Genomic DNA, 70,316 nt, shown 5'->3' on the forward strand with positions numbered 1-70,316 from the left:
GCAGAACAAGAAGCTGGTATAAGAAGGTGTCTGTATATTTGATTCAATTGGCTCTGTATAATAGTTTTGTTCTCTACAGTAAGGCTGGGAGAACAGGATCCTTCCTCAAATTTCAGGAAGAGATCGTCGAGAACCTCCTGTACCCAGGAGGTTCCGTGGCCCCATCCACCAGTGTAGTTAGCCGTCTACACGAGCGACATTTCCCCAATGTTCTTGCCGGTACCTCAACCCAACCGTCACCCCGAAAAAGATGTCGTGTCTGTAGCAGGAGTGGAATAAGGCGTGACACCCGCTATTTCTGTCCTTACTGTCCTGACCACCCTGCCCTATGCTTAGGGGAGTGTTTCCGGAAGTACCACACACAGGTACACCTAGCATAGGGATCACATCTCACCAGGACAGGCACACAGGGCTATTAGGGCCCATTCACACAGAGCTGCTGCAAACGTCTCCTTTCACCTGGGACAAAGTGCATAACGCACTTCGCCACATCTTTGGGCGATTTGCGCTTTGCACATTGACCCATGGGGAAGGAGAGGTTTGTTCTATAAAGGTAAAAAAAAAACAAAAAAAAAACACCAGTAAGCAAAAAGGTTAATGTTCAGTTCAAAATGTTAAAGTTTATATGTTCTGTTCCAAAGTTAATAAAAATTATTGCGTTGCGGCCTGTTTTTTTTTTTTTTTACCTTCCAGGTGGACCAACCGATCGACTAGCTGCAGCACTGATGTGCATTCTGACAGAAGCAATGCGCTGCTGTCAGATTACACGCAAGTCGGTGTATGTGGCGCTGCAAGACGAGATTTCTCCTCTGCAGTAAAAGATACGTTTGCCGAGGCATATGAGCTGAGGAGGAGGCGGCGTTCCTATGCTTTGGCAAACACTTTGTATATAAAAAAATAAATAAAAAATCCCGGCAATGATTTATTCATTCGATTGATGTGAATGGAGAAATCTGGTTTGCCAGGGCATACGAGCTAAGTGGGTATGGATGTTGGCCGGAGCTCCTATGTCCTGGCAGACGCCTTTCCCCTCCTTTTTTTTTGGGCAGAGATTTTTTCATCCACATAGATCGATGCGAATGAAGAAATCTGTGCCGGAAAAAAAAAAATCTCCTTACCTGTATGCTCAATATAAGGAGAATAGCAGAAACTCCTAATGCTGGCCATACATGTAATGATTGCGGAGACCCTCAAATGCCAGGGCAGTACAAACACCCCACAACTGACCCCATTTTGGAAAGAAGACACCCCAAGGTATTCGCTGAGGGGCATAATGAGTGCATGAAAGATTTAAATTTTTGTCCCAAGTTAGCGGAAAGTGAGACTTTGTGAGAAAAAACTAAAAAAAAATCAATTTCCGCTAACTTATGCAAAAAATAAAAATTCTATGAACTCGCCAGGCCCCTCATTGAATACCTTGGGATGTCTTCTTTCCAAAGTGGGGTCACATGTGGGGTATTTATACTGCCCTGGCTTTTTAGGGGCCCTAAAGCGTGAGAAGAAGCCTGGGATCCAAATGTCTAAAAATGCCCTCCTAAAAGGAATTTGGGCACCTTTGCGCATCTAGGCTGCAAAAAAGTGTCACACATGTGGTATCGCCGTACTCAGGAGAAGCTGGGGAATGTGTTTTGGGGTGTCATTTTACATATACCCATGCTGGGTGAGATAAATATCTTGGTCAAATGCCAACTTTGTATAAAAAAATGGGAAAAGTTGTCTTTTGCCAAGATATTTCTCTCACCCAGCATGGGTATATGTAAAATGACACCGCAAAACACATTCCCCAACTTCTCATGAGTACGGCGATACCAGATGTGTGACACTTTATTGCAGCCTAGGTGGGCAAAGGGGCACACATTCCAAAGAGCACCTTTCGGTTTTCGCAGGCCATTTTTCACACATTTTGATTGCAAACTACTTCTCACACATTAGGGCCCCTAGAATGCTAGGGCATTATAACTACGCCACAAGTGACCCCATTTTAGAAAGAAGACACCCCAAGGTATTCCGTGAGGGGCATGGCGAGTTCCTGGAATTTTTTATTTTTTGTCGCAAGTTAGTGGAATATGAGACTTTGTAAGTAGGGATGAGCGAACCCGAACTGTATAGTTCGGGTTCGTACCGAATTTTGGGGTGTCCGTGACACGGACCCGAACCCGGACATTTTCGTAAAAGTCCGGGTTCGGGTTCGGTGTTCGTCGCTTTCTTGGCGCTTTTTGAAAGGCTGCAAAGCAGCCAATCAACAAGCGTCATACTACTTGCCCCAAGAGGCCGTCACAGCCATGCCTACTATTGGCACGGCTGTGATTGGCCAGTGCAGCATGTGACCCAGACTCTATTTAAGCTGGAGTCACATAGCGCCGCCCGTCACTCTGCTCTGATCAGTATAGGGAGAGGTTGCAGCTGCGACGTTAGGGCGAGATTAGGCAGTGATTAACTCCTCCAAAAGACTTCATTCAGAGATCGATCTGAAGCTGTGGATGATTGAACTGCTGCTATTGAATTGCTCACTGTTTTTAGGCTGCCCAAAGCGTTTTTCAGTCACTTTTTTTCTGGGGTGATTGGCGGCCATTTTGTGTCTTGTGGTGCGCCAGCACAAGCTGCCACCAAGTGCATTTAACCCTCAATAGTGTGGTTGTTTTTTGGCTAAATCCTACATCAGGGTCAAGCTGTCACACCAAGTGCATTTAACCATCAATAGTCTGGTTATTTTTTGGCCATATACTACATCAGGGGCAAGCTGTCACCAAGTGCATTTAACCCTCAATGGTGTGGTTGTTTTTTGGCTAAATCCTACATCAGGGTCAAGCTGTCACACCAAGTGCATTTAACCAGCAATAGTGTGTTTTTTTTTTGGCCATATACTACATCAGGGGCAAGCTGTCACCAAGTGCATTTAACCCTCAATAGTGTGGTTGTTTTTTGGCTAAATCCTACATCAGGGTCAAGCTGTCACACCAAGTGCATTTAACCATCAATAGTGTGGTTATTTTTTGGCCATATACTACATCAGGGGCAAGCTGTCACCAAGTGCATTTAACCCTCAATAGTGTAGTTGGTCAAGCTGTCACACCAAGTGCATTTAACCATCAATAGTGTGGTTATTTTTTGGCCATATCCCAGTCTAATTCTGTCAGTAAACGTATACCTGTCACCCAGCGCCTAAATAATAGGCCTCGAATTTATAGTCAGCTAAATCTGTGGTTATTGCTGTGGCTGGGCAAGTTATTTAGTGTCCGTCAAAGCACAGTTTTTGTTCTGGGTTGAAATGCAATTCCCAATTTAGCAATTTCCTAATTTAGTGGTTTCTGCTGTATCAGAGCTACTTTAAATCTATCCCTAAAAGGGTATATAAGATTCAAGGTGCACATAGGGTCATTCTGAATAACTTCACACACACGCTACTGTGCATTTCCAAGTCTAATTCTGTCAGTAAACCTATACCTGTCACCCAGCGCCTAAATACTAGGCCTCAAATTTATATTCAGCTAAATCTGTTGTTACTGCTGTGCCTGTATTAGTGTAATACGGTACCTAAATAGATAGCCAGATAGTGTTAGGTGTCTGTAAAAAAAAGGCCTGAATTTGAATTCAATACATTGGGCCAAATAATATTTTTCTTATTGTGGTGAACGGTAACAATGAGGAAAACATCTAGTAAGGGACGCGGACATGGTCATGGTGGTGTTACTGGACCCTCTGGTGCTGGGAGAGGACGTGGCCGTTCTGCCACAGCCACACGTCCTAGTGTACCAACTACCTCAGGTCCCAGTAGCGGCCATAATTTACAGCGATATTTGGTGGGGCCCAATGCCGTTCTAAGGATGGTAAGGCCTGAGCAGGTACATGCATTAGTCAATTGGGTGGCACAGATGGCGCCTGAAAACCAACCCCATCAGTCTGTCACATCACCCCCAGGCATATCAGGGAAACTGTCTGAGCCTCAAGTTATGCAGCAGTCTCTTATGCTGTTTGAAGACTCTGCTGGCAGGGTTTCCCAAGGGCAACCACCCAGCCCTTCCCCAGCGGTGGAAGACATAGAATGCACTGACGCAAAACCACTTATGTTTCCTGATGATGAGGACATAGGAATACCACCTCAGCATGTCTCTGATGATGACGAAACACAGGTGCCAACTGCTGCGTCTTTCTGCAGTGTGCAGACTGAACAGGAGGTCAGGGATCAAGACTGGGTGGAAGACGATGCAGGGGACGATGAGGTCCTAGACCCCACATGGAATGAAGGTCGTGCCACTGACTTTCACAGTTCGGAGGAAGAGGCAGTGGTGAGACCGAGCCAACAGCGTAGCAAAAGAGGGAGCAGTGGGCAAAAGCAGAACACCCGCCACCAAGAGACTCCGCCTGCTACTGACCGCCGCCATCTGGGACCGAGCACCCCAAAGGCAGCTGCAAGGAGTTCCCTGGCATGGTACTTCTTCAAACAATGTGCTGACGACAAGACCCGAGTGGTTTGCACGCTGTGCCATCAGAGCCTGAAGTGAGGCATTAACGTTCTGAACCTTAGCACAACCTGCATGACCAGGCACCTGCATGCAAAGCATGAACTGCAGTGGAGTAAACACCTTAAAAACAAGGAAGTCACTCAGGCTCCCCCTGCTACCTCTTCTGCTGCTGCCGCCTCGGCCTCTTCTGCTGCTGCCGCCTCGGCCTCTTCCTCCGCCTCTGGAGGAACGTTGGCACTTGCCGCCCAGCAAACAGGGGATGTACCACCAGCACCTCCGTCACCAAGCATCTCAACCATGTCACACGGTAGCGTTCAGCTCTCCATCTCACAAACATTTGAGAGAAAGCATAAATTCCCACCTAGCCACCCTCGATCCCTGGCCCTGAATGCCAGCATTTCTAAACTACTGGCCTATGAAATGCTGTCATTTAGGCTGGTGGACACAGACAGCTTCAAACAGCTCATGTCGCTTGCTGTCCCACAGTATGTTGTTCCTAGCCGGCACTACTTCTCCAAGAGAGCCAGGCCTTCCCTGCACACCCAAGTATCCAATAAAATCAAGTGTGCACTGCGCAACGCCATCTGTGGCAATGTCCACCTAACCACAGATACATGGACCAGTAAGCACGGCCAGGGACGCTATATCTCCCTAACTGCACACTGGGTAAATGTAGTGGCAGCTGGGCCCCAGGCGGAGAGCTGTTTGGCGCACGTCCTTCCGCCGCCAAGGATCACAGGGCAACATTCTTTGCCTCCTGTTGCCTCCTCCTCCTACTCGGCTTCCTCCTCCTCTCCTTCCACCTGCTCATCCAGTCAGCCACACACCTTCACCACCAACTTCAGCACAGCCCGGGGTAAACGTCAGCAGGCCATTCTGAAACTCATATGTTTGGGGGACAGGCCCCACACCGCACAGGAGTTGTGGCGGGGTATAGAACAACAGACCGACGAGTGGTTGCTGCCGGTGAGCCTCAAGCCCGGCCTGGTGGTGTGCGATAATGGGCGAAATCTCGTTGCAGCTCTGGGACTAGCCAGTTTGACGCACATCCCTTGCCTGGCGCATGTGCTGAATTTGGTGGTGCAGAAGCTCATTCACAACTACCCCGACATGTCAGAGCTGCTGCATAAAGTGCGGGCCGTCTGTTCGCGCTTCCGGCGTTCACATCCTGCCGCTGCTCGCCTGTCTGCGCTACAGCGTAACTTCGGCCTTCCCGCTCACCGCCTCATATGCGACGTGCCCACCAGGTGGAACTCCACCTTGCACATGCTGGACAGACTGTCCGAGCAGCAGCAGGCCATAGTGGAGTTTCAGCTGCAGCACGCACGGGTCAGTCGCACTGCGGAACAGCACCACTTCAGCACCAATGACTGGGCCTCCATGCAAAACCTGTGTGCCCTGTTGCGCTGTTTCGAGTACTCCACCAACATGGCCAGTGGCGATGACGCCGTTATCAGCGTTACAATACCACTTCTATGTCTCCTTGAGAAAACACTTAGGGCGATGATGGAAGAGGAGGTGGCCCAGGAGGAGGAGGAGGAGGAAGAGGGGTCATTTTTAGCACTTTCAGGCCAGTCTCTTAGAAGTGACTCAGAGGGAGGTTTTTTGCAACAGCAGAGGCCAGGTACAAATGTGGCCAGCCAGGGCCCACTACTGGAGGACGAGGAGGACAAGGATGAGGAGGAGGTGGAGGAGGATGAGGATGAAGCATGGTCACAGCGGGGTGGCACCCAACGCAGCTTGGGCCCATCACTGGTGCGTGGCTGGGGAGAAACGCAGGACGATGACGATACGCCTCCCACAGAGGACAGCTTCTCCTTACCCCTGGGCAGCCTGGCACACATGAGCGACTACATGCTGCAGTTCCTGCACAAGGACAGCAGAGTTGCCCACATTTTAACGTGTGCGGACTACTGGGTTGCCACCCTGCTGGATCCACGCTACAAAGACAATGTGCCCACCTTACTTCCTGCACTGGAGCGTGATAGGAAGATGCGCGAGTACAAGCGCACGTTGGTAGACGCGCTACTGAGAGCAATCCCAAATGTCACAGAGAACAAGTGGAAGCCCAAGGCCAAGGCAAAGGAGGAGCAAGAGGTCGCCAAGGCAGCTGTGTCACGGCCAGCTCCTCTGAGGGCAGGGTTAGCATGGCAGAGATGTGGAAAAGTTTTGTCAACACGCCACAGCTAACTGCACCACCACCTGATACGCAACATGTTAGCAGGAGGCAACATTTCACTAACATGGTGGAACAGTACGTGTGCACACCCCTCCACGTACTGACTGATGGTTCGGCCCCATTCAACTTCTGGGTCTCTAAATTGTCCACGTGGCCAGAGCTAGTCTTTTATGCCTTGGAGGTGCTGGCCTGCCCGGCGGCCAGCGTTTTGTCTGAACGTGTATTCAGCACGGCAGGGGGCGTCATTACAGACAAACGCAGCCGCCTGTCTAGAGCCAATGTGGACAAGCTGACGTTCATAAAAATGAACCAGGCATGGATCCCACAGGACCTGTCCATCCCTTGTGCAGATGAGACATTAACTACCTCCCCTTAACCATATATTATTGGACTCCAGGGCACTTCCTCATTCAATCCTATTTTTATTTTCATTTTACCATTATATTGCGAGGCAACCCAAAGTTGAATGAACCTCTCCTCTGTCTGGGTGCCGGGGCCTAAATATATGCCAATGGACTATTCCAATGTTGGGTGACGTGAAGCCTGATTCTCTGCTATGACATGCAGACTAATTCTCTGCTGACATGAAGCCAGATTCTCTGTTACGGGACCTCTCTCCTCTGCCTGGGTGCTGGGCCTAAATATATGACAATGGACTAATACAGTGGTGGCTGACGTGAAGCCTGATTCTCTGCTATGACATGCAGACTGATTCTCTGCCGACATGAAGCCAGATTCTGTGTTACGGGACCTCTCTTCTCTGCCTGGGTGCCTGGGCCTAAATATATGACAATGGACTGTTACAGTGGTGGCTGACGTGAAGCCTGATTCTCTGTTATGACATGCAGACTGATTCTCTGCTGACATGAAGCCAGATTCTCTGTTACGGGACCTCTCTCCTCTGCCTGGGTGCGTGGGCCTAAATATATGACAATGGACTGTTACAGTGGTGGCTGACGTGAAGCCTGATTCTCTGCTATGACATGCAGACTGATTCTCTGCTGACGTGAAGCCAGATTCTCTGTTATGGGACCTCTCTCCTCTGCCTGGGTGCTGGGCCTAAATATATGACAATGGACTATTACAGTGGTGGCTGACGTCAAGCCTGATTCTCTGCTGACATGAAGCCAGATTCTCTGTTACGGGTTCGGATCCTGTACCCGAACATTTCCGGGAAGTTCGGCCGAACTTCTCGAACCCGAACATTTAGGTGTTCGCTCAACTCTATTTGTAAGGAAAAAAAAATAAATCATAATTTTCCGCTAACTTGTGACAAAAAATAAAAAATTCTAGGAACTCGCCATGCCCCTCACGGAATACCTTGGGGTGTCTTCTTTCGAAAATTGGGTCACTTGTGGCGTAGTTATACTGCCCTGGCAATTTAGGGGCCCAAATGTGTGAGAAGTACTTTGCAATCAAAATGTGTAAAAAATGGCCTGCGAAATCCGGAAGGTGCACTTTGGAATATGTGCCCCTTTGCCCACCTAGGCTGCAAAAAAGTGTCACACATGTGGTATCGCCGTACCCAGGAGAAGTTGAGGAATGTGTTTTGGGGTGTCATTTTACATATACCCATGCTGGGTGAGATAAATATCTTGGTCAAATGCCAACTTTGTATAAAAAAAATGGGAAAAGTTTTCTTTTGCCAAGATATTTCTCTCACCCAGCATGGGTATATGTAAACTGACACCCCAAAAAACATTCCCCAACTTCTCCTGAGTACGGCGATACCACATGTGTGACACTTTTTTTTTTGCAGCCAAGGTGGGCAAAGGGGCCCACATTCCAAAGTGCACCTTTCGGATTTCGCAGGCCATTTTTTACAGATTTTGATTGCAAACTACTTCTCACACATATGGGCCCCTAAATTGCCAGGACAGTATAACTACGCCACAAGTGACCCCATTTTGGAAAGAAGACACCCCAAGGTATTTTGTGATGGGCATAGTGACTTCATGGAAGTTTTTATTTTTTGTCACAAGTTAGTGGAATATGAGACTTTGTAAGAAAAAAATAAATAAAAATCATCATTTTCCGCTAACTTGTGACAAAAAATAAAAAGTTCTATGAACTCACTATGCCCATCAGCGAATACCTTAGGGTGTCTACTTTCCGAAATGGGGTCATTTGTGGGGTGTTTCTACTGTCTGGGCATTGTAGAACCTCAGGAAACATGACAGGTGCTCAGAAAGTCAGAGCTGCTTCAAAAAGCGGAAATTCACTTTTTTGTACCATAGTTTGTAAACGCTATAACTTTTACCCAAACCATTTTTTATTGTTTGCCCAAACATTTTTTTTGTCAAAGACATGTAGAACAATAAATTTAGCGAAAAATTTATATATGGATGTCGTTTTTTTTGCAAAATTTTACAGCTGAAAGTGAAAAAATCATTAAATTTTGATTAATAACAAAAAAAAGTAAAAATGACCACAGCAATAAAATACCACCAAATGAAAGCTCTATTAGTGAGAAGAAAAGGAGGTTTAATTCAGTTGGGTGGTAAGTTTTTAGATGCCAGTCTTAATAAAGGCGCCTAGCTGGTGGTTGATCCGCCGAAATTATTAAGAGACGCCGGCTCCATTCAGTGCACCCAACGCCACTTCTAAATGTAAGTTAGCTTCCGAGCTGTTTTATGAAACAGGCCTAGAAAATGATGAATGAGATTGGCCTGCCGGCCCATCCCCTTAGCTGACCACGCCATGCCCACAATTTTATACCTGGCGGGAGAAAGGAAAATTCGTAGCCGCGATGCTGGGGAGCTAGGGAGTCTCATTCCGGTCACGGCCTGCTATTAGCTGCTCCCCCCGTCACCGGATGTTTTCGACGGGGAGATGCAGCTGCGGCTATACCGTCTTCAGAAGCAACGCGGGTGCCAGGAAACAAGGTAAGTGCAATACGATGTACTTCCCTTTCCATAGACACACTGAAAACAATACTACTCTTAGATGACTTTTGAAGTAGTGCAGTATCGGCGTCGTGAACGGATTTGGGTCAAATGTATTTTCTCATTAAAATATTCAGATCAAAATAAATAAATATAAATCTCCAGTGTAAAACACAAGTTGAAAAGCTACGATGCAATTTTAATTGAAGTAAATTCTATAACTCCCCCTCCCAAAAAATAAATAAATAACCTTGTGGAGACAGAAATAAAAGCAAACGCATTGAGGCCTTATGTCCTATTATTGTTGAGGATGCAGCAGCATGTACCATGTACAGAATTGTGTATTAATATCACTTGACCAGAAGATGGCGCTGTATGTTAGGGTTACCAGTTGTGCATATCTGTAAAAACTTGTTGGTTTCTCTCTCTCTTTCTCTCTTTATAACAAAATGACTGCTGTTACAGTTTGTTGTAATGTTTTGTATGTTTGGAACTTAATCCACACAAGTAAACCAAGTTCTGCCTCATCACAAGCTACTAGTGTCTTCTCTAATACATAACTAACAGTTATCACTCGCTCACTGCGGCAGGTGCAGCAGTATGAAGTGCATTTTGCACTGTGGCATTAGAAGAATTCGAAATCTCTAACTTTTCAGTCCAACCAGACTGTCTGCTACTCTACTCTAGCACCGTTCTAAGGAAACAGTAGGTTTAAAGAGCACACCAAATGCTTGAAATAACTTCTTTATTAACTTCAACTTTTCTACATATATAACACTGCCGCCTCCGCAGCAGATAGTCCATGTACAAAACACGTGTTACATAAAAATTCACAAAATAGCGGCATGCATAAGATGGTGGTTCAACTGTTCAAAGGTGAATGACAGTCAGGGACTACTAAGGAGAAGACTCTATAACTACATATCTTCATGAATATGGAATAACACATCTACGTTAAAGAAGTTTGAAAACCCCGCCTGGAAATACAGATCACGTGACCGCCCAGTAAACCACGTGGGATGCCACATAGGTCCTGGAAGGTCAGAGCGGTAACACCAAGCGGCACCGCTACTCAACGGCGTGGGGAACTTCATATACAGACTTCATCTACAGGTCCTTACAGCTTACAACAGCGCACTTTGTTTGAAAACTTGGCGCACAAGCGGATCTACTGCAGGAGCGGTAAAGTACTTTATACAATATAACTGTGAGATTTACTATTATTATTGCCTCTGGAACATAGAACTTGCAGTTACCTGATAACATCAACAGCCCCTGGATATATATCAGTGTCATTGGAAAATAGCTCTTCAGAGACTTTCAGTATTACTGAACCATAGAGCTTATGTTCTTTAGTGCGGTATTTTAATTGCATCTTTAATTTATTTTTTATGAAATGTTTTATATGTAATATTGTTATGTGGCATAATTGGTAGCCTATAAAATTTATATGGATACTAATTACCGTGTGTTTGCCTAATATTGAGTGACCCCCTTTACAATTTTTATATCCACTTCTCTATACCAGCATTTGGGAGTGCTGTGGGGTAGTGCACCATTCCAGAAGTGGAGCAGTGAGAGAGCCACCATTTCTTTTCTATAAAATGGTGGATATATTTCTCTCTTCAGTATCTGTACTCTCACTTTAAGTTATTTAAGCACTTTATGATCTCTCTGAGAGGCATATCTGAGTTTTAACCAATAGTCCTACTTGCTCTACTAGATTTGCAGTTTGCTCTATGCAATCGCTTTGAGCAGTTTGTTTGAACTATTCGCCGATTGCTTTTATGAGTTAAGTAGTTTGCAGTTTGGTGGAACTGTAAGTAAACACACACATAACTGGTTCAGTCTACAGTTCCAATCACAATACTAAGAATAGGAACATTATATAAATGTTCAAAATGCCTATTTTGGCCTTTTTGCCTCCATAAAACTGGACTCTGACTGAAACTGTGCATCTGTTCAGCTCCTCTCTCTGGTGAATAATGATTATACCTAGGGTATTTCCCACACAGACTCAGTGTGAGGCTGGCTGTTATTGATCAAGACTACTGCTCAGAAACAACAGTTTAACTCTATGTTTTCTGTTGTGTCATTGAGCTTACCTTACATTCATTTAATGAATCTTAAAGGCATATTATCTTTTCTGCTTCTGTGAACACAATATATAACTGTTATATGACATCCAAAACATGAAGTCGCTGTAAATAACTCTGCTTTTGTCTTTAACACATAAACATTACAAATGTATTAAGGTTATTGGCAGGTCTAGCTGTATACATATATAAGCCATTTTAACAACCTAGGACAGGTCTTAGCTGGCCAGCCACACTCCCACAAAAATAATCTATAGTTCTATGTTTAAGTGGTAGAACTTAAACATGAATTTGAGAAATTTTCCTTCAGGTTCTCAACTTCCAAGTTTATTTTATCAATCTCAAGTTTTGCAAGTCTCTTATCCAACTCTCCCACCTTGGCCTCAAATTTTCAGGTATGGGCTCGTCCCATCCCAACTTCTGTCTGCATAATTCTTGTAGTATTTCTCTTGCTCTGAGGATTACTGGGGCCAATAATCCCAGTGGATCAAATATAATAGCCACTGCGGAAAGAATGGTGCGTCTAGTTGCAACTTTCTATTCAATAGATACTTGTAATGACCGGCAACACGCACAGGGAGGAAAACAGGGAAAGCCCTGCCCAAGGGAGAGGGAAAGGTGGTGACCCCTAACTCACCTTGCGGCTGGCACCTGACTGCCCTGACGTCCCTAGACGGGTTCCTCACCCGTGCGGCGATCACGTGCCTAAACCCTGGCTTTCCCTGAAATGAGCCCTAGATAGTGAACGGGCCGGTGGGATCGCTAGTCCGCACCACTGCACTAAGAGGGAAACACCAGGGAGAGGACAGACAAATACAGACAAACACATACACCCATGTGGGCGACCACAGCAGTCCACAAAGGTTCAACAGGGATCCGGAGGGTAGCGTTCTGAAACAACAATCAGAGAACGCAGCAACACAGCTCCAGTGGGTCAGAATAGATGTCCAGGCAGGAAGCTCTATCTCTGGCAACCAGAGAAGTGTGAGAGAGGAATATAAGGAGGTTTGGGAGTGCTGGACAAGGAACAACTGAGGAGAAGGAGCTACGGATCCCTGAGTGAGCCAAAAGGGTTTGCAAAGCAAACCCAGAAAGCTACCATAAGGAAAACAGCCCTATCTTAAATAGAGCGTGCAGCCAACCGCTGCGACTTCCTGACCCCGGGTATAACGGAGTCAGGCGTGGTTCTCGATACCCTCGTGACAATACTTCAAAGAAGAACGTCATTCTCTACATTCCATCCTAATCCAAGTAGGTTCTGAATTGGAAGATGATCATAATTGAGATCTACATTCTTCATTGATGATGCACGTTCGGAGTCACATATGGATTCCAGTACTTCTCTGTTGTTTGAGATTAATTTGTGAAGGCACAGGTTTCCTCTTGCGCATAACTCTTGGCTTTTTTCACTAGTTTGATTGCAGATTCTGTGGACTCTAGACTTATAAGACCATCATCTACATAAAAGTTTTTCTTCAGAAAATTTGCTGCTGATAGGCATTTTCATTCTGATTGGACAGCTATTTAATACCTTAGTTGGCACAACCTGGAGACGATGCTGCTCTAAACAAGTGTACTTTCATTCTGTATCCTGCTGGTTCTGTATCTGGATCTCTGTCCTCCCACCATAGGAACCTCAGGAAGTCTCTATCTTAATTCTTCACATGAAACTGGTGGAACATCTTTTAAACGTCACACATGACCGCTACGGGATACTACAAATTATCCAGGCAGAGTGTTTGTAAGATCTGGTCCTTTTAGTAGATGATCATTTAATACAACACTATTGTACTTTGCATTTGACACTGTACCACATAAAAGGTTAGTATATAAAATGAGAATGTTCGGAGTGGGAGAAAATGTCGGTATGTGGGTAAGTAACTGGCTGAGAGATAGACAACAGAGGGTGGTTATTAACAGTACACACTCAGATTGGGTCACTATCACTAGCGGAGTACCTCAGGGGTCAGTATTGGGCCCTATTCTCTTCAATATATTTATTAATGATCTTGTAGAAGGCTTGCATAGTAAAATATCAATTTTTGCAGATGACACTAAACTGTGTAAAGTAATTAACACTGAAGAGGACAGTATACTACTACAGAGGGATCTGGATAGATTGCAGGCTTGGGCAGATAAGTGGCAGATGAGTTTTAACACTGACAAATGTAAAGTTATGCACATGGGAAGGAATAATGCAAGTCACCCGTACATACTAAATGGTAAAACACTTGGTAACACTGACATGGAAAAGGATCTAGGAATTTTAATAAACAGCAAACTAAACTGCAAAAACCAGTGTCAGGCAGCTGCCGCCAAGGCCAATAAGATAATGGGTTGCATCAAAAGCGGCATAGATGCCCGTGATGAGAACATAGTCCTGCCACTTTACAAATCGCTAGTCAGACCACACATGGAGTGCTGTGTAAAGTTCTGGGCTCCTGTGAACAAGGCAGACAAGGCAGAGCTGGAGAGGGTCCAGAGGAGGGCAACTAAAGTAGTAACTGGAATGGGGCAACTACAGTACCCTGAAAGATTATCAAAATTAGGGTTATTCACTTTAGAAAAAAGACAACTAATTACTATGTATGCATATATCAGGGGTCAGTACAGAGATCTATCCCATCATCTATTTATCCCCAGGACTGTGACTGTGACGAGGGGACATCCTCTGCGTCTGGAGGAAAGAAGGTTTGTACACAAACATAGAAAAGTACTCTTTACGCTAAGAGCAATGAAACTATGGAACTCTCTGCCTGAGAAGGTGGTGATGGTGAGTACAATAAAGGAATTCAAGAGGGGCCTGGATGTATTTCTGGAGTGTAATAATATTACAGGCTATAGCTACTAGAGAGGGGTCGTTGATCCAGGGAGTTATTCTGATTGCCTGATTGGAGTCGTCGGAAAGGAATTTTTTATTCCCCTAAAGTGGGGAAAATTGGCTTCTACCTCACAGGTTTTTGTTTTTTTTTGCCTTCCTCTGGATCAACTTGCAGGATGACAGGCCTAACTGGATGGACAAATGTCTTTTTTCGGCCTTATGTACTATGTTACTATGTTACTTTGCTGAGCAATCAAATACTACTCTATTCTTAGCTGGTTTCTTTGAGTGGTAAACACCTTGATATGGGATGTCCCGCTCTTCTCCTTCTTTAGGTTTGTTATTAACTTTCTCTGAATGTACTTCTTCGGGGATGCCTTCCATGAATTTTAAATAATCATTCTTGAGTTTGGGATTTCTCCCCATCCTTTTCTTCAAACATTTCAATCTTGCTAGGGCAAGATTTCTGTTATCTGGCAGACAAAGTCGTTCTCTAAAGGGTAAGGGCATTTCAAGTTGACATTGTTGATTCTGCGTAATACTTTCTTCTACAGTGTGTATGAACTTTATGTCTTCTTGGGATACACTCTTTTCTTTAGAACTTATGTCTGCAAAGTCGGATTCAAGAATCTTGATTTCTTTTGCTGGACCTACAGTTGGTAACTCTTGGACAGATATTCGATGACACAATCCTGTCACCTGTTTTGAGTTTGCGATCTGCTGTTTTCCTTCAACAACACCGCATCCTAGATCAGTTTGAACAGTGTAGAGTTCACCCTTTCCTCCTTAGATTACTTTTCGTGGTACCAAGGCTTTGGGACAATCGTTACCTATCAACAGTCCAACACCAAATTCCTTCAGGGGAATATTTCATGACATATGACAGATAGGTGCTCCCATTTATTGGCTCTTTCAAAGGTAGGTATGTTATCTCGATCTAGAGGTATATCGTCTTTTGTATAAGCTGGAGGTAGATCTAATGTGCAATTTGAATGAAGTCCTCTAACTCTCAGTCCTTTGACCCTTTGACTGTTCACTATGAGTTTGAGCTTCTCCGGTTCTGTAGCTACTTGAAATTTCTTGCAGATTTCTTGATCAATGAAGGTGATTTCACTCTGGGCATCCAGTAGCGCAGAAGCGTATACCTTCTTTGAAATGTACACTGGTACAACCATTGATGTGCCATTGCTTTCTCCTTCCCTCACTCTGCAAGAGAATACTGATACTTTCCTTTCTTCCTCAGTATCTTTAGGCATTAAGGATTTATCATTCTTTGGACGTTTCTCATGTAGTGGTGCAGGATGGTGTCCTTTACAAATGCTGCATGTGGCCTTTTTCTTACATTTCTTAGTAACATAGCCTCTTCTTAGACAACCGAAACACAGTTGGTTCTCAAGTACAAACCTTTTCTTTTCATCTGGGGGCTTCTCCTTCAATTGTTGGCACTTATGTATGGAGTGGTTCTCTCCACAGAACATACATTTGAAGGTAGTCTGAAGATTTGTCTGTTTTGTCTCTCTACTGATCCCAGTAGTGACTTTGAACTTGCTCTCATAGGTATCTGGACCTTTAGCTGCTGTGTTGGTTCCAAAACTAGTTGCTCTTGCACGTCTTATCTTTTTTGCAGACCTTTCTTCTAAGGATTTTAAGACATAAGATCATGTTACTGGATTACATGCTATCCGTGCTTCTTTATTGACAAACTGAGATAACTTTTTAAAACTTGGGAAGTTCTTGCCTAGATCTAACTGTTCAGTCACATAGTGATTCCATCTAGAAGCCACTTCTTCGGATAGCTTAGCTAGCATCCTGTGGTTTTCTAGATAATCGTTCATTACTTCTAGTCCTCGTACATGTGGGATGGCATTGCTGCATGCTTGCAGGAAGTCATCATACTTTTGGAGTCTGAAGTGTTCTTTAAGACCTATTTTAGGCTAGCTATTCCATTTCTCTCTAAAGGCTCTTTGTACTAAGAAAGGATGACCATATCTTGTATTTAATTTTTTCCAAGCTTGCTTGTAGGCTTCTTCATCTCTTCTATACAAGTTACCTTCAAGAATTTCCTTTGCTTCCCCATCAACATATCTCTAAAGGTAGAATAACTTGTCCACTGGACTGAAGCAATGATGCTCAATGATCATTTCAAAACTTGCCTTCCACTCTATGAACTTCAGTTCGTCTCCTGAAAATACAGTGGGTTCTGGAATGGGAAGTCTAGCTAGGACTTTTCTCTGTTCTCTTGCTGTGACAATGGTTGCAACACTCTCCTGATCATTGCCATGACATCTAGGAATAGAATCATCCGGTTTTATTTGCTTACTTAGCTCTGAATTAGGTTAATCCCTTTCTTTATCTTTTCTGGTAGAGATAGAGGGTAAATCCAAACACCTTTTTCCTAACAATGGACTAGGCCTTTCTTTGTCTTTATGAGCAGGGATGGAAGGATAATGACTTATTTCTTCACTAAATGCTGGAGATTTTCTTCCATCTTCATGGGTATATGGAGGAAAGTAGGAGTCTGCCTCCTCACTTAGTACAGATTTGAACCTATGACTACTCTGATTCATATCCTCTTTGTGTACTTTAAGTCTGGCTTCTATGATCTTCTTTCTGCCTCTCCAGACTTTTCATCTGTTGGCGCTTTGCCTCCATTTTAGCTTCCACCTGAAAGCGTTTTGCATCCTTTTCAGCCTCTTCAGCAATCAGTTGGTGCTACGCCTCGATGGCAGCTTCCATCTCAATTTCTGCTCTCTGACAGCAAGTTGTTCAGCTAATTCCTTTCTTTTGGCTGAATTACTTGAGGACTCTGATATGTAGCTGGCACTTCTGCTAGCGAAAGAAGTCCCACTTGAGATTGTGGTTCCACCTAAGAACCTAGCATAGTCTCTCATAAAAAGCTTGTTCATTCTCCTTCTTGCTTTAACTTCATCATAGTTTGCTGCAGATGTTAGTTCTCTCATGAGCTTTACTAAATCTTTAGTGACCACAGTACATGTGTCCATGTTCCTTATAATGTCATGGGAAGGTGTTGTAAACGACCGCAGGTTGACATATGCTGCCGTAAGCTTTAATTCAGATCCTTTTACCGTCTCTACCATATCACTCAAGTTCCTTTTTCTACTTTCATGTTTTAGCTTTCACGAATGCCTTTAATGTATAATTTCCACTTCTCATACATTTGGGTAAAACCTTTTTTCTTTTAATGCTGCTTCCTGCTCCAAAATTTCCAGCACATTTGAGGTCGGTTTTCTGGCATGTGATGAACGTATTAGTTCATCTGTTTGGGCTATATTTGTTTGAGGCAAGAATAGTGTTGCATTCGATTCTTCTAACTCAGACAGGTTCTCTTGCTCTTCTCCTTCTACCCTATCTATCTTTGTGTCCTCTAACAGTGGCATGGTAATATCAGGTTTAGACCTTTTACTTTAAATGCTATAACAATCAATACAAATAATAAGATGTCTTTCACCTTAAATGCAATACTGACAAATGCAGAAATAAATGACTTTCACTTTAAATATTTTCTAGTCCATATACTACAAACTGTCCTTTGTTTTACTTTAAAGGCTTTTATTTATGAACACGAAAATGTCTCTTTATGCCAAAACCTATGTGCAATGATAAGTAATAAAGGAAAACTCTGACCTTATTCTGAAGCGCAGGAACAAATGTCATTCTTAAAGGAGACATTTCTTTTCTTGATATGATGCGATGCTCTGCGCTGACTTGCGATGTTCTGTGCAGAATTGCGATGCTTTGTGCTGACTTGCAATGCTTTGTGCTGACTTGCAATGCGCTGGCTTGGATACGCTGCCGCAGGCTTTGGGCCTAGTGGCGAGAAACTAGCTGGATGCAGTACATGGCCTCTTTGTGGGTAGTGGTGCGGGCACTCTAGCTCTGGACTCTGGCCTCCCACCATGCGTTTCTTTCTCTCTAGGAATCGCAGGAGGGTTGATGCTTTTTCTCTGACTACTGTATTTTGCCTTTGCTGTTCTGCCACTTTAAAAGTCGGCTGCAGTTTTACACACGTTCTATGGCCTCTATGGTAACTCCGCTGAGGTGTCTTTGCTTGCTTTCTCAGGGAACAGTTGCTGTTTAGCGGTATATGCTTGAGCTCTGCTGCTCTAATGCTCTCTTTTCTGTGCAAGTTGAGGAGCGCTATCGCTTTGCACTCTGAGGGTAATAGTTCCACTGTGGCAGGTGCAGCACTATAGAAGTGCCTTTTGCGCTGTGGCATTAGAAGAATTTGATATCTCTAACTTATCAGTCAAACCAGACTGTCTGTTACTCTGCTTTAAAGGGAATCTGTCACCTGCTTTAAGCATTTTAAGCTTTCAACATTACCATGTTCAATAAAGTACCTTATTTCCGTCAGTGATAGGAAGGGGAAATTTGTTGAAAATGATCCTTATGCCGCAATTGCTCTATGTCCTGCACAATTCCCCTGTTTGGATTCCCGTGCATTACTTTCACAAAATCTTACGATTGTTTTGTTTTTTTCTGTGGAAAAGTAATAGGGGAAGGATAAAGTATGAAACGCTACAGAGGAACAAAGATGCAGGGGGACTTGCTCTGCCCAACCCTTTACTTTATTTTCTTTCGGCCCAGTTGCAGCATTTTAAAGGGTGGGGAGTGGGGGGTAGCCCAGGCACAAAGAGTGGACGATTGATGGAGTGGGCGTCGAATAGATCTCCCCCGTTGACGGCCATTGAAGGTAGGGTAAAGGAGGATGCAGGGCGTATCCCAATACTAGTGCTCATGAGGAAAGTTTGGTGTAAAACCAAACATATCTTGGGATTAGAGGGATATGTCAATATCTCTCCTATTTGGAGGAACCCAGCACTGCCAGAGTTGGAAGGTCTAACTGGATTTTCTGGGTGGAATAACAAGGGAGTATGGAATTTGGGCCATATCTTCTCAGGTGGGGTATTAAAACAATATCAACAGCTATGCTCGGAGTTTGGGCTTCCTTCCTCGCAGTTCTATAGATATCTTCAGCTCAGGCATGCATTGGATGCTCAGGCTAAAGTGGCTCCAATAGTATTTACATCCACTCATGCACTGAACACAGTGGTGGCTGCTGGATCGGTGAAAGGGGCAATCTCCGTGATGTATCAGGCCTTACTAGAGGATTTTCTTAAAGGATACCCGCTAAAATGCAGACAGCAATGGGAAAGAGATTTGGGTGGGCTTACAGATGTACAATGGTCAGAGGTGGTAGCGCTTACTCCCACTCTATCTCTCAGTGAGGCGGCACGTCTCTCCCAGCTGTATCTAGTGCACAGAGTATATAGGACTCCGGTATTCCTACATAAAGTGGGTTGCAGGGATAGTCCCAATTGTCCGAAATGTGGTAGCGCTGAAGCTGATCTCCTGCATATGTTATGGTCATGCCCTTCATTGACCTCTTACTGGAGAGCAATATTACATCTTGTTAATAAGGTACATAGTACTAAATTTAAAATGGATCCGAAAATTTGTATTCTGGGAATGCTGCCAGAGGAAAATTTGCAGTCTACAGTAGCTACGGGAATAGAAAGGATGCTTTATCAGGCGAGGAAGACTATCGCAGCAAAATGGATACAGGGGATACCCCCGGAGGTACCGGAATATGTTGCTAGAATGAATGTGGTAGTGCGTCTTGAGAGGGGTGTGTACCAGAAAAGAAAATGTTTGACTAAATTTGAGTCTATTTGGGGTAGCTGGATAGATAGGTCGGGATGCTGTAGTCCTTGGCTAGCATTAACGAGGAGTGTTCTGAGTGCCCGGTAAGGCTGATCTGGGGAAGTGACTGTGTACAACCTGGTGATATGTGGAATGTGTGATGTACGTTTGTTGGTATCTGATGTGTGATGTGTGACCGTGGACTGAGTGCCATAACTGTATGGGAGTATAGTTACTTGGGGCTCATTGCTTGTAATATATATTAAAATCAATGGAACAGGTGCCGATATGATGAGGAGAAAAAGAATAAGGAGGTAGTTATGCTCTTATTGCAATGATGTCCTGCTCTTGGAAGGTTTGGGAGGGGAGGGGGGGGGGGCTGTTTACAGGGATGTTTGTTGAGGGAGAAAAAGTAGATAAATAAAGGTCTAGATCTATTGTGTAAATTCCTACGATGTCTTACGGTCATAGGATGTATATTATGTACATTGTGCATATGTGATATTTTGTACATTTATCCTTTGTACCTGATGTCTTTTTGATGATTGGATATTTGATTTGTCTGTCATTGATGATGAAAAAGAAAAATTGATAATAAAAAATTATCTGATTAAAAAAAGTACCTTATTTCCTGTAGTGTTCTTCTTACTTTATTTTGTTTTGTCATTTTGATAAAAAAAGCTCTTTTTCTGATATGCTAATGAAGCTCCAAGGTGCCCAGAGGGGCTTTTTTTTTCCTCTCTGGAGCCCAGTGACGCCCCCCTGCAGTGCCCAGCCCGCCTTAATTTGAAGCCCAAGAACGCCTCCTGATCCTGAAATAACCTCCCACAGCCCCGGCAAACGGTTCTGCCCCCTCGCCACGTCATCTTCTACCTTCAAGAAATGCCCAATTCTCCTTCCTACCGCCTGCGCCTGCACGATCATCAAGCTCCTGAGGCAACAGCGCTCAGATTACGTCACTGGGCTCAGCGCATGCCCAGTGAGACTTTTGAGGCTGTTGCACTCAATAGCTTGATGATCGCGCAGATGCAGGCGATACTGTGCCTGCGTGAGACTTCTGGCGGCCGACAGGCAGAAGAAAGGGGCATTTCTTGTAGGTAGAAGATGATGTGGCAAGGGGGCGGAACTGTTCTATGGAAACAGTAGGCTTAAAGCACACCAAATGCTTGAACTAACTTAATTATTAACTTCAACTTTTCTTCATACATAACACTGCCACCTCTGCAGCAGATAGTCCATGTACAAACACGTGTTGCATAAATATTCACATAATAGTGGCATGCATAGGATGGTGGTTCGACTGTTCAATCTTGTCATTCAACATAAAATGGTGGATATATTTCTCTCTTCGGTATCTGTACCTTCACTTTAAGTTATTTAAGCACTTTATGATCTCTCTGAGAGGCACATCTGAGTTTTAACCAATAGTTCTACTTGCTCTACTTGGTTTGCAGTTTGCTCTATGCAATTGCTATGAGCAGTTTGTTTGAACTATTCAAAGATAGCTTTTATGAGTTAAGTAGTTTGCAGTTTGGTGGAACTGTAAGTAAACATACACATTACTAGTTCAGTATACAGTTCTAATCACAATACTAAGAATAGGAACATTATATAAATGTTCTAAATACCTATTTTGGCCTCTTTGCTTCCATAAAACTGAACTCTGACTGGAACTGTGTGTCTGTTCAGCTCCTCTCTCTGGTGAATAATGATTCCAACTAGGGGATTTCCCACACAGACAGACTCAGTGTGAGGTTGGCTGTGATTGGTCAAGACTCCTGCTTTGTAACAACAGTTTAACTCTATGCTTTCTGTTGTGTCATTGAGCTTACTGTGAACACAATATACAACTGTCATATGACATCCAAAACATGAAGTCACAGTAAATAACTCTGCTTTTGTCTTTAACATATAAACATAGGAACTGTACTAAGGTTATTTGCAAGTCTAGCTGTATACACATATAAGCCATATTAGCAACCTAGGACAGGTCTTAGCTGGCCAGCTACACTCATAATGTTGCGTTACCCTGTGTATTGGTGTAGTAATCACATATGTGCAGGTTTCAATAAATTCAACAAACCCCCACCCCCCAAAAAATGGATCAGTGTCAAGATTTGATTCTTTTTTTTCACTACCCTGCATATTTAATACAGTTTTTAAAGATGAGTAGAATCCCTGCTACAAAACTTGTTCAAAAATTGCCTGGTTTCCTTCAAGATACACTAGTAGGGATGCCGTATCTCATTTTGCCAATATCAAGTGGAACAAGTAATTCTGTTGGTTACCAGTGATGTGACCTCGTTATGCACCTCAGTTCCATATGATGTTGCCCTAAATGCACTGCAATACCATATTGAACACCATAGAACTTTTATCGTGGGTTTATGTGAGTATATTTTACAAGCTGTGGCACTTCTTATGAAGCATAGATATTTTTAATGTATAATTCTTTTTTTCTACAAGTTGGGGTCGTGTCATTAAGGGGGAATTTTTGCCATCATTGACTAATGTGGTCATGGCTTTTTGGGAAAACCAAGTTATTTACAGTCAAAGCATTCTTTTTTGTGGAAATTTACATTGGTATGGCAGATATGTAGACAATTTCTTATTTATTTGGCTTGTTGATGTATCTGCCATTACCAATGTTTGTGGACGTCTTGAATGACAACATGTTTAGTTTACGGTTCACACATTATTTCCATTGATTTGCAGTCACCTTTCTAGATTTAAATTTGCATAGTACAGATGAAGGTTGCATTGTGTCCTCCACACACAGGAAACCCACCGCAGGTAACACGATCCTACATGTGACCAGTACAGACCCAAAACACACTGTAGCATTAGATCTATCCCAGTAGTAGAATTGATACACATGAAATGTACTGTATTTTTCACCCTATAAGACGCACCTTGGTTTTAAAGGAGGACAATAAGAAGAAAAAAAAAATTCATTAGATCTCAGACCACCAATCAGACCCTCAATGTTAATCATACCTCAGCTGACAGCCCCATTAAGACCCTGAATGTTAATAAGACCTCAGCTCAGACCCCTAATCAGACCTCAGCTCAGACCCCAATGTGAATGACCCCTAATCACACCTCAGATAAGAGCCCCATGACTCTCATCAGCCCCCATATGCCTCATATCAGCCCCATATGTATCTAACCAGCCCCCAGCAGCCTCTTTTCATTTCCCATTACCTCTCATTAGACCCGAAAAGCCTCATATTAGCCCCCATTGCCTCTCACCATCCCCCAGCAGCCTTATATCAGCCCCCATTGCCTGTCACCAGCCCTCAGCAGCGTTATATCAGCCCCATTGCCTGTCATCAGCCCCCAGCAGCGTTATATCAGCCCCATTGCCTGTCACCAGCCCCCAGCGGCATTATATCAGCCCCCATTGCCTCTCACCATACCCCAGCAGCCTTATATCAGCCCCCATTGCCTGTCACCATCCCCCAGCAGCCTTATATCATCCCCCATTGCCTGTCACCAGCCCCCAGCAGCATTATATCAGCCCCCATTGCCTGTCACCATCCCCCAGCAGCCTTATATCAGCCGCCATTGCCTGTCACCAGACCCCAGCAGCGTTATATCAGCCCCCATTGCCTGTCACCAGCCCCCAGCAGCCTTATATCAGCCCCCATTGCCTGTCACCATCCCCCAGCAGCCTTATATCAGCCGCCATTGCCTGTCACCAGACCCCAGCAGCTTTATATCAGCCCCCATTGCCTGTCACCAGCCCCCAGCCATGTTATATCAGCCCCATTGCCTGTCACCAGCCCCCAGCCATGTTATATCAGCCCCATTGCCTGTCACCAGCCCCCAGCCATGTTATATCAGCCACATTGCCTGTCACCAGCCACCAGCTATGTTATATCCGCCACCAGAAGTCTTATATTAGTCCTTAAGGGCTCATGCACATGGCCGTTGTGGCCCGCAAACATACAGTTAACTTGAATGGATCCACAATCCAGAAGGTGCGGTGTGGAATGGAGGCACGTAACCCCACGAAAGCATTATGCAGTGCTTCCGTGGACTTTCTGTCTGTGCCTCCGCACTGCAAAAAAAAAAAAATGCGGATGGATCATGGAACTATACAATATGAATGGGTCCTCATCCATCTGTGGCAGCCACCGCAATTTCCAATCCCCAATGCACGGAACGGACATCATACACTTGTGTGCATGAGCCCTAACAGTAATATGGGTACTACTAGAAATGAGTGAATTTCACAAAAATTCAATTGGGACAGTTTGTCAAAATTCCCAAAAAGATTTGATTTGATCCAAATTTATTATGACGAATAACATTTCCTGGCTGCTGAGTTTTGGGGTGTGTTTATGTCATATATAAAAATACTTCCAGTCATTCTTGTTTCTGGAGTGAAATTGCAGTCTGATAGTATTTGCTCTTTCTTCCTTGCAGTTTCTTTTAATTTACTGCATGTCGGACAGACAGGTGCCAGGCCCTTCTAATGGAACAGACAGTGGCCAAAATGTTTCTGGAGCAGGCAGAAGTACATAGCAGCAGAAGAATGGGTGGTGGCAGCAGAAGTTGCAGCAAGAGGCCTGAGCTGCCAGTGTCATTTAGCGATCGTGTCTTGACCAGCAACCCAACCGTCCTTGAATGGTTGACTCGGTCTTCTAATTTGTTGTAAGTGACATAGCAATAACAATAACATTTATAGAGTGCTTTTCTCCCATAGGACTCAAAGCGCATAGATATGACATCAAACATCCCCAGCCAGGAGTCGGTGGGTTCCTCTGACACAAAGCTTAGTTGGCATGGCCCAGAAACAAACTCTGTCCCCTCACCTGTACTGAACCTTCCTCTGTGATTTTCTGTTCCCTCAGCGTGAAAATATCATATGCCATCAGCTCGGCTCAAATTTTCAGTGAGGATGAGATTCTAGGAGACAGTCAGCAGCTACTGCCCTGCCAAGATCTTGAGGAGACATCCACCACTTCCTCCAGTAGGCGGGCAAGTAGTGATGATGAGAGTCATGCAGGAGCTGGTGTTGTGAGTGGTAAGGCACGCAGCCCTGAGACTGCTGAGGGTGACATCAGTGACGTTCAGACAGTCGTGCACGATGATGTGGCCTATCGAACGCGGAAGTCGGGTGAAGAGGGGGCTACGCAGGAGCCTACCTGTCTTGAAAGAACTAGCTGTGCAGGGGCTCACAGAGGCAGCGGTAGCAGGCAGTCAGCGTGGAGAGGTGGGGAAAATGTCATACTCAGCGGTGTGGCAATTTTTTATCAATCCAATGGAGAATTGTAATGCCCCAGAGTTGCATTACCACCTTTTGCGCCTCATCACTATCTCCAATTGTTAACCTAATGTCATTTTTACATTTATTTCATATCCTACAAAATGTATGTATTTATTTCAATGCAACTGTTGTATTAAATGTAATGTGCCTGGTTCACCAGCAGATGGCTGCATATACGGCAGAGCTAGTTTACATAGAATGGAACCTTCCCTTCCTTTCCAGCCCTCTTTAGTTAGGGGGAGGATTTTAGTTACTGAAGGTCAGTTCAGGAGTGCCCCCTGCAGAGGGATGTTGTGCTGTAGGAGCTCGTCCCTTCTGGACAAGGCCTGTTTAGGCCAGCAGAGCACCATCAGCTCAGCCGGATCAAGAGATTTCAGCTACAAGCCTCTGGAGCCAGGAGTAAAGTTACCTGGATAAAGAGAAAGACAAAGTCCGACTGCAGAAAGCTGAGTTATAGCATACAGCAGAGAGGAAAAGTTCTTAATTAATCCTGATAGCACAGCAGAGCTAAAGAGTACAGATGTTACAGAGATGAAAGTGTTTGCCTGCCTGATTAAAGCTAAAGTCTGCTGAGAACAGAGATAAAGCCTAAAGATTTTTTCCTGATGCAAGTTTATTCAAGTAAAGCTGTTGTTCAACGTTATACCAAGTCTGGACTCCAATTTATTACTTTATCCCACCATTCAATTCCCCTTTTCTGTAATGACTACGACGCTTGGGGTTTTCCAGAATATCCATGTAGGAGCACCGTGACAAGTGCTACACCACTAAGAGACATTAGACCCCCCTACACCACTCTAGCATTCCTACCCTGGGTACCCATCACCAATACCCTCTACTTAGGGGGACTCCGTCCCTCAAAAACCAACAAGAACTCTCATAACACCTTAAAGGGGTCCCCTAGCCCATAGTGCGGACATCGCAGAATGTCAGCAAGACCTGTTTTTTTCTGGCCACCTGCTTCTGCCAGTATTCGGATGTTGCCACCCGCCTGATGCCACACACATGCTGCCATGTGTTCCTACTGCCACCCACCATATTGTGCTGTTACTGCCACTGTCTTTGCTCTCCACCCTCCTCACTCCGTCACTGGGCCACTGTGTTGACTCCTCATGCGGTTGCCACCTCACCACTTTGTGATATCATGTGTCATCTCTCTTTTGGATCCACTCCTTTTTTTTTTGCCCTTAGCAGTAACTAATGGATTACTAAGCAAACGCTGACTGAGTGAAGGCGGATGCTCCACAGACAGGAAACGTTTTTTGTGGTTTATTGTATTGACTGATCAGAGGAAGGGCAAAATAATCAGTGACGCCAACATAAAACTTACTGCTGACGCCCTCTGCACTCTGTCGGGGCTCTACTTGTATAAGCGTTTAATAGAACAGGTTCTGTAGACATCTATGTGGAATCAGCTGACGACGGTGAAAAAGGAGTGCGCTTCTTCATGGCGCTAACATCGACCTGTAAGGCTGAGTTAATACTTCATTTATTGGGTCAGTTTTGGCCTCGTAACTGCCCAAATAAGTGAAGTATTCAGCAATTCTAAGAGTGACCCCTGTCATCTGCATGTCATACTGACTCACAGTATTGTTTCACTACCACCGCAGACTCCCTATGCGTATTGCTGCAAGGCACAGTGTTCTACACCGCTATAAAGGCTCTCTGCAGCCAGGAAATAGCCGTTTTTTTAACACTATTCATCACAAATAAATTTTAATCAAATCTTTTTGTGAAATTTGTCGAACCATCTCTAGTGGTGTTATCCAGTCACTGTATGGCGGTGTTATATAGTCATTGTATGAAGGTATTAGTATGTGTTTTGTGCTGTTTTCCAGATACTTGTACATTGTGCTCCGTCTGTATTTACCGGTTCAGCACATGAGTCTGGTTGAGCGCAGTCCTCACCTCTGACCACCAGGACCTCGCCCGCTCTAGACTGCAGTGTCTAATGTCAGGGTCAATGAGCAGGAATTACATTTCTCGGCCACCAGTAATAATTTGATGCCTCACAATGGACGGTCAATGATACATCTCAGTCTCATTTTTCATCTTCTGCTTTATTACATTGATAAATGTCACTATGATCGCTGAGAAGGAGGAGGAATCTGCCTCTAATGGGGGTGTATTCAGACTGAGCACCTGGGGCAGCGGATCCGGCCCTGAGTGTCTTCACCGCTGTCACCTCCCAGGGTTATCTGCAACTAGAGAAGGAAAAGCTGCGAGAAGAATTACGGAGGCTGATCGGCGATGTGTCCTCCGCTGTGAGGGACGGAGATGCATCCGGCCGCCTCACATCACTTATTACACATCCATGCACTCTGGGTAACAAGTTCTGACGCAGCATTTCTTGTTTCCTGGACAATCACTGTCCCCTTTACATCCTCGAGATAACACATCAGGTGACTCATCATCAGGTGAGCACACGAACCAGGGTGATGGGCATGCCCCGGGCTTCTCTGGAGAAAAAAATGGTCATTTAATTTGATTTCCCGATGTAACTATAGAAAGACTTTTCCTAAAGTATCGACACTACATATCCTGAGTGACTGGAAGAGCAGCATCAATGAGAGAGATATCAAGATAATGGCAGAATAGTGAGTGCAGCTCTGGAGTATGATATAGGATGTAACTCAGGATCATTACAGGATAAGTAATGTATGTACACAGTGACTGCACCAGCAGAATAGAGAGTACAGCTCTGGAGTATAATACAGGATGTAATTCAGGATCAGTACAGGATAAATAATGTATGTACACAGTGACTGCACCAGCAGAATAGTGAGTGCAGCTCTGGAGCATAATACAGGATGTAACTCAGGATCAGTACAGGATAAGTAATGTATGTACACAGTGACTGCACCAGCAGAATAGTGAGTGCAGCTCTGGAGTATAATACAGGATGTCAGGATCAGTACAGGATAAGTAATGTATGTACACAGTGACTGCACCAGCAGAATAGTGAGTGCAGCTCTGGAGCATAATACAGGATGTAACTCAGGATCAGTACAGGATAAGTAATGTATGTACACAGTGACTGCACCAGCAGAATAGTGAGTGCCGCTCTGGAGTATAATACAGGATATAACTCAGGATCAGTACAGGATAAGTAATGTATGTACACAGTGACTGCACCAGCAGAATATTGAGTGCAGCTCTGGAGTATAATACAGGATATAACTCAGGATCAGTACAGGATAAGTAATGTACTGTATGTACACAGTGACTGCACCAGCAGAATAGTGAGTACAGCTCTGGAGTATAATACAGGATGTAACTCAGGATCAGTACAGGATAAGTAATGTATGTACACAGTGACTGCACCAGCAGAATAGTGAGTGCAGCTCTGGAGTATAATACAGGATGTAACTCAGGATCAGTACAGGATAAGTAATGTAATGTATGTACACAGTGACTGCACCAGCAGAATAGTGAGTGCAGCTCTGGAGTATAATACAGGATGTAACTCAGGATCAGTACAGGATATGTAATGTATGTACACAGTGACTGCCCCAGCAGAATAGTGAGTGCAGCTCTGGAGTATAATACAGGATGTAACTCAGGATCAGTACAGGATAAGTAATGTAATGTATGTACACAGTGACTGCACCAGCAGAATACTGAGTGCAGCTCTGGGGTATAATACAGGATGTAACTCAGGATCAGTACAGGATATGTAATGTATGTACACAGTGACTGCACCAGCAGAATAGTGAGTGCAGCTCTGGAGTATAATACAGGATGTAACTCAGGATCAGTACAGGATAAGTAATGTAATGTATGTACACAGTGACTGCACCAGCAGAATAGTGAGTGCAGCTCTGGAGTATAATACAGGATGTAACTCAGGATCAGTACAGGATATGTAATGTATGTACACAGTGACTGCCCCAGCAGAATAGTGAGTGCAGCTCTGGAGTATAATACAGGATGTAACTCAGGATCAGTACAGGATAAGTAATGTAATGTATGTACACAGTGACTGCACCAGCAGAATACTGAGTGCAGCTCTGGGGTATAATACAGGATGTAACTCAGGATCAGTACAGGATAAGTAATGTACGTACACAGTGACTGCACCAGCAGAATAGTGAGTGCAGAGAACCTTGTGGAGCTATCATATGATGACACCAGTGAAGCAGAATAGACCTCTGAGATGTGTTTGTGTGAAAGCAGGTTCTGTCAGATTAGGTAGAGCTGGTCAGTTACCCACAGCTCTGTAATAATCTGCTGCATCTACTTATTGAGTTTGGTTTCTATTGAACTCACCAATGATGGGAGCTGTGCACGTTTTTTGGCATCCCTGCCAGCAGCACTTCAGGTTTCCTTGACATTCTTTGTCCGAGTTGCAATCATTAGGAGAAGGTGGTTCACACAATGGTAGTATAGTTGGTGGGCATTCTCCTGGTTTCTCTGTAATTAGAGATTTTGATGTGTCACAAGGTTTTCACATAGTTACTGACCTCTTATCAACCAGGTTCAAAAAGTGAGATATTTCAGCTATCAGTTTGCTGGTCAGGTTGTCTCTTCTGTGACCGGCTTTTTCTCTGTTGGAAAGATTTTCCTTCTATGGACAGAACTGTCTCCTCCAGAAGGATCCTAATTATAACCATAAAACCAAAACCTGAAGATCATGCTGTTTACATTTAGGACAGTAGACACCCCATAGCTTTGTCTATATGGCTTCCAACAACCACTGAACCCTCACCCTACTATGAAAATGCTGGTTGAATATACATGTAATTCCCTGACTTTCTCTTCTCTTGCATTGTACATGGGGCCATCAAGTGCACTAGTTCTGAGCAATGACACACTCGGTATATGGAGGGGAATAAAAAGATCTTTTGAATGCTGTTGTCCGTTACTCCTGCTCCATAGAGTTCATTGTGTCTGGAGTTAAAGGGCATGAATGTGTTGGCAGATGTCCACCACTAGGAATGTGACATCTACACATTTACATATATCCTCACTCTTATTTCTCAACATGTCTACACTCTCCGTCTAAACTTTACCTTGGTTATTATCTCAGTCTCCTCTAGTTGGAAAAGGCATGTGGGAATGAACAAGCGAGAAGACATACTGAGAAATATTGACCATGAAGTAGAACAGGTTGTCTATGTGTGAAGGACCCAGCATGTCAGTGCTTTATTGAGTGAGTATTGACTTTAATGACCAAGTGTGATGTTTCAGTTTCTTTTTGACAATGAAGTTATACAATAGATCTGCACACTTGCTGTGAGGTTCTCTTGTAGATGACAGCTGATCACTGAGGGTCCAAACAGGTTATTTGAGATTCTTCTAACATAAAGGTATTGTTGAAGCCATACAACTTTTGTGGACAGGAGTCATAAAAAACAAAAGGGGTTGTCCAGGTGGGAAAATTCATTGGAAAGGGATCAGAGTAGAAATAAAAAGAGGACATTCCCTCGCACTCTGACACTTCACTGACCTCTAATGGTCTCAGCTTCCTAATAAAGAAATTCCGGGCAATGTCTGCTTAATGAATGAGGTAGATCATTATTGTTAGAAATGATTGAATTCGCAGCATAGAGACATCAGACTGGGAAGATTGGACCAGTGGGAACTAGTTAAATGTCAGAAAATAAGGGTTGGGGATCAGCAAGAATAAAACCCCTCTCAGGCAACCTCGTGAACCTTTATTTCTACCATCCATTAGGCCCCTTTCACACGGGCGAGTATTCCGCGCGGATGCGATGCGTGAGTTAAACGCATTGCACCCGCACTGAATCCCGACCCATTCATTTCTATGGAGCTGTGCACACGAGCGGTGATTTTCACGCATCACTTGAGCGTTGTGTGAAAATCGCAGCATGCTCCTCTTTGTGCGTTTTTCACGTAACGCAGGCCCCATAGAAATGAATGGGGCTGCGTGAAATTCGCAAGCATCCGCAAGCAAGTGCGGATGCGGTGCGATTTTCACGCACGGTTGCTAGGAGACGATCGGGATGGAGACCCGATCATTATTATTTTCCCTTATAACATGGTTATAAGGGAAAATAATAGCATTCTGAATACAGAATGCATAGTACAATAGCGCTGGAGGGGTTAAAAAAATAATAATAATAATTAAACTCACCTTAATCCACTTGATCGCGCAGCCGGCATCTCTTCTGTCTCTTTCTTTGCTGATTGCAGGAAAAGGACCTGTGGTGACGTCACTCCGGTCATCACATGGTCCGTCATATGATCTTTTACCATGGTGATGGACCATGTGATGACTGGAGTGACGTCACCACAGGTCCTTTTCCTGCAATTAGCAAAGAAGGAGACAGAAGAGATGCCGGGCTGCGCGATCAAGTGGATTAAGGTGAGTTTAATTTTACTATGCATTCTGTATTCAGAATGCTATTATTTTCCCTTATTGTTATAAGGGAAAATAATACAATCTACAGAACACCGATCCCAAGCCCGAACTTTTGTGAAGAAGTATGGGTACCAAACATGCGCGATTTTTCTCACGCGAGTGCAAAACGCATTACAATGTTTTGCACTCGTGGGGAAAAAATGTGCATGTTCCCGCAACGCACCCGCACCTTTTCCCGCAACACCCGTGTGAAAGAGGCCTTAGAGAGGTTGCAATGCTTTCAACAATACTTTTTGTTGTTGGAATAGCCACCAAAAAATAACTGTTGGTTGGACTCTAGACATATCAAAAATTATCATTTCTATGGCAAAAATATGTGTGAATAGTTAGACTGGTCAGACACATGGTATCATTCCTGATCTAGCTAGAACAGACCCAAATAATGACCTGTTAAAGGTTAAATGGTGGAGTAGACTTGGAGACATAACAGGGTAGGAGTACAGGTCTCTGTCCCGCATACCGGGCACCTGCCAATGTGGCCTCAAAAAACTTAAAGGCTATTTACACATTCGGAGACAATTTTTGTTTATGATTGTGTTTTACTCATTTTTGGCTAAAATCATATTTTCTAATTTCAAACTGATATTTCAAACTGATATTTTCACTTTGTGCCGGTCATCTAATAACTAGGGATGAGCGGACCCGTGGATATTCGGGTTCGACAGGTTTGGTAGAACTTTAGAAATTGACCCGAACTCAAACCCAAATCCCATAGTAGTCAATGGGGTCCTGAACTTTTATGCTGTAAAATGGCTATAAAAGTGTCTCAGAAAGGGCTAGAGGGCTGCGAAAGGAAGCAAAATGGGGGTAAGAGCAGGACAATTAACCTGCAAACAAATGTGGATAGGGAAATGACTTCAAATAACATAGAAGAGATAAAAAATAAATATTGAACCAGGAGCAGAGGTCCAAGTGGAGTAGGAGGTTGAGGATGCCGTGGACTTTGCGATGTAAGTGGAAGAGGCGGAGGAGGTAGCCAACACTGTTTTTGTGGAGTTTTTTAATTTTTATTTTTTATTTGTGGAGACCTCAACACATTGGGAAATGGCAAAAAAGAATGCACAAACTATGCTGGAGTATAACGATGGCTGGGTGTGGCCGGTATACTTCTCTACTCTGCCAAAGGTACGGACAAGTCTCGTGGGATCCATGCCTGGTTCATTTTAATGAATGTGAGCTTGTCCACGTTGGCTGTGGACAGGTGGATGCGCCTGTCCGTTATCACCTCCTTTGCCGTGCAAAACACACATTCCGACAACACACTTGCCACAGGGCAGGCCAGCACCCCCAAAGTATAAACGGAAAGCTCAGGCCATGTGCCCAATTTGGAGATCCAGAAGTTAAATGGGGCAGACCCAACAGTCAGTATGTGCAGATGTATGGATACGTACTCTTCCACCATGTCCTGCTAAGTCCGGGGCTCTCACAAGCGGTCCAAAACTGATCAGTTTGCCTTCGTTCAGTCTCCATTCTGCTCTGGCGGCTGCTTGTAGCGCTTTGGTGTCTGTCTGATGACACTGAGCCAAACGGATCCGTCCTGGCACACAATGTAAGTCAATAGGGATGGATCCATTTTCACTGACACAATCTGGCACAATAGAAAACAGATCCGTCCTCCATTGACTTTCAATGGTGTACAAGACGTATCTGTCTTGGCTATGTTAAAGATAATGCAAACGGATCCATTCTGAACAGATGCAGAGGTTTGTAATATCTGAACGGATCCGCCCATGATGGATCCGCACAAAATGCGAGTGCGAAAGTAGCCTAATATGGTTTGTATCAGACGGTGGTGCTGGATGTTGTGGCCTGCTGACAAAGGTTTTCCATGCAAGCCCTCCCTTCTGAGGTAGTTCCGGTGCCCCAGCTGTGTTGGTGACTTCCTCCTCCTCCTCCTCGGTGTGCTTCCACTGAGCCCCTACTGTCAGGTAGGAATGTCGTCAGTATCGTGTCTACCAACGTGCACTCATATTCACACATCTTCCAATCCTGCTCCAGTGACAGAAGTAAAGATGTCATGTTGTCCTTGTAGTAGGTATCCAGCAGAGGGGCCACTAAGTAATCATCACTGGTAAAAATGAGGGCAACTCAGACACTGCAGCATGTAATTGCTCATGTGTGCCAGGCTGCCCAGAGACAACGACAATCTGTCCTTGGTGGGAGGTGTATTGTCTGTGTCCTCTGTATCCCCCAGTCACGCTCTAGAGATGCCTATGAGCTGCTTTGGGTGCCACCCTGCTGTGAACACGGTTCCTCCTCCTCCTGCTTATCATCATCATCCTCCAAAACTGTGCTCTGGGTGGATAGTTGTGTACACCCTCCAAGCCACGTGTGGATAACTTGCCTTATAACCATATGAATGATCCCTGTTCCTCCTTCCTACCACCTCATTCATCATCGCCATAAGTAGGGATGAGCGAACCCAAACTGTATAGTTCGGGTTCGTACCGAATTTTGGGGTGTCCGTGACACGGACCCAAACCCGAACATTTTCATAAAAGTCCAGGTTCGGGTTCGGTGTTCGTCGATTTCTTGGCGCTTTTTGAAAGGCTGCAAAGCAGCCAATCAACAAGCGTCATACTACTTGCCCCAAGAGGCCGTCACAGCCATGCCTACTATTGGCATGGCTGTGATTGGCCAGTGCAGCATGTGACCCAGCCTCTATTTAAGCTGGAGTCACGTAGCGCCGCACGTCACTCTGCTCTGATCAGTGTAGGGAGAGGTTGCAGCTGCGACTGTTAGGGCGAGATTAGGCAGTAATTAACTTCTCCAAAACACTTAAATCAGTAAACGATCTACAGCTGTGGATCACTGAACTGCTGCTATTCAATTGCTCACTGTTTTTAGGCTGCCCAGAGCGCTTTTCAGTCACTTTTTTCTGAGGTGATCGGTGGCCATTTTGTGTCTTGTGGTGCGCCAGCACAAGCTGCCACCAAGTCCATTTAACCATCAATAGTGTGGTTATTTTTTTTGCTATATCCTACATCAGGGGCAAGCTGCCACCAAGTCCATTTAACCATCAATAATGTGGTTATTTTTTTGCTATATCCTACATCAGGGGCAAGCTGCCACCAAGTCCATTTAACCATCAATAGTGTGGTTATTTTTTGCTATATCCTACATCAGGGGCAAGCTGCCACCAAGTCCATTTAACCATCAATAGTGTGGTTATTTTTTTGCTATATCCTACATCAGGGGCAAGCTGCCACCAAGTCCATTAAACCATCAATAGTGTGGTTATTTTTTGCTATATCCTACATCAGGGGCAAGCTGCCACCAAGTCCATTTAACCATCAATAGTGTGGTTATTTTTTTGCTATATACTACATCAGGGGCAAGCTGCCACCAAGTCCATTTAACCATCAATAGTGTGGTTATTTTTTGGCTATATCCTACATCAGGGGCAAGCTGCCACCAAGTCCATTTAACCATCAATAGTGTGGTTATTTTTTGGCTATATCCTACATCAGGGGCAAGCTGCCACCAAGTCCATTTAACCATCAATAGTGTGGTTATTTTTTTGGCTATATCCTACATCAGGGGCAAGCTGCCACCAAGTCCATTTAACCATCAATAGTGTGGTTATTTTTTTGGCTATAACCTACATCAGGGGAAAGCTGCCACCAAGTCCATTTAACCATCAATAGTGTGGTTATTTTTTTGCTATATCCTACATCAGGGGCAAGCTGCCACCAAGTCCATTTAACCATCAATAGTGTGGTTATTTTTTGGCTATATCCTACATCAGGGGCAAGCTGCCACCAAGTCCATTTAACCATCAATAGTGTGGTTATTTTTTTGCTATATCCTACATCAGGGGCAAGTTGCCACCAAGTCCATTTAACCATCAATAGTGTGGTTATTTTTTGGCTATATCCTACATCAGGGGCAAGATGCCACCAAGTCCATTTAACCATCAATAGTGTGGTTATTTTTTGGCTATATCCTACATCAGGGGCAAGCTGCCACCAAGTCTATTTAACCATCAATAGTGTGGTTATTGTTTTGCTATATCCTACATCAGGGGTAAGCTGCCACCAAGTCCATTTAACCATCAATAGTGTGGTTATTTTTTTGCTATATCCTACATCAGGGGCTTGGCTGTGCTTGCTATTTTATTGAGGGGTGAAATACAATTGCCAAAATAGCAGTACCCTAAATCTGGTGTTTCAGCTGTGGCCAGCCAATTGTAATACTGTCTGCTGTCTTGCAAAGGATATATTTTTGTTCTGGGTTGAAATACAATTCCCAACTTAGCAATTCCCTAAATCAGTGGTTTCTGCTGTATCAGGCCTACTTTAATTCTATCCATAAAAGGGGTATATTAGATTGAAGGTGCACATAGGGTCATTCTCAATAACTTCACACACACGCTACTGTGCATTTCCAAGTCTAATTCTGTCTGTAAACGTATACCTGTCACCCAGCGCCTAAATAATAGGCCTCAAATTTATATTCAGCTAAATCTGTGGTTATTGCTGTAGCTGGTCAAGTTATTTTGTGTCCGTCAAAGCACACTTTTTGTTCTGGGTTGAAATACAATTCCCAACTTAGCAATTCCCTAAATTAGTGGTTTCTGCTGTATCAGGCCAACTTTAAATCTATCCATAAAAGTGTATATTAGATTCAAGGTGCAGATAGGGTCATCCACAATAACTTCACACGCTACCGTGCATTTCCAAGTCTAATTCTGTCCGTAAACGTATACCTGTCATCCAGCACCTAAATACTAGGCCTACAATTTATATTCAGCTAAATCTGTCGTTACTGCTGTGCCTGTATTAGTGTAATACGGTACCTAAATAGATAGCCAGATAGTGTTAGGTGTCTGTAAAAAAAAGGCCTAAATTTGAATACAATACATTGGGCCAAATAATATTTTTCTTATTGTGGTGAACGGTAACAATGAGGAAAACATCTAGTAAGGGACGCGGACATGGTCGTGGTGGTGTTAGTGGACCCTCTGGTGCTGGGAGAGGACGTGGCCGTTCTGCCACAGCCACACGTCCTAGTGTACCAACTACCTCAGGTCCCAGTAGCCGCCAGAATTTACAGCGATATTTGGTGGGGCCCAATGCCGTTCTAAGGATGGTAAGGCCTGAGCAGGTACAGGCATTAGTCAATTGGGTGGCCGACAGTGGATCCAGCACGTTCACATTATCTCCCACCCAGTCTTCTGCAGAAAGCACACAGATGGCGCCTGAAAACCAAGCCCATCAGTCTGTCACATCACCCCCATGCATATTAGGGAAACTGTCTGAGCCTCAAGTTATGCAGCAGTCTCTTATGCTGTTTGAAGACTCTGCTGGCAGGGTTTCCCAAGGGCATTCAACTAGCCCTTCCCCAGCAGTGGAAGACATAGAATGCACTGACGCACAACCACTTATGTTTCCTGATGATGAGGACAAGGGAATACCACCTCAGCACGTCTCTGATGATGACGAAACACAGGTGCCAACTGCTGCTTCTTTCTGCAGTGTGCAGACTGAACAGGAGGTCAGGGAGGAAGACTGGGTGGAAGACGATGCCACATGGAATGAAGGTCGTGCCACTGACTTTCACAGTTCGGAGGAAGAAGCAGTGGTGAGACCGAGCCAACAGCGTAGCAAAAGAGGGAGCAGTGGGCAAAAGCAGAACACCCGCCACCAAGAGACTCCGCCTGCTACTGACCGCCGCCATCTGGGACCGAGCACCCCAAAGGCAGCTTCAAGGAGTTCCCTGGCATGGCACTTCTTCAAACAATGTGCTGACGACAAGACCCGAGTTATTTGCACGCTGTGCCATCAGAGCCTGAAGCGAGGCATTAACGTTCTGAACCTTAGCACAACCTGCATGACCAGGCACCTGCATGCAAAGCATGAACTGCAGTGGAGTAAACACCTTAAAAACAAGGAAGTCACTCAGGCTCCCCCTGCTACCTCTTCTGCTGCTGCCGCCTCGGCCTCTTCTGCTGCTGCTGCCTCGGCCTCTTCCTCCGCCTCTGGAGGAACGTTGGCACCTGCTGACCAGCAAACAGGGGATGTACCACCAACACCACCACCTCCGTCACCAAGCATCTCAACCATGTCACACGGCAGCGTTCAGCTCTCCATCTCACAAACATTTGAGAGAAAGCGTAAATTCCCACCTAGCCACCCTCGATCCCTGGCCCTGAATGCCAGCATTTCTAAACTACTGGCCTATGAAATGCTGTCATTTAGGCTGGTGGACACAGACAGCTTCAAACAGCTTATGTCGCTTGCTGTCCCACAGTATGTTGTTCCCAGCCGGCACTACTTCTCCAAGAGAGCCGTGCCTTCCCTGCACAACCAAGTATCCCATAAAATCAAGTGTGCACTGCGCAACGCCATCTGTGGCAAGGTCCACCTAACCACAGATACGTGGACCAGTAAGCACGGCCAGGGACGCTATATCTCCCTAACTGCACACTGGGTAAATGTAGTGGCGGCTGGGCCCCAGGTGGAGAGCTAATTGGCGCACGTCCTTCCGCCGCCAAGGATCGCAGGGCAACATTCTTTGCCTCCTGTTGCCTCCTCCTCCTACTCGGCTTCCTCCTCCTCTTCTTCCACCTGCTCATCCAGTCAGCCACACACCTTCACCACCAACTTCAGCACAGCCCGGGGTAAACGTCAGCAGGCCATTCTGAAACTCATATGTTTGGGGGACAGGCCCCACACCGCACAGGTGTTGTGGCGGGGTATAGAACAACAGACTGACGAGTGGTTGCTACCGGTGAGCCTCAAGCCCGGCCTGGTGGTGTGGGATAATGGGCGAAATCTCGGTGCAGCTCACCTTGCACATGCTGGACAGACTGTGCGAGCAGCAGCAGGCCATAGTGGAGTTTCAGCTGCAGCACGCACGGGTCAGTCGCACTGCGGAACAGCACCACTTCACCACCAATGACTGGGCCTCCATGCGAGACCTGTGTGCCCTGTTGCGCTGTTTCGAGTACTCCACCAACATGGCCAGTGGCGATGACGCCGTTATCAGCGTTACAATACCACTTCTATGTCTCCTTGAGAAAACACTTAGGGCGATGATGGAAGAGGAGGTGGCCCAGGAGGAGGAGGAAGAGGGGTCATTTTTAGCACTTTCAGGCCAGTCTCTTCGAAGTGACTCAGAGGGAGGTTTTTTGCAACAGCAGAGGCCAGGTACAAATGTGGCCAGACAGGGCCCACTACTGGAGGACGAGGAGGACGAGGATGAGGAGGAGGTGTAGGAGGATGAGGATGAAGCATGTTCACATCGAGGTGGCACCCAACGCAGCTCGGGCCCATCACTGATGCGTGGCTGGGGGGAAACGCAGGACGATGATGATACGCCTCCCACAGAGGACAGCTTGTCCTTACCTCTGGGCAGCCTGGCACACATGAGCGACTACATGCTGCAGTGCCTGCGCAACGACAGCAGAGTTGCCCACATTTTAACGTGTGCGGACTACTGGGTTGCCACCCTGCTGGATCCACGGTACAAAGACAATGTGCCCACCTTACTTCCTGCACTGGAGCGTGATAGGAAGATGCGCGAGTACAAGCGCACGTTGGTAGACGCGCTACTGAGAGCATTCCCAAATGTCAAAGGGGAACAAGTGGAAGCCCAAGGCGAAGGCAGAGGAGGAGCAAGAGGTCGCCAACGCAGTTGTGTCACGGCCAGCTCCTCTGAGGGCAGGGTTAACATGGCAGAGATGTGGAAAAGTTTTGTCAACACGCCACAGCTAACTGCACCACCACCTGATACGGAACGTGTTAGCAGGAGGCAACATTTCACTAACATGGTGGAACAGTACGTGTGCACACCCCTCCACGTACTGACTGATGGTTCGGCCCCATTCAACTTCTGGGTCTCCAAATTGTCCACGTGGCCAGAGCTTGCCTTTTATGCCTTGGAGGTGCTGGCCTGCCCGGCGGCCAGCGTTTAGTCTGAACGTGTATTCAGCACGGCAGGGGGCGTCATTACAGACAAACGCAGCCGCCTGTCTACAGCCAATGTGGACAAGCTGACGTTCATAAAAATGAACCAGGCATGGATCCCACAGGACCTGTCCATCCCTTGTGCAGATTAGACATTAACTACCTCCCCTTAACCATATATTATTGTACTCCAGGGCACTTCCTCATTCAATCCTATTTTTATTTTCATTTTACCATTATATTGCGGGGCAACTTAAAGTTGAATGAACCTCTCCTCTGTCTGGGTGCCGGGGCCTAAAAATATCTGACAGTGGCCTGTTCCAGTGTTGGGTGATGTGAAGCCTGATTCTCTGCTATGACATGAAGACTGATTCTCTGCTGACATGAAGCCTGAATCTCTGCTATGGGACCTCTCTCCTCTGTCTGGGTGCCGGGGCCTAAATATATGACAATGGACTGTTCCAGTTTTGGCTGACGTGAAGCCTGATTCTCTGCTATGACATGAAGACTGATTCTCTGCTGACATGAAGCCTGAATCTCTGTTATGGGACGTCTCTCCTCTGCCTGGGTGCCGGGGCCTAAATATCTGACAATGGACTATTCCAGTGGTGGGTGACGTGAAGCCTGATTCTCTGCTATGACCTAAAGACTGATTCTCTGCTGACATGAAGCCTGAATCTCTGTTATGGGACCTCTCTCCTCTGTCTGGGTGCTGGGGCCTAAATATATGACAATGGACTGTTCCAGTGGTGGATGACATGAAGCCTGATTCTCTGCTATGACATGAAGACTGATTCTCTGCTGGCGTGAAGCCTAAATCTCTGCTATGGGACCTCTCTCCTCTGTCTGGGTGCCGGGGCCTAAATATATGACAATGGACTGTTCCAGTTTTGGCTGACGTGAAGCCTGATTCTCTGCTATGACATGAAGACTGATTCTCTGCTGACATGAAGCCTGAATCTCTGCTATGGGACCTTTCTCCTCTGCCTGTGTGCCGGGGCCTAAATATCTGACAATGGACTATTCCAGTGGTGGGTGACGTGAAGCCTGATTCTCTGCTATGACATGAAGACTGATTCTCTCCTGACATGAAGCCTGAATCTCTGTTATGGGACCTCTCTCCTCTGCCTGGTTGCCTGGGCCTAAATATATGACAATGGACTGTTTCAGTGGTGAATGACATGAAGCCTGATTCTCTGCTATGACATGAAGACTGATTCTCTGCTGACATGAAGCCTGAATCTCTGTTATGGGACCTCTCTCCTCTGTCTGGGTGCCGGGGCCTAAATATCTGACAATGGACTGTTCCAGTGTTGGGTGACATGAAGCCTGATTTTCTGCTATGACATGAAGACTGATTCTCTGCTGACATAAAGCCTGAATCTCTGTTATGGGACCTCTCTCCTCTGCCTGGGTGCCGTGGCCTAAATTTCTGACAATGGACTGTTCCAGTGGTGGGTGACGTGAAGCCTGATTCTCTGCTATGACATGAAGTCTGATTCTCTGCTGACATGAAGCCTGAATCTCTGTTATGGGACCTCTATCCTCTGTCTGGGTGCCGTGGCCTAAATATATGACAATGGACTGTTCCAGTTTTGGCTGACGTGAAGCCTGATTCTCTGCTATGACATGAAGACTGATTCTCTGCTGACATGAAGCCTGAATCTCTGTTATGGGACCTCTCTCCTCTGCCTGGGTGCCGGGGCCTAATTATCTGACAATGGACTGTTCCAGTGGTGGGTGACGTGAAGCCTGATTCTCTGCTATGACATGAAGACTGATTCTCTGCTGACATGAAGCCTGAATCTCTGTTATGGGACCTCTCTCCTCTGTCTGGGTGCCGGGGCCTAAATATATGACAATGGACTGTTTCAGTGTTGGGTGACGTGAAGCCTGATTCTCTGCTATGACATGAAGACTGATTATCTGCTGACATGAAGCCAGATTCTCTGCTATGGGACCTCTCTTTAATTGATATTGGTTAATTTTTATTTATTTTATTTTTATTCTTATTCATTTCCCTATCCACATTTGTTTGCAGGGGATTTAACTACATTTTGCTGCCTTTTGCAGCCCTCTAGCCCTTTCCTGGGCTGTTTTACAGCCTTTTTAGTGCCGAAAAGTTGGTGTCCCCATTGACTTCAATGGGGTTCGGAACGAAGTTCGGGTCGGGTTCGGATCCCGAACCCGAAGATTTCCGGGAAGTTCGGCCGAACTTCTCGAACCCGAACATCCAGTTGTTCGCTCAACTCTAGCCATAAGCGTTTTTTCAAGGAGACATGGAAGTAAGATAGTAACGCTGATGATGGTGTCATCAGCACTGGCCATGTTAGTGGAGTACTTGAAGCAGTGCAACACGGCACACAAGTCCCACATGGAGGCCCACTCATTGGTTATGAAATGTTGCTGTTCCGCAGGGCGAGTCACCCGTGCGTGCTGCAGCTGAAACTCCACTAACACCTGCTTCTGCTCGCACAGTCTCCCCAGCATGCGCAAGGAAGATTTCCACCTTGTGGGCACATTGCATATGAGGCGGGGAGCAGGAAGGCCAAAGTTATGCTGCAGCACAGACAGGCAAGCCGCAGTTTGAAAATGTTGAAAACGTGCTCAGATAGCCAGCACTTTCTGCTGCAGCTCTGAGATAGCTGGATAATTCTTCAGTAACCTCTGTAACACTCCAGAGTGGTGTTACCACTTCTGTACCTTACTATTGTCTTTATTAGTCTAACCTCATGTCATTTTATGCATTTATTCTGGGTCCTCCACACTGTGCATTTCTAATGTTATGAAACTGTTCATGTAATGTGCCTGGTTCACCATAAGGTGGCAGCAAACATGGCAGAGATGTACTTAGATAGAATAGAACTTACCATTCCATTCTAACCCCCCTCTGTAGGGGAGTGGGGCAGCCCTACTTCCTGCAGGAAGTGTAGGGACCAGTTAGTTCCAGTCTAGCTTACCCCCAGCTAGGGGAAAAGTGTGCAGGGGCACGTCTTTCTGCTGGCCGTGCCAACGCCAGCCAGAGCACCAAAGCTCTGCTGGCCATGGAGGCCAAAGCTTAAAGCCTCAGGAGCCAGGAGGAAAGTTCCCTGGCATAACCTAGAGTCAGACTACAAAGTGAAGTGCAGCAAACAGAAGAAGCTGAGTTATACAGCCAGGGTGTCAGTACAGCAGAGTCAGAGAGAAACAGATTTAGCAGAGTAGAGTTTGCCTGCCAGTTTCAAGCTAAAGCCTGCTGGAACCAAGACAAAGCCTGTAAACCGTTTTGGAGAAACATTTATTCAAGTAAAGCTGCCATTGAACTTCATCTCAAGGTCTGGACTCAAATTAATCCTCAATTATTCCCCCTATTTATTGCTTCGGAACCAAAGCCTGGGGTCCAGCGGTATCCAGGTAGGAGCACCGTAACACACATAAAGAGACATTTGGGTCACACCATTACACCACTCTGCATTTCCTACACCTGGGACGCGTTTTATAGAGGGCCCCAGGGGGAGGCGCTCGTTGCACCTCTACACCACCAAATTCAGCACATTCGCCAGGCAAGGGATGTGCTTCAAACCGATTAGGTCCAGAGCTGTTATGTGAATATGCCAGTTATCGCACACCACCAGGTCTGTTGTTCCATTCCCATCCACAGCTCCTGCACGGTGTGTTTTTTTTTTCCCAAACAGATGAGTTTCAAAACAGCCTGCTGTCGTTTACCCCTGGTTGTGCTGAAGTTGGTGTTGCAGGTGTTAAGCTGACCGTATGAGGAGGCTGTAGAGAAGGAAGCAGAGTCAGAGGCAACAAGAAACATCCAGCACTCCTTGGTGGCGGTAGGACATGCGCCAAAACGTTTTCCGCCTCAGACCCTGCTGCCACTACTTTTACCCAGTGGGTAGTTAGGGTGACATAACGTCCACGTATCAGTGGTTTTGTGGATTTTTCCACTGAATGCATTGTGCAGAGCACAACTGATTTTGTCAGGGATGGCCTGCATGGAAAAGTAGTGGAGGCTTGGAACCAAGTAATGTGGGATAGCCAGTGCCATAAGGTTTTTAAAAGTGTCTATCTCCACTAGACGGAATGGCAGCATTTCAAAGGCCAGCAATTTGGAAATTCTGGCATTTAGGCCCAGAGCTCGCGGATGGGTAGAGGGGGTACTTCCTCCTTCCCTCCAGTGTTTGGGGGATGGACACCTGATTGCTTCTATGGGGCAGTGTGGAGATGCTCGGTAACACTGGTGGTGTTGGTGCTGTCACATCCTCTCTTTGCGAGGAGCCAGGTGGCCCTGTTGCTCGAGTGGGGGAGTAAGAGGCCGAGACCGCAGCAGAAGAGGGAGGAAGAGGAACTTCCGATCATTAATGGTTTTTCAGGTGTTTACTCCACTGCAGCTCGTGCTCTGCATTTAGATGCCTGGCCATGTAGGTGGTGCTTAGGTTTAGAAAATGTATGCCTCGCTTCAGGCTCTGTCTGCACAGCGTGCAAACCACCTGTGTCGTCAGCACATTGCCTGAAGAACTGCCACATCAGGGAACTCCTTTGAGCTGGCTTTGTTGTGCTCAGTCCATCGGCGTAGTGGGCACTGGGCAGTAGAAAGTGTACTGTCTAGTGGCTCAGGTTTAGAACATTTATGCCTCGCTTCGTGACCACCACCTCTTCCTCTGAACTGCACACATCACTCGGATAACTTTGATTCCATGTGGGGTCTAGGACCTCATCATCCTCCCTATCATCCTCAACCTACTCCTTACCCCTGCCTTTCTTGCCGGTCAGCACACTGCAGAAATCCTCCCACATCCTCTTCCTCAAATGAAAGTGGTTGGGCATCATTGCACTCAATCTCTTCCACTTCTAAGGCAGGGCTAGGTGAATGGCCCACCGAACGCCCGCCAGCAAAGTCATCAAAAAGCATAAGTGACTACTGCATAACTTGGGGCTCAGAAAGATGTCCATTGGCCACCGGTGCCAACTTTGCGCTTTCAGCAGGGGACCGGGTGGAAGACAATGTGAAGGAACTGGAGGCACTCTCAGCCATTCAATCTGCTACTCACCATTTGTACAGCAGTTCTCGGGCCTACAAAATGACACAGAACATCCTGTCACCTGCACCAGAGGAAGGTATATCATTTGGGTGCATAGCTGGCACAGATTGAGCACATCCTCTCCCTGCAGCAGGAGCTACACCAACAGCAGCAGCACCAAGACGATGGGCATAGCCCTTATTTGATGCTCTCCTCATTCTTTGAGATTACCCACAAAATTGACAGACAATTGAACAATTGTATTTTTGTGTCATGGGTGCAAATGAGGTGTACAGTATCTCACCCGATACAATGGGTTTATGTCACATACACAATTAACAGACAGACTAAGTAGTGTGTTTCTGTGTCAAGGATGCAAAGGAGGTGTATTTCACCCAAAAATAGCTATAGGTCAGACACAGAATTAACATCCAGATGAACAATATTATTTCTGTGTCACATATGCAGAGCTTTACTGTATTTTAGACTGCACCCAGAGCCTCTTTGCCTAACACTGATCCTCACTCTGGCTGCATCCTGTCCCTATACAAGTTAGAGCAGAATGGCAGTGCCACGCGTGATCCGGCATTTATACAGGCTGGGTCATGTGCTGCGCCGGCCAATCACAGCCCTGCCAATACTAGGCATGACTGTGATTGCTTTGAAGTGCCCACAGCTAAATAGCTTGTTGATTTCAACACACTTTAGGCTATTTTCACACTGGCGTTTTGGTGTCTGTTTGTGAGATCCGTTTCAGGGCTCTCACAAGCTGCCCAAAATAGATCAGTTTTGCCCTAATGCATTCTGAAAGGATCCGTACAGAATGTATCAGTTTGCCTCTGTTCCGCATCCATTCCGCTCTGGAGGCGGACACCAAAACGTCCGCCTAACGATGAGGAGGCAAACAGATCCTGACACACAATGTAAGTCAATGGGGACGGATCCGTTTTCATTGACACAATGCGGCACAATAGAAAACTGATCCGTCCCCTATTGACTTTCAATGGTGTTCAAGACAGATCTGTTTTGGCTACGTTACAGATAATACAAACGGATTCGTTCTGAACGGATGCATGCGTTTGTATTATCTGAATTAAAGCATTTGTGCAAATCCATGACGGATCCGCACCAAACGCGAGTGTGAAAGTAGCCTTATTCAGCATCCAAACATGGACTTCAGTGACAAAGTCTGTGTTCGGGTGTCTGATCCCTCAATGTTCGATATGAACCTGAATTTTAGAGTTCAGGTTCGCTCATCCCTACTAACAACCCTTATCTCTAAACTTCTAAGAATTAATAAACACTTATTTAAGTCACATTCTTATCAGTAAGATAAGGATTGAGCTATAAAGAGTGTTTTTAAGGCCAGAAATCAAAGATAAGGAGCCTGCCAGCTCCCCAACGGAAAAAAAGAGAATATCCAGGAGCTGCCACTAGAGCATCTCAGCTCTGTACAGAAAAAAAGGCTCCATATTTCTAATAAAGACCAATTGAAATGACCAAGTGATTTTTAGCTCAACATAAGTTTAATACAAAAATTTAAAAAAATACCTCCAAAGGTGTACATAGCCTTTAAGGTTGTAGGAGAAAACAAGAAAAACCAGTGGAGTCTTGATCATGCCAAGAAAAAAATTGTTCATGTTATTCTTGACTGTGATGCTCAATAGACTTAAAGGAAATAGAGGAAGAGGAAGAACAACGAAGAGAAGGAAACAATGACAGAAATCACAACAAAGATTTACAAGATTTTAACAACTTAGCCGAGAGCAGCACCGAGAGCCAGGGGCTGTGTAAACTAAAGGAAAATCCCCATGCTTACCTTTTATATGTCCTCCATCTTCAGAGCCACATTCTGATCCCAGTCACATGAGTGGCGCATGAACACTAAGACAATTGATTGGCAGCAGTGCTCATGTGTATTGTGAATATGATATTATTGTGAAATTATTTCCTGTAATTTATACAACCCCCTGCTCCCTGCAAGGAGCCAAGTTTAAAAAACTCCTTGAAACTCTCCTTTACACATTTTCACATATATTCACCCCCAACTCCATTTTCCCATAGTACACAAGCCCTCAATTGGAAAGTGATGACACAACTGACCCTTTAGCTTCCTTTGTTTTTTTTTTTGCGTCTAGAAGCATCAGTTTCACCACTGGACCTCTTACTATGCAGTCTACATTTCTCAGTGCAGCTATGGACATCAGACAGGAGCTCAGCCTGGTCATCAGTTATATCCAGCACAAGAAAGTAGCCAGACACGAATGAAATATGTGAAACAGCCATTAGATGCCACTTAGAAGGTTCTCCATTCATCCCTGTGACTTGTCAGAATGCTTAGTAGGATTACCTGATGGTGGTGTTGTTTTGTCATGGTTGTCTGCTAATGCTCCTGCACAGCACAGAATGAGAACAACGAGAGAGCCGGTCACCGGTGCCATACCTGCTGAGCACTGGAGATATGAACAATCTAGGTGAAGGACTCACCATTTATAGAGATGTAGAAGGAAGGGAGGAGAAGATACATGGTGAGACATACTCTTCCACAATCTTGGATTTCCTAATCTTTAGTACCATATGAAGATACTACTGTAATTATGACTGGATGATAATTATTGCCAGGAACATCTTACATCTTTGGTCGTGGAAGAACATTTCTATTTACATTTACAAGACAATATATTGTGACATTGGAGCTGCCAGAGGGCCATATGATGACCATTAAAATAGTGCATCTCACACAGAGGAAGCTGGGTGAGAACAAGAAAGACAGGAAAAATAGGTTTTTCACACTGACTGCAGAAGCTAGGCTGGTAATTAAGATAATTAGCAGCCGGCTGAGGAGCTCAGGTAAAGGTGGGCTGAGCTCCTCAATCACGGCTCCCAGTCTGAGGAAGGAGAAGGCTGTGCAAGGCCTGTGGGAGCCTGGACCCTCTGTGTGGGGTAAGCACTGAGTTGTGTTTTGGGGAGCTGGGTGGTAGACCTAGATCCTGATAGAGAGAGAAAACTACTGTGTAGTCAGTGGCCAGAGGCCGAGGATTTATGTTTATGATTTGTTTGGACTGCTATAAAAGTGACAATAAAGCTGGTTGTAGCCACTTTGCACCCAAATCTGCAGTGTTGGAGTGGCTTCTTGATGTGTGCCAACAGTCTATGCGGAGAAGACGGCTATCCGGTAGAGCTAATTGACCCTTAGTTGTCACACTATATATGAGATAAGAAGGAATAAGAATATTTGAATCAGCTCACCTCCACAGGTAGCACGGTGCATGAACACAGGGCTGGGTCCTAGGAAACACAATAGGTAAAGCCAGGTCTGATCAGCACTCGTTATAAAATACATAAAATGTCTCTCAGGAAATAGGAAGATTAAAATCATCAAGCCGATGCATTGCTGGAAAATATAAAAGAAACAGTAGGTTTAAGTACAAAAAGAAGCAAGACATGAAGGAAAAACAGCAAGGTAGAAAACCCGACATAGAAACGTGGATTGTGCATATATGAGCCATACAGCATACAAGGGATTGTAAGAATTCCAATACAGGACCGCGCTGCTCTCAATTTTGCAGAAGATATCCTTCACTAGATTATATCAGCAACCAGATTTGGATATTGGCAAACATCGGTGGTCCACAGCAAGCTCCCAGTGCCCGGGTCAATTTTTCTGTGGATACCAAAAAGGTGCTCAAAGATAGTGAAGTACCAAAACAAATACAAGCATTTAAACTACCCCATTATAAAAACATTAACCTCAAATTTTATCTTTTTAGTCAAAACCTCCTCCTCACAATATTACTAAATCCCGTTAATAACATAAAATGAAATATAAAATAAAAAATAAAGTTAATAAAAAATGGTGAGGCGGTGACTCATTGGCAAAAAATATTTAAGTGTATTTACAAATTAAAAACACTAAAAACACAGAACCACACAGACTTAAAGGGAAACTGTCCCCTGTATTTTGTGTATAGAGCTGAGGACATGGGTTGCTAGATCACCGCTAGCAGATCCGCAATACCCAGTCCCCATAGCTCTCTGTGCTTTTATTGTGTCAAAAAAGCCCAAGTTCATACCGAACTTTAGTATTTTTCGGGTTCAGTATTCGGCGATTTAATGGCGCTTTTTGAGAGGCTGAAGAGCAGCCAATAAACAAGTGTTTAACTCGTGTGCCCTTAGAAGCCATCACAGCCATGCCTACTAATAGCATGGCTGTGATTGGCCAGTGCAGCATGTGACCCAGCCTCTATATAAGCTGGAGTCATGTAGCGCTGCACGTCACTCTGCTCTGATCAGTGTAGGGAGAGGATGCTGCTGCTGTGAGGGACAGAATTGGAAAGAATCTTTAATCAGAAGTGCTTGTTAACTCAGCGATCTACGTAGATTTTGATTTGTTGGTGCAGTGCACAATATTTTTACTCTGCCCTGAGCCCAGTGACACAGAAAAATAACTTTTATTCGTCTGTTAGGTAGGTGGGCGGCGACAGCCATTTTATGCAAGTTCTGTGCACCAGCACCGCATACGTGCATTTGTGACAGTCAAATAGTAAACTTGAAATTCTGCAATAATAATCTGGGTTTAAAAAAATCAAGATTTTTGGCAATACCCTACATCTGGGGCACAGCAGATAAGGGAGCAGGGTGCAAAAGCGGAGCGGCCGTCCCCTAGACAGTATGCCTGCTACTGCCCACCGCAGAAAGGGACCGAGCACACCAAAGCCAGCTCCAAGGAGTTCCCTGGCGTGGAAGTTCTTCAGACAATGTGCTGACGACAAGACACAAGAGGTTTGCACGCTGTGCAATCAGAGCCTAAAGCGAGGCATAAACGTTCTCAACCTGAGCAGAACCTGCATGACCAGGCATCTAAGTGCAAAGCATGAGCTGCAGTGGAGTAGACACCTCAAAAACCAAGAGAGGTCTCTGGCTCCTCCTCCTTCCTCTTCTGCTGCAGTCTCTGCCTCTTCATCCACCTCTGGAGTGACAGGCCACCTGCCACCCTGCAAACAGAGGATCTGCCAGCAACACCACCACTAGTGTTGATCACGAATATTCAAATTGCGATTTTTTATTGCGAATATCAGCACTTCGAGAATTCGCGAACATTTAGAATATAATGATATATATTCGTAATTTTGAATATTCTATTTTTTTTTATCAGTACACATGATTTTCGTAATGCAAATTTTCGTAATGAGAATCAAAGAGATCGTGAAAACTCAGATCCGATGGTATATTCTAACCTCCAGGTGTTCCCATGGTGACGGGGACGCTTGTCGGGGAGAAGTATGCCAAAGTGGAACAACTGTACAGCTAAAAAAACAAAAACATATTATTATTATTTTTTTTTCATAATATTCTAAAACAAGAATATATAGCAATATAGCGAATATTCAAAAAAAATGAATGTAGAACAATTTAGCTGAAATTTTTTTTGAACTATTAGACAAAGATTATAGCACTATATTAGCTAAATTGCTCTATATTCATTTTTTTTTATATTCGCTATATTGCTATATATTTGTTTTTTAGAATATTCATAATATTCTAAAGCAACAATATATAGCAATATGGCAAGTTATAATATTACAAAAATTTGCATTATGAAAATTTGCAATCAACACTACTCCTAAAATCAAAGATATTGCAGCCTGCTGTGACGTCTCCTGCTGTAAGATTGCTGTGACGCCTCCCACTCTCCCTCCCTCCCCCCTCCTCCTGCTGTAACATTGCGATGTTACAGCAGGAGGAGGGGGAGGGAGGGAGGGAGAGCAGGAGACGTCGCAGCAGGAGGTGGGGGGAGGGAGGGAGAGCAGGAGACGTCACAGCAGGAGGAGGGGGAGGGAGGGAGAGCAGGAGACGTCACAGCAGGAGGAGGGTGGAGGGAGGGAGAGCAGGAGACGTCACAGCAATCTTACAGCAGGAGGAGGGGGGAGGGAGGGAGAGCAGGAGGAGGGGGGAGGGAGGGAGAGCAGGAGACGTCACAGCAATCTTACAGCAGGAGGAGGGGGGAGGGATGGAGAGCAGGAGGAGGGGGGAGGGAGAGCAGGAGGCGTCACAGAAGATTATGAGGCGGCGCTGGGCACGAATGGCAGCAGGTGCGGGCGGCAGCTTGGAGCCATTTACATCCCCTTGGGCACCTTATTTTTATGAATGGCAGGTTAGTAATAGCGTATTTTTAGCAAAATTAGCCTACAGATTACATTTATAAGACCACATTAGGAATGGTTAAAGCTCCCTGAACATAACCATATTTTTATCTGGAGGGGGTAAACCTGGTGACAGAATCCCTTTAAGAAACTACATCCCTCAAGATATTTAAAACTGATTTTACAAATGTTATTAACCCTTTAGGTGTTTCATAAGAGTTATTGGCAAATGGAGCTGGAATTTCAGAATTAAAATTTTTGGGCAAATTTTCAATTTTTATCAATTTTTTCCAGTAACAAAGTAAGGATTAACAGCCAATCAAAACTCAATATTTATGGCCCTGATTCTGTAGTTTACAGAAACACCCCATATGTGGTCGTAAACTGCTGTTCGGGCATACGGCAGGGCGCAGAAGGAAAGGAATGCCATACGGTTTTTGGAAGGCAGAGTTTGCTGGACTGTTTTTTTTGACACCATGTCCCATTTGAAACCCCCCTGATGCACCCCTAGAGTAGAAACCACCAAAAAGTGACCCCATTTTAGAAACTAAGGGATAGGGTGGCAGTATTGTTGGTACTAGTTTAGTGTACATATGATTTTTGGTTGCTCTGTATTACACTTTTTGTGAGGCAAGATAGCAAGAAATAGCTGTTTTGGCACCGTTTTTATTTTTTGTTATTTACAACATTCATCTGACAGGTTAGATCATGTGATATTTTTATAGACCAGGTTGACCAGGTTTATTTATGTAAGTTTTACACAATGATTTTATTTTTGAAGCAAAAAAAAAATCATGTTTTAGTGTTTCCATAGTCTGAGAGCCATAATTTTTTAAGTTTTTGGGCGATTACCTTGGGTAGGGTATGATTTTTGCTTGATGAGATGACGGTTTTATTGGCACTATTTTGGGGTGCGTATGACTTTTTGATCGCTTGCTATTACACTTTTTGTAATGTAAGGTGACAAAAAATGGTTTATTTAGCACAGTTTTTATTTAAATTTTTTTACGGTGTTCATCTGAGGGGTTATGTCATGTGATATATTTATAGAGCCGGTCAATATGGACGCGGCGATACCTAATATGTATACTTTTTTTTTATTTATGTAAGTTTTACACAATGATTTCTTTTTTTTTAAGCAAAAGAAAATCATGTTTTAGTGTCTCCATAGTCTGAGAGCCATATTTTTTTTCAGTTTTTGGGCGATTATCTTATGTAGGGTCTCTTTTTTTGCGGGATGAGATGATGGTTTGATTGGCACCATTTTGGGGTGCATATGACATTTTTATCGCTTGCTACTACACTTTTTGTGATGTAAAGTGACAAAAAATGGTTTATTTAGCACAGTTTTTATTTTTTATTTTTTACGGTATTCATCTGAGGGGTTAGGTCATGTGATATTTTTATAGAGCCGGTCGATACTTATAGTACATTGTTTATCGGCAGCACAACATTCACTGGGCATCTTTGCACAAGGTGAGCTGACGTTCCACCGATCGTCCGCCTGTGAAAAATGGCCTTAAGTGTGAATGATTATCTCAACACTCACCTGCTCAGGATAACGCATATTGTTTGAGTAGGTAGGTACAGAAAAATGGTCCAAGATATCTGCTGCAGCTTGGAACTGCATGGATATGAAAATGAACCCTCCAAGTACCAGCCTGACTGCAGATAACTAAAACCCAACCGCTTAACATGTCTTCCCCGCCTAAACCAAATAACGACAGAGGCACATGTTTTGTGGAGTGAGGATCGGTCACAGCTTTATTTATCTTTTTTAACCATTTTCTTCACCAAAAACACCAAACTCTTATCACCAGAAATCACTTCCAGGAGTATGAGAAGCGATATGCCCCACGAAAACCACAGTGGACAAGTCCGCCTACTCCTCCGGTCTTAGTAATTTATTTCCACCGACCTCCAGCTGTGACTTAAACCATGACAACTGTAACAGAAAGAAATGTAAGAAAAACCATCATAGAGAAAAAAATAAAAGGGGCGGGAAAATTCCTGTTGAAGGTGCCGGTGAAAAGAGACAGAGATGTGATAAGCCCTCCTATTTATTAACTCTAGGGGGAGGAAAAGGAGAGACCATCTGATCTGAACCTGAGAAAAAGCAGGGGGGAGTAAGGGAGTGAACCAAATACTCAAACAGGCAGGCACAGTGCTAAAGGAAACACCCCCCCTCTTCAGGAGAAACCACAATGCCGGCAGAAGACATGAGAGATTTAACACATGAGCTGCCAACAGTATCTGCAGTCAAAAATGCCCTCGCTATATGCTGTGGCATTAACTAGATCTGTAGGAGAAAGTGATCATTTGTTAGTCAATAACCTTCCTTGTTGTCCTATCATTGAAAAACAAACAAGCAAAAATAATATTAAAAATAACAACTCATTGTTTCACTCCCCCACCGGTTCTTGTTTACAGGCTGCCAGTGATCACTGCTGCCTGAGTTCCAATAGTAGAGTCAACATAAGGCTGAGGCCACTGATTGGCTGCAGCAATCACATGCCAGATTGCTGGCAGCTGGAAACTGCAGTGGTGACTAGTGTTGCTTTATCTTCTTTTATAACATTTGCACCTTTTAAGTCCACCACCCTGTGCGCCATCACAGCTTCTACGTCTGTCACTTGTTGGAGTTGAATATAGTGCTGGAGAGATGATTTCACCTTTAGGCCTCATGCGCACAGCCATTGTGCGGCCGTTCCGTGCATTGGGGACTGCAATTTAAAGGGATCCTCTAGCTTTTTAGCAAATATTTTGTCTTCCTGCCAGACCTTTGAAGAGAAGCATGTTTACTTGCTGCACGGTTATGGTTTGTTCAGGCCCCAACTCAGTATGCCGAGCTCTGGTCCTCACTTGTAAACTTCCAGAATGGACGGTGGTCACCTCTGCCCCAGTGACAATGATTGACCAGAGAGGTGACGTGTCCCACAAGTGGCACGTCACTGGATCACGTGCAGCTTGAGGAACATTTCGCCATTGCGGTCAGTGATAGCTACAGAGACAGACATGATCCTAGCCTGTCCTGGAAGTTTAGCGGAGACTGGAGCACAGGAAATGTAGCTATGGAGCGAAGGAGCTGAAACTGAGGTGAGTAGGCTTCAGGTCCAGTGGAGAGAACCAAAGTTTGTTAAGCTGAAATACCCCTTTAAGGAGTGGCACATGTCTAAGAAGATTATTTGTCAATGCCTCAGGTGAATAAGACAGATGGGTTCACCACTTGTAGATATCCTGTGATCTGACACCTTCTAATTAATGGGTGTGCTCCACTATAAATATCATTACAGAGGAACAGCCCAGAGGGTAGGTAAGGATCTGTGTCATCCCTAATTATTCAGCAGTCATTGAGATAGCTTGCTCAGTTCCACTTCACTGCTCTGTTTTTACCTTGTTGTCTTAAGTTTGCACCCATAGAGCCATATTGTTACTAAGGACTATCTGTGGATAGCTGGGTGTCCAGAATCATCACAGTGGGCTTGAAAGTAAAATCTACTTTAGATCCCTATGCAGTGAGTTACTGGGGAGTGTGTAGAGGATGGGAATGGTAGTTGTGACTTTGAAGAAAGCAGTAGTACTTAAAATTTGAAGTCTCTCTTGGGTGAAGTAGGACACAGACCCCAAAAATGCACAGATCCAAAACCCCAAAGACCAGCTGCCACCACCAACTTTGACGTAAGTCAGAAACGCTAAAAAATCCATGTATACACATTCTGCTCACAAACAATCTCACAATCACAAGTTCAGGCTATGGATTCTTTAGAGCAACAAGGCAGACTTATAAAGGGAATATTTAAAAAAATAGTGCAGTGTTTACGAAAACAGATATAAAATGAGACAAAGTAAAAATAACGTACACAACAGTAAGAGTAAAATAAATGGGAAAAAATACAGTACAGTAATAAGAACTTACTGCCCCAGGAGAAGGGGAGGAAATGGATACATATAAGCTCAGCTGTGACTCCCACACGGTGTAACTAATAAAATATGTCATGGAACATTTTTATAGAACCAGGATTGGTTTCCAGTTTCCGGTCGGCCCAGTCATTGACTATCCAAATCCCAGTTCTTCCATTGAGGGGAATTAATGAGGGGAGTGGGGAGCATTGAATATTGAAATCTTTTTGAAACTTTTCAAATCTCCCGCCAAAATGAATCCCCTTCCTGAAGTATCCAGTTTAGCAAGAGGGAGCAGATGCTTTTTATGAAGTTTGTACGTGGCAGCCAGAGGTGTTAGATATGACGGGAAGGTGAGGAGAACTGTCTATTTGCACCTCTGTATCTGGCAGAGGCCCATCCTGGTGGGATAGAATGGAGGCTTCAAAGCAGTTAGCCATTTGGTGAAGGAACCTTCTCTTCAGCAGAAATCACACCTTATACAACAGATAGACAGCACATATAACTCTATAATAGTTATTTCATGTATGTACCCCCACATGGTATTTATGACAACTTATAATAAATATTCATAGTATAACTTATTATACATGTTATATTCTGTAGTCCACCCAATGTTACGATATAGAACAAATATCTCCCTATGAAGCACTTGTTCCTTAGAAATATCCAGCTGCAAGCTGACCCCATTTTAGTTATTTTTGCTATGGCAGTGGCTGTGGAACCACTGTGCTAGCCAACGGATTTGACTTCTCTGGTTATTCACACCCTTTAACTTCCATACAGGGATCTGGACTTTGCTGCAGGGAACGCACCATTGTATGGTGTCTATGTTGTTTGCTGCTGACTCAAGGGGGTCAGAGACACCATGCAGAGCACTGAGGGCTCAGGTAAAATCATAGTCAGGGACAGGAAGAGGTCAGGGAATACGGATTTTCTACATGATGGTAAACTGTCCCAGGTCAGGGCAATACAGTAATCATGCACTTGGTCTGGTCAGGCAGCAGAGAGGTAAAGTCAGGAATCAGACAGGGATTGGTACATAGGCAGACAAAAGGATTAGCACACCTTCACAGGGACCAGCAAGCCAGACAAATCTATTTATCAGACACCTTCACATTCGGAAAGGTAGCTTAGGTATCCAGATGTGTTCAGCCACTGGCTAGACAAAGTTAGGACACACACACACTGGCCCACATGCCCTACAGAACAGACTGAGAGGCCTAGCCGTCAGGCACAGGCAATTTCCTGCACAAGAGAAGCCAGCAAAATGATCCTGGTGACTGGACCCACTGCAAAAATGCTACAGGAGGTCGGTAGGCTTGGGCCACCAAAGAAGATAGAGTATGGTTAATTGAGCTGTGACCATGGCCAGTGGCCTAACAGTTTTATAGTATAGCATTATACATGTATGGAATGTATACTTATGACTAGATTTGAGTTGAAACCGATTCCATTTCCTGTAAACTACTGATTACATAACAGATTTTGCTTCAAGGAAGATAAATACATAGAGATGACTCCGAGTCCCAACCATTACCTTCACATGCCCAGATTATACTGAGATGATATACTTCTGGACAATCCCATCAGTAGAACATGAGAATAATCCCAACTCTTCGTCATCTGTGCATGTGGCTTTATCTTAACATTACATCTGCTTATTAAATCTGTAACAGTAATAAAAAAATAGTAGAAAATTATAGAACATTCGGTAATCCTGTGGTCTGGTCAGGGGTCTCTATATAAGGTGTCTGGTCTGTGATGTGATAGGGATCTGTCCTGGAGTCTGCATTGTTGGAGGTGGGAGTCCATTTCTCAGAGGACTCTATTTTCTTCAAGGGTTTTCGTCATAGACAGGGCTGGATTAAGAGTTGTGGGGGAACATGGGCAAATAATCTGAAGGGTGCAGGGTGTTGTGCTGTGTGGTATTAAAAAGCTACAGATTATGGTTCTGTATACTGAACATTTCCTTTTATCTACAATACTTAACATGTACTGTATAAACAAGAAGACACCATAGAAATGTCTCAATCAAACATTCTAGGGTTGTTTTTAGAGATTTTGATAGCATACAACATAACCTAAAATGCTGCATTAAACCCCTCCTAAGAATATGATAGGATTTATAACCCAGCACAATCAGGTGGTTGGACTTGAATGCTGTAGTCGGTGCATACTTTGGCCCCTGAGACATCATAGTCCTTGGCCCCTCACCACACACAACTCAGTCAGCAGTGCAAACTGCGGGACCTGGGTATTACTGGTACATGGCCCCTCACCACACACAACTGTCACCACCAGACATCTGAGAAGCTCTGACAGATGCCTTTCAGAACCTCCTCCTTGAGCTTCCTTTGTTTTGCTTTCAGTTCCTCATGTCGTTAGCCTCTCTCAGCTGTCATGTAGTTGTACTGATTGCATCCCTTTAAATTCCTCCCATAGTGCATTAGTGTGCGGTTTATAGTTCTTCCTGGAGTGTGTGTGCATGCTGATCCTACTTCCCAGTCTTCTACAAGATAAGTGTTGTGCATTCATTTGTGATTTTCTGTTTGCTGGATCCCAGGTGACCCTGACTCCCTCCGTATCTAGTGTAGGGAGCCGGTGGTCGTGTCCCCTCACTATTATAGGGTGTTCAGGTGTTATACAGCCGAGGTACGAGGATATGCGATCATCTACCATTGGGATTTTCGCATAAGCTGAGCAGTCAGGGAGAGTGCCAGGTCTGATGCAGGGGTCTCCCTTTTTGTTCCTTAGTTTTGGATCCAGTGAGTCGTATATTCATTTTGTGTTGTCTTGTTTCCTGTACAACTTCAGTGACATTATAAACCGCCAAAACCGTCTCAAGCATGGATCCGGTTTCACTTTTGACTGAACGCTTCCAGGGTCTTTCATTGGAGGTAGCTGATCTCCGTAAGACTCTCTCAGTTTCAAGTGACCGGTTCAGCTTGCATTCATGGAGTTTGTTCTGAGCCTAAGATCTCGCTCCCGGATACGTTCTCCGAGGGTAGTGAGAATTTTGTGCGTTTTAGAGAGGCTTGCAAACTCCATTTTCGCCTTTTTCCCCATTCCTCTGGTGATGAGGAACGGAGGGTGGGGATCATTATATCGCTGCTCAGGGGTAACGCTCAGTCGTGGGCCTTTTTGCTGCCAGTGGGGGCACGGCCCCTCCGTTCAGTGGATGAATTATTTTTAGCCCTGGGTCAGATATATGATGATCCGGATCGTATTGCTTTGGCTGAGTCTAGACTACGTCTATTATGCCAGGGTAAACAATCCGCTGAGAGATATACTGCTCAGAATTTCGGAGATGGGCAGCTGATACTGGTTGGAATGATGCTGCACTCCGAAGTCAATTTTGCCATGGTCTTTCAGAGGGATTGAAAGATGCATTTGCCTTTCATGAGAGCCCTACTTCCTTGGACTCTGCTATGTCTCAGGCCGTTCGTATTGACAGGCGTCTTAGAGAGAGAGGAGAGATCACTCCTTCCTGTCATACTCAATCCCAGGACAGTGCAGCGGTCTCTTTCTGTGCGCAGGGGTCTCAGTCGCTGTCAACCCCTTCTGAGCAGGAGCACATGCAGCTGGGGTTGATTGCCTCTGACAATAGAAGATTCAGCCCGCATGGGAAGGTTTGTTTTTGTTGTGGAGGTATAAATCATTTGGCAAATGTTTGTCTCTCTAGGAGATTCAGGCAGTTTTTTGGGAGTAATAAAGAAACAAAAAGGAAAAAATCGTTTAAAAATGTTCCATCTGTTACCATTGGCAGGGTTGAGGCAGAAATTGAAGGTTTTTCGTTTGCTTGTAGTTCCTGTTTTGTCCTGCCTGCCAGGGTGGCGCTAGAGAGCAAGAACATTTTTTGTGAGATTTTTGTAGATAGTGGAGCAGCTGTCAATCTCATTGATAATCAATTTGTGATAACTCATGGTTTCCAGGTGTGCGCTTTGGGAAAGGATATTCCTGTTTTTGCTATTGATTCCGCTCCACTTTCTCAGAAATTATTAAAGGGCATAGTTCACAATATCCGTTTAATTGTGAGTGATGCTCATGTTGAGGATGTGTCATGTTTCGTCCTTAACGGGTTGCCTACTCCTCTAGTGTTGGGGCTACCCTGGCTCACTAAACATAACCCCACCATTGATTGGCAAGCGAGGCAAATAAATGGTTGGAGTGACTTTTGCAGAGAGAATTGTCTCATGACATCTGTTTCTGAGGTTTCTACTAAGACTGTACCATCCTTTCTCTCTGAATTTTCGGATGTCTTCTCTGAGAGTGGAGTTCAGGATTTGCCCCCGCACAGGGAGTACGATTGCCCTAATAATCTCATCCCAGGCGCCAAGCTGCCTAAATCTCGTTTATACAATCTCTACCAACCTGAAAGGGTCGCTATGCGTGCTTATATCTCTAAGAGTCTGAGAAAAGGACACATACGACCCTCAAAGTCACCTGTTGGCGCTGTTTTTTTCTTTGTTAAGAAAAAAGATGGTTCTTCAAGATCTTGTCTGGATTTCAGGGAGCTGAACAGTATCACAATTCGTGACCCTTATCCGCTTCCTCTGATCCCGGACCTGTTTAACCAGATTGTTGGGGCTAAAGTCTTTTCCAAATTAGATCTAAGAGGGGCATACAACCTGGTCAGGGTCAGAGAAGGAGACGAATGGAAGACGGCCTTCAATACCCCTGAGGGCCATTTTGAGAATTTGGTTATGCCTTTTGGTTTGATGAATGCTCCAGCCGTTTTTCAGCATTTTGTGAACAGCATTTTTTATCATTTAATGGGGAAATTTGTATTAGTGTATTTGGATGACATTTAGATTTTTTCTCCCTATTTCAAAACTCATAAGGAACACTTACGTCAGGTCTTGCTCATCCTGCGGGAGAATAAATTGTACGCGAAACTGGAAAAATGTGTGTTTGCGGTTCCAGAAATTCAATTTCTGGGGTTTCTTCTCTCCGCTTCTGGTTTTCGCATGGACCCCGAGAAGGTCCGCGCTGTGCTTGAGTGGGAGCTTCCTGAGAATCAGAAGGCGCTGATGCATTTTTTGGGCTTTGCCAATTATTACAGGAAGTTTATTTTGAATTATTCCTCTGTTGTTAAACCACTCACTGATATGACCAGAAAGGGGGTAGATTTTTCTTCCTGGTCGGTAGAGGCGCGTAAGGCCTTTTCTAATATCAAGGACAGTTTTGCTTCCGCTCCCATCTAGGTACAACCTGATATTTCTCTACCCTTCATAGTTGAGGTTGATGCTTCTGAGGTGGGTGTGGGTGCGGTATTGTCTCAGGGTTCCTCTCCTGCCAAATGGCGACCGTGTGCCTTTTTCTCGAAGAAACTCTCCTCCGCAGAGAGAAATTACAATGTGGGAGATAGGGAGTTGTTGGCCATCAAGTTGGCTTTTGAGGAATGGCGCCATTGGTTAGAGGGAGCCAGACACCCTATTAACGTGTTTACTGACCATAAAAATCTAGCCTACTTGGAGTCAGCCAAGCGTCTGAACCCGAGACAGGCCAGATGGTCTTTGTTCTTTTCAAGGTTTAATTTTGTTGTCACGTTCCGCCCTGGGGTTAAGAATGTGAAGGCAGATGCCCTGTCACGCTGTTTTCCGGGAGGTGGGAATTTTGAAGACCCGGGTCCCATTTTGGCTGAAGGTGTGGTGGTCTCTGCTCTTTATCCTGAATTGGAGGCAGAGGTGCAGGTAGCCCAGTCAGAGGCTCCTGATCTTTGTCCTCCTGGGAGGTTGTTTGTGCCTCTCGCTTTAAGACACAAGATTTTTAAGGAACACCACGATACGGTCCTTGCTGGGCACCCGGGGGCAAGAGCCACAGGGGATCTCATCGCTCAGAGATTCTGGTGGCCTGCGCTTCGTAAGTCGGTTGAGGGTTTTGTGGCAGCCTGCGAGACCTGCGCTCGTGCCAAAGTCCCTCATTCACGGCCATCAGGTCCTCTCCTTCCCTTACCCATTCCTTCCCGTCCTTGGACACATCTGTCCATGGACTTCATAACGGACCTGCCTCGTTCCTCGGGGAAGACTGTGATTCTGGTGGTGGTGGACCGTTTTAGCAAAATGGTGCATTTCATCCCTTTTCCTGGCTTGCCCAATGCTAAGACGCTGGCGCAGGCATTTATTGATCACATTGTCAAATTGCATGGTATTCCTTCAGACAAAGTCTCTGATAGGGGCACGCAGTTTGTTTCCAGATTCTGGAAGGCTTTCTGTTCTCGCTTGGGGGTTCGGTTGTCATTCTCTTCTGCTTTCCACCCGCAGTCGAATGGCCAGACAGAGCGCGTCAATCCGAATCTTGAGACATATCTGCGCTGTTTTGTGGCGGAGAATCAAGAGGATTAGTGTTCTTTTTTGTCCCTTGCTGAGTTTGCTTTAAATAACCGTCGTCAGGAGTCCTCTGATAAGTCACAATTTTTTGGTGCATATGGGTTTCATCCGCAGTTTGGGACATTCCCGGGAGAGGGGTCTTCTGGTTTACCTGATGAGGACAGATTCTCCTCGTCTTTGTCATCTATTTGGCAAAAGATTCAAGATAATCTAAAGAGCATGAGTGAGAGATATAAGCGTGTGGCGGATAAGAGACATGTGCCTGGTCCGGACCTGAATGTTGGTGATCTGGTGTGGTTGTCTACTAAGAATATCAAATTGAAGGTTCCCTCCTGAAAGTTCGGTCCTAAGTTTATTGGACCTTACAAAATCTTGTCCGTCATCAATCCTGTTGCCTACCGTCTTGATCTTCCTCAGACTTGGAAGATCCATAATGTTTTTCATAAGTCCTTATTAAAACCTTATGTCCAACCCATTGTACCCTCGTCTTTGCCTCCTCCTCCGATTATGGTTGATGGTAATCTTGAATTTCAGGTCTCTAGGATTGTTGATTCTCGTGTTGTCCGCGGTTCTCTCTAGTACCTCGTTCATTGGGAGGGTTATGGTCCTGAGGAGAGGATGTGGGTCCCAGTGATGGACATTAAGGCCACTCGTCTCATCAGGGCTTTCCATAGGTCTCATCCTGAGAAGGTGGGCTCCGAGTGTCCGGAGTCCACTCGTAGAAGGAGGGGTACTGTCACCACCAGACATCTGAGAAGCTCTGATAGATGCCTTTCAGAACCTCCTCCTTGAGCTTCCTTTGTTTTGCTTTCAGTCCCTCATCTCGTTAGCCTCTCTCAGCTGTCATGTAGTTGTACTGATTGCATCCCTTTAAATTCCTCCCCATAGTGCATTAGTGTGCGGTTTATAGTTCTTCCTGAAGTGTGTGTGCATGCTGATCCTACTTCCCAGTCTTCTACAAGATAAGTGTTGTGCATTCATTTGTGATTTTCTGTTTGCTGGATCCCAGGTGACCCTGACTCCCTCCGTATCTAGTGTAGGGAGCCGGTGGTCGTGTCCTCTCACTATTATAGGGTGTTCAGGTGTTATACAGCCGAGGTACGAGGATATGTGATCATCTACCATTGGGATTTTCGCATAGGCTGAGCAGTCAGGGAGAGTGCCAGGTCTGATGCAGGGGTCTCCCTTTTTGTTCCTTAGTTTTGGATCCAGTGAGTCGTATATTCATTTTGTGTTGTCTTGTTTCCTGTACACCTTCCGTGACAACAACTCTTTCAGCAGTGCAAACAGCGGAACCTGGGTATTACTGGTACATGGCCCCTCACAACACACAGCTCAGTTCAGCAGACTGTGGTCCCTGGGTAATAATGGTGTAGGGCACCTCAAACATGGCAGTTCAGTAGCATTTATTTCAGGCCTCCAGTAGTTCAGTGACGGATCTGATGACCGAGCAACATGCCCAGATCTACCAGCTGATCTTTATGACGACTTCAGGCATGAAAAATAAAATTATGAAAATGATATGTAAAACTGACATCTGATATTGTTATGTGACAGTGACATATTATATTTAAAATGTACCTTATATATTTTTTTAAGTATACATAATGGCTGTGCTTCATTGTACACTAATAACTGAAGGAACAGTTAATTTTAGGCTTCCCTAATATCTTTTTCAGCCATATTAATCCCTGCTTCAGCTGCACAACTAGATGCATTTCACTCAAAAGCTGGGAGTGTTTTACTTCTTTCAGCATTGTACTGCTAAGTAGAGTTGAGCGAACACCTGGATGTTCGGGTTCGAGAAGTTCGGCCGAACATCCCGGAAATGTTCGGGTTCGGGATCCGAACCCGATCCGAACTTCGTCCCGAACCCGAACCCCATTGAAGTCAATGGGGACCCGAACTTTTCGGCACTAAAAAGGCTGTAAAACAGCCCAGGAAAGAGCTAGAGGGCTGCAAAAGGCAGCAACATGTAGGTAAATCCCCTGCAAACAAATGTGGATAGGGAAATGAATTAAAATAAAAATTAAATAAATAAAAATTAACCAACATCAATTGGAGAGAGGTTCCATAGCAGAGAATCTGGCTTCCCGTCACCCACCACTGGAACAGTCCATTCTCAGATATTTAGGCCCCGGCACCCAGGCAGAGGAGAGAGGTCCCGTAACAGAGAATCTGTCTTCATGTCAGCAGAGAATTAGTCTGCATGTCATAGCAGAGAATGAGGCTTCACGTCAGCCACCACTGCAACAGTCCATTGGCATATATTTAGGCCCAGCACCCAGGCAGAGGAGAGAGGTCCCGTAACAGACAATCTGGCTTCATGTCAGCAGAGAATCAGTCTGCATGTCATAGCAGAGAATCAGGCTTCACGTCACCCACCACTGCAACAGTCCATTGTCATAAATTTAGGCCCAGCACTAGTGTTGAGCGGCATGTCCCATATTCGAATTCGCGAAATTTTGTGAATATTCGAAAGAATATTCGTAAAATATTCGCGATTATTCAAATTCGTTATTATTTCGCATATGCGATAATTCGAATTTTCGCATCGCATAATACATATGCTATGCAAAATTCACATGTGCGCTAATGAAATCGCCTTACGAAGATTCGCAACTCAATTCAATCACTAATGTATGAATGCAATGCCCTTTGCCTCTGTTCTGGGACAAGTGTAGATATTCGCATGTGCGCTAATAAAATCGCCTTACGAAGATTCGCACCTCAATCACTTTCTAGGGAATGTGAGACTTTTGGGAATCAATCGAGATACAGTGGGGGGTGATGACAGTAGTTGACAGAGTACAGATCAATGTAATCTGTAAGGTGGAAAGTAAAATAAAAAATACGAATATTCGTAAATCGAATTTTACGAAGTTCTACGTATTCGCGAATATGGTGCTATACTATATGAATGCACAGGCCTTTGCCTCTCTGTTCTGGGGACAAGTGTAGATATTTGCATTTGCGTTAATAAAATCGCCTTACGAAGATTCGCAGCTCAATTCAATCACTAATGTATGAATGCAAAGCCCTTTGCCTCTGTTCTGGGACAAGTGTAGATATTCGCATGTGCGCTAATAAAATCGCCTTACGAAGATTCGCAACTCAATTCACTAATGTATGAATGCAAAGCCCTTTGCCTCTGTTCTGGGACGTGCCGATATTCGCATGTGCGCTAATAAAATCGCCTTACGAAGATTCGCGCCTCAATCACTTTCTAGGCAATGTGAGTAAGATCTGAGCTGTTGGACCTTTGGGAAACAATCAATTATATGTGTACTGTAATTTTGTGGGGGGGGGGGGGAAAAACAAAAAACGAATATTCGTTTTTACGAATATATAGCACTATATTCGAAATATTCGCGAAATCGCGAAGTTGCGATATTCGCGAAAAAAATTTGCTTTTCGAATATTCGCGCTCAACACTACCCAGCACCCAGGCAGAGGAGAGAGGTCCCGTAACAGACAATCTGGCTTCATGTCAGCAGAGAATCAGTCTGCATGTCATAGCAGAGAATGAGGCTTCACGTCAGCCACCACTGCAACAGTCCATTGGCATATATTTAGGCCCAGCACCCAGGCAGAGGAGGGAGGTCCCGTAACAGACAATCTGGCTTCATGTCAGCAGAGAATCAGTCTTCATATCATAGCAGAGAATCAGGCTTCACGTCAGCCACCACTGTAAGAGTCCATTGGCATATATTTAGGCCCAGCACACACACAGGCAGAGGAGAGAGGTCCCGTAACAGAGAATCTGTCTTCATGTCAGCAGAGAATCAGTCTGCATGTCATAGCAGAGAATGAGGCTTCACGTCACCCACCACTGCAACAGTCCATTGGCATATATTTAGGCCCAGCACACACACAGGCAGAGGAGAGAGGTCCCGTAACAGAGAATCTGTCTTCATGTCAGCAGAGAATCAGTCTGCATGTCATAGCAGAGAATGAGGCTTCACGTCAGCCACCACTGCAACAGTCCATTGGCATATATTTAGGCCCAGCACCCAGGCAGAGGAGGGAGGTCCCGTAACAGAGAATCTGTCTTCATGTCAGCAGAGAATTAGTCTGCATGTCATAGCAGAGAATGAGGCTTCACGTCAGCCACCACTGCAACAGTCCATTGGCATATATTTAGGCCCAGCACACACACAGGCAGAGGAGAGAGGTCCCGTAACAGAGAATCTGGCTTCATGTCAGCAGAGAATCAGTCTGCATGTCATAGCAGAGAATGAGGCTTCACGTCAGCCACCACTGCAACAGTCCATTGGCATATATTTAGGCCCAGCACACACACAGGCAGAGGAGAGAGGTCCCGTAACAGAGAATCTGGCTTCATGTCAGCAGAGAATCAGTCTGCATGTCATAGCAGAGAATGAGGCTTCACGTCAGCCACCACTGCAACAGTCCATTGGCATATATTTAGGCCCAGCACACACACAGGCAGAGGAGAGAGGTCCCGTAACAGAGAATCTGGCTTCATGTCAGCAGAGAATCAGTCTGCATGTCATAGCAGAGAATGAGGCTTCACGTCAGCCACCACTGCAACAGTCCATTGGCATATATTTAGGCCCAGCACACACACAGGCAGAGGAGAGAGGTCCCGTAACAGAGAATCTGTCTTCATGTCAGCAGAGAATTAGTCTGCATGTCATAGCAGAGAATGAGGCTTCACGTCACCCACCACTGCAACAGTCCATTGGCATATATTTAGGCCTAGCACACAGGCAGAGCAGAGAGGTCCCGTAACAGACAATCTGGCTTCATGACAGCAGAGAATCAGTCTGCATGTCATAGCAGAGAATGAGGCTTCACGTCACCCACCACTGCAACAGTCCATTGGCATATATTTAGGCCTAGCACACAGGCAGAGCAGAGAGGTCCCGTAACAGACAATCTGGCTTCATGTCAGCAGAGAATCAGTCTGCATGTCATAGCAGAGAATGAGGCTTCACGTCACCCACCACTGCAACAGTCCATTGGCATATATTTAGGCCTAGCACACAGGCAGAGCAGAGAGGTCCCGTAACAGACAATCTGGCTTCATGACAGCAGAGAATCAGTCTGCATGTCATAGCAGAGAATGAGGCTTCACGTCACCCACCACTGCAACAGTCCATTGGCATATATTTAGGCCTAGCACACAGGCAGAGCAGAGAGGTCCCGTAACAGACAATCTGGCTTCATGTCAGCAGAGAATCAGTCTGCATGTCATAGCAGAGAATGAGGCTTCACGTCACCCACCACTGCAACAGTCCATTGGCATATATTTAGGCCCAGCACCCAGGCAGAGGAGAGAGGTCCCGTAACAGACAATCTGGCTTCATGTCAGCAGAGAATTAGTCTGCATGTCATAGCAGAGAATCAGGCTTCATGTCAGCCACCACTGCAACAGTCCATTGGCATATATTTAGGCCTAGCACACAGGCAGAGGAGAGGTTCATTCAACTTTGGGTAGCCTCGCAATATAATGGTAAAATGAAAATAAAAATAGGATTGAATGAGGAAGTGCCCTGGAGTCCAATAATATATGGTTATGGGGAGGTAGTTAATGTCTAATCTGGACAAGGGACGGACAGGTCCTGTGGGATCCATGCCTGGTTCATTTTTATGAACGTCAGCTTGTCCACATTGGCTGTAGACAGGCGGCTGCGTTTGTCTGTAATGACGCCCCCTGCCGTGCTGAATACACGTTCAGACAAAACGCTGGCTGCCGGGCAGGCCAGCACCTCCAAGGCATAAAAGGCTAGCTCTGGCCACGTGGACAATTTAGAGACCCAGAAGTTGAATGGGGCCGAACCATCAGTCAGTACGTGGAGGGGTGTGCACACGTACTGTTCCACCATGTTAGTGAAATGTTGCCTCCTGCTAACACGTTGCGTATCAGGTGGTGGTGCAGTTAGCTGTGGCGTGTTGACAAAAGTTTTCCACATCTCTGCCATGCTAACCCTGCCCTCAGAGGAGCTGGCCGTGACACAGCTGCCTTGGCGACCTCTTGCTCCTCCTCTGCCTTGGCCTTGGGCTTCCACTTGTTCCCCTGTGACATTTGGGAATGCTCTCAGTAGCGCGTCTACCAACGTGCTGCTTGTACTCGCGCATCTTCCTATCACGCTCCAGTGCAGGAAGTAAGGTGGGCACATTGTCTTTGTAGCGTGGATCCAGCAGGGTGGCAACCCAGTAGTCCGCACAGGTTAAAATGTGGGCAACTCTGCTGTCGTTGCGCAGGCACTGCAGCATGTAGTCGCTCATGTGTGCCAGGCTGCCCAGGGGATAAGGACAAGCTGTCCTCTGTGGGAGGCGTATCGTCATCGTCCTGCCTTTCCCCCCAGCCACGCACCAGTGATGGACCCGAGCTGCGTTGGGTGCCACCCCGCTGTGACCATGCTTCATCCTCATCCTCCTCCACCTCCTCCTCATCCTCGTCCTCCTCGTCCTCCAGTAGTGGGCCCTGGCTGGCCACATTTGTACCTGGCCTCTGCTGTTGCCAAAAACCTCCCTCTGAGTCACTTCGAAGAGACTGGCCTGAAAGTGCTAAAAATGACCCCTCTTCCTCCTCCTCCTCCTCCTCCTCCTGGGCCACCTCCTCTTCCATCATCGCCCTAAGTGTTTTCTCAAGGAGACATAGAAGTGGTATTGTAACGCTGATAACGGTGTCATCGCCACTGGCCATGTTGGTGGAGTACTCGAAACAGCGCAACAGGGCACACAGGTCTCGCATGGAGGCCCAGTCATTGGTGGTGAAGTGGTGCTGTTCTGTAGTGCGACTGACCCGTGCGTGCTGCAGCTGAAACTCCACTATGGCCTGCTGCTGCTCGCACAGTCTGTCCAGCATGTGCAAGGTGGAGTTCCACCTGGTGGGCACGTCGCATATGAGGCGGTGAGCGGGAAGGCCGAAGTTACGCTGTAGCGCAGACAGGCGAGCAGCAGCAGGATGTGAACGCCGGAAGCGCGAACAGACGGCCCGCACTTTATGCAGCAGCTCTGACATGTCGGGGTAGTTGTGAATGAACTTCTGCACCACCAAATTCAGCACATGCGCCAAGCAAGGGATGTGCGTCAAATTGGCTAGTCCCAGAGCTGCAACGAGATTTCGCCCATTATCACACACCACCAGGCCGGGCTTGAGGCTCACCGGCAGCAACCACTCGTCGGTCTGTTGTTCTATACCCCGCCACAACTCCTGTGCGGTGTGGGGCCTGTCCCCCAAACATATGAGTTTCAGAATGGCCTGCTGACGTTTACCCCGGGCTGTGCTGAAGTTGGTGGTGAAGGTGTGTGGCTGACTGGATGAGCAGGTGGAAGAAGAGGAGGAGGAAGCCGAGAAGGAGGAGGTGGCAACAGGAGGCAAAGAATGTTGCCCTGCGATCCTTGGCGGCGGAAGGACGTGCGCCAAACAGCTCTCCGCCTGGGGCCCAGCTGCCACTACATTTACCCAGTGTGCAGTTAGGGAGATATAGCGTCCCTGGCCGTGCTTACTGGTCCACGTATCTGTGGTTAGGTGGACCTTGCCACAGATGGCGTTGCGCAGTGCACACTTGATTTTATCGGATACTTGGTTGTGCAGGGAAGGCACGGCTCTCTTGGAGAAGTAGTGCCGGCTGGGAACAACATACTGTGGGACAGCAAGCGACATGAGCTGTTTGAAGCTGTCTGTGTCCACCAGCCTAAATGACAGCATTTCATAGGCCAGTAGTTTAGAAATGCTGGCATTCAGGGCCAGGGATCGAGGGTGGCTAGGTGGGAATTTACGCTTTCTATCAAATGTTTGTGAGATGGAGAGCTGAACGCTGGCGTGTGACATGGTTGAGACGCTTGGTGACGGAGGTGGTGGTGGTGGTGTTGGTGGTACATCCCCTGTTTGCTGGGCGGCAGGTGCCAACGTTCCTCCAGAGGCGGAGGAAGAGGCCGAGGCGGCAGCAGCAGAATAGGCCGAGGCGGCAGCAGCAGAAGAGGTAGCAGGGGGAGCCTGAGTGACTTCCTTGGTTTTAAGGTGTTTACTCCACTGCAGTTCATGCTTTGCATGCAGGTGCCTGGTCATGCAGGTTGTGCTCAGGTTCAGAACGTTAATGCCTCGCTTCAGGCTCTGATGGCACAGCGTGCAAACCACTCGGGTCTTGTCGTCAGCACATTGTTTGAAGAAGTGCCATGCCAGGGAACTCCTTGAAGCTGCCTTTGGGGTGCTCGGTCCCAGATGGCGGCGGTCAGTAGCAGGCGGAGTCTCTTGGCGGCGGGTGTTCTGCTTTTGCCCACTGCTCCCTCTTTTGCTACGCTGTTGGCTCGGTCTCACCACTGCCTCTTCCTCCGAACTGTGAAAGTCAGTGGCACGACCTTCATTCCATGTGGGGTCTAGGACCTCATCGTCCCCTGCATCGTCTTCCACCCAGTCTTGATCCCTGACCTCCTGTTCAGTCTGCACACTGCAGAAAGACGCAGCAGTTGGCACCTGTGTTTCGTCATCATCAGAGACATGCTGAGGTGGTATTCCCATGTCCTCATCATCAGGAAACATAAGTGGTTGTGCGTCAGTGCATTCTATGTCTTTCACCGCTGGGGAAGGGCTAGGTGGATGCCCTTGGGAAACCCTGCCAGCGGAGTCTTCAAACAGCATAAGAGACTGCTGCATAACTTGAGGCTGAGACAGTTTCCCTGGTATGCATGGGGGTGATGTGACAGACTGATGGGGTTGGTTTTCAGGCGCCATCTGTGCGCTTTCTGCAGAAGACTGGGTGGGAGATAATGTGAACGTGCTGGATCCACTGTCGGCCACCCAATTGACTAATGCCTGTACCTGCTCAGGCCTTACCATCCTTAGAACGGCATTGGGCCCCACCATATATCGCTGTAAATTCTGGCGGCTACTGGGACCTGAGGTAGTTGGTACACTAGGACGTGTGGATGTGGCAGAACGGCCACGTCCTCTCCCAGCACCAGAGGGTCCACTAACACCACCACGACCATGTCCACGTCCGCGTCCCTTACTAGATGTTTTTCTCATTGTTATGGTTCACCACAACAACAAATATATTATTTGGCCCAATGTATTGTATTCAAATTCAGCGGGGATATAAATTTGAGGCCTAGTATTTAGGCGCTGGGTGACCGGTAGGGATTTAGTGACAGAATAGACTTGGAAATGCACAGAAGCGTGTGTGTGAAGTTATTCTGAATGACCCTATGTGCACCTTCAATATGATCTACCCTTTTAGGGATAGATTTCAAATAGCTCTGATATAGCAGAAACCACTAAATTA

At 45.4% G+C, this 70,316-nt stretch overlaps 1 protein-coding gene across 1 annotated transcript; it reads right to left on the bottom strand.

Annotated features, from left to right (window-relative positions):
• Positions 1-27,424: 27,424 nt before the first annotated feature.
• LOC122939686 (perlwapin-like) lies at positions 27,425-47,190 on the bottom strand. The gene is made up of 3 exons (XM_044295858.1): positions 47,035-47,190; positions 29,653-29,796; positions 27,425-27,842 (listed from the first exon to the last, which is right to left on the bottom strand). Exons 1-3 carry the CDS (start codon positions 47,123-47,125, stop codon positions 27,688-27,690), a joined length of 390 nt encoding a protein of 129 aa, XP_044151793.1. The 5' UTR covers positions 47,126-47,190; the 3' UTR covers positions 27,425-27,687.
• Positions 47,191-70,316: the final 23,126 nt, after the last annotated feature.

This window comes from Bufo gargarizans, chromosome 5 (genome assembly GCF_014858855.1).
Source record: "Bufo gargarizans isolate SCDJY-AF-19 chromosome 5, ASM1485885v1, whole genome shotgun sequence".
Classification (NCBI taxonomy): domain Eukaryota; kingdom Metazoa; phylum Chordata; class Amphibia; order Anura; family Bufonidae; genus Bufo; species Bufo gargarizans.

What these genes read in the sequence shown, in the direction of transcription:
- LOC122939686 (XM_044295858.1), bottom strand. Translation starts at nt 47,125, where the DNA reads ATGGCACCGGTGACCGGCTCTCTCGTTGTTCTCATTCTGTGCTGTGCA. An exon ending in CAAAACAACACCACCATCAG is followed by an intron (nt 29,797 to 47,034) that starts GTAATCCTACTA and finishes CTCTAATTACAG; the next exon opens with AGAAACCAGGAGAATGCCCA. An exon ending in GTGCACAGCTCCCATCATTG is followed by an intron (nt 27,843 to 29,652) that starts GTGAGTTCAATA and finishes TTTTTTCTCCAG; the next exon opens with AGAAGCCCGGGGCATGCCCA.